Source organism: Bacillus rossius, chromosome 2, assembly GCF_032445375.1.
Source record: "Bacillus rossius redtenbacheri isolate Brsri chromosome 2, Brsri_v3, whole genome shotgun sequence".
Lineage (NCBI taxonomy): Eukaryota > Metazoa > Arthropoda > Insecta > Phasmatodea > Bacillidae > Bacillus > Bacillus rossius.
This window is the reverse complement of record NC_086331.1, coordinates 91,525,141-91,597,229: the sequence shown is the minus strand read 5'-3', so window position 1 is coordinate 91,597,229 and position 72,089 is coordinate 91,525,141. Positions and strand designations below refer to the sequence as shown.

Sequence of the window (72,089 nt, the reverse complement as noted above, 5' to 3'; positions counted from 1 at the left end):
TTCGTTCTCTGTACCAATATTTCAAGAACTTTCCATCAAGGCGGTCAGCATACACAAATGTCACTATTTCTGTACTGTTTCCCTTGAAGTTTTGTCAAATAAGATGGGTGGAAAATTCCATAGTTTTGAAGAGGGCCATCGAGATGTTGCAGTTCCTAAAGAAGTATGTTGCTGCTGTTGAAAAGCATCCACCTGACAGAACTTTTTGAAGATAAAATCATTTTTGGCTGATCCATTGCTTTTGCCATAACTAGAGTTCATGTTGTCAGTTTTCTTGCAGTTGGAACCTTTTTTTTGACTATATTTCAGTGAAATGACCCATTGCTACCTTTTCTGTATAAGGAACTACGCTCTTTGGTGTATAGCTTAGCTTGTAGGTTTTTCAAGAAGTCTGTTTTAGCTGATTGCAGCAGTGAAACCAAAATGATTGCTCTCGATCCAAAAGATCTTGAACTTCTGAAATCTGTACAAAATGTAGACATAGGATTTGGTGCAAAGTCTGCATTAAAGAATTGTAAAGATGTTGAAATCATGCTATTCAAAAATGAGTGCAAAACATTCCTCCAACATCTTTTTGGCAAACTCTGCCTGAAATGACCTTTGAAATTTTAAATTGTTAAGGGAGCATCCTGCCTGTCTCCTATTATTATTTCAAGTGAAACTTTGAGAACTTCTAGGATTAATATTGCACTTGAAGCTTTTGTAGAAAAGAATCAGATTGCAGCATCAGATGCAGACTAGCAAGAGAGAGTACCTGCGATTTTGTGAAAACCCAGAAGTCCAAAATGCTGCGAAAAAATTTGACAGGAAAACACAAAAAATAGATACATTCCTTGTCAATCTACAAACATATTCCAGAATGGACAGTAGTAGGTTGATTACATTTTTCCAGAAAATACTAGTCATGTATCATGGGAATGCTGCAGTAGAAAGAGGCTTCTCTGTCAACAAGGAGTGCCTTGTAGAGAATTTATAGGAAAACTCTCTAGTTGCTCTACGCAGTATTTATGATGCAATTTCTTTAGTTGGGAAATTATCTGACCTGGTTATTACAATATCTTTAATTTTGGCTGTTAGAAATGTATATGAGACGACAAGAGCTCTAAAATCCAAACAGGAGAAAAAGAGTGCAGAAGAACAAGTGAAGATAAGAAAAACCTCACAATTGAAGGAACTGGAAATGTGTAAAAAAAGAATTGTGGAGCAGAGTAAGGAAGAGATAAAGACACTGGAACTCAAGATAACAAATCTGAAAAAAACAGATAAAAAAGTTTAAAAAAGGTGTGTTTTTGTTTAGAAAACTGATATACATTGGTATAACTTTGTGTGCAATCATTTACAAAATTAAGTGTGTCTTTTTCCAAGGTTTTATTCATTCATATCAGTATTATAGGCCAGTTAGGACTTTATAGACACTATTTATTTGTGAGATGAACATTAAAAAAGAGACAATTCATTGCCAGAAGTTGACGAACTAGTATAACATCTACCTATCAATAATAATATATATCAGCCTACTGTTGAAGTGTTTTATCAGTGTAGGCAAATCATGTTGTAGAATTTTTTAATTTCAGAAAGTAATTATAGTAAATACACTATCTTCTCATTAGGATAACATGTCATTTTAAATTTTGGTGGTCATTGGTAGTTTTTAGGCATAATTGTTATGCCTAATGTGTAATTTTTTTGTAAAAATGTCAGTTAGTTTAGTCAAAAGTACAAAGTAAAAAAAATCTGAAAAAAAAAAAGTTGCCATTTAGGTCAGTTAAAGTCACTGAAAAGGTCACTAAAAAGTCATTAAAATTGATTTTGTCAGTTCTGTAGACACCCTGGATTGGAATGGTGAAGAAATAGAAGAGGAGTAAGTTTTGTGAATTTTTTTTATAAATATTTTTGTATATATTTGGGGTTAAATTAGGTTACGGGTTAACCAACCAGAATGGTATGCTTTTAGCAGTAAGATATTAGAATGATAAATATTTGTCATCTTAAAAATGTCATTCTGCTCCATCTACTGTGTAAGTAAAAAACTTGCACAGATGATTGTTTCTACATGTAGCAATGTACTATTTGTACTACCAATAATATGTGCAGGTGGGAGAGGCCCATATGTATGTTCCTTTTACCTGGTTCGTGAAAACTTGTCAGCTGTGACTTTACACTAGCTTGAGCGTGAAACATGCAATAATTAGTTGCAACAGTATTAACAATACTTTACAAAGAAAAATATTTTTATTTCAAAACTGTGTGTGTTTCTCTCTAGTATGAGAAGGCATGAGTGGCATGCCACGAGAAGTCCCGCGGGAAAGTTAAAAAATACTCTCACCCCACTGGGTCCAGATGGCGTGCCTGCATCTCTGAGCAAGTAAGCTCGCTTGCCTTTGGGGAAAGATTCAATTTTTACTACAATACTATCGTGTCTCACCACACTATGAGTATGTCACTGTATTTTAACATTACATAAATAAAACTAAAAGTTATAATTAATGTAAAAATAATTATGTGTGAAGGGAGCATAGTGTATGCTTGTTGAGATGAGGGAAATACATAAATTATATTTTACGAGCATAAAGTTGTAGTTTTTTTTAAACATTTACCACGTTGTAGTGATTATTATTATCTAGTTAAAACGTATAACAAAAGAACTAGCACTATAGAGAAGCATTTTTTAAATAAATATCACGACACATTATAAATACTAAACATTTTAATTATGTAATAAGCAAAGTACAGAAGAGAGCTATCCTTATAGAGATATCCTTATAACCATATGTATATAAAGATTTCTTTACCACTATGTCTACACTTACTATTGGTTTAACAATCTGGGAAAATTCTTGTGCATGCATCCAATGCTTACACCTCTCCAACCAAGATGGCACCTTTTTCAATCCAAGATGGTACTCTTTGCCAACTATTTTTTTGAAATTTAAATGACGCACTCTTCTATATTTTAATTTTAACTTGGCATTCTTTAGCAGTTATGATTTTTTAAATTTAAATTTTGATGCCCTTCAGCATTTGTATATAACGGTTCATTATATACAAAAAATAAAAAGATATTAATCGCCAATTGTAGTTTTTCTTTTATTTTTCAAAGTAGAATGTTGCACAGACGAATCCAATCACTTTCCAAGTCTTTTTCACTCATTCAACACGTCTATCCGCCTGTCGAGAAATGCTCGCAGCTCGGGCGATGAAAATTAACGAAAACAAACGTAGCTTTAAGTCCTTCAGTAACATTTTACTGTAAGTAAATGAAAATCAGTGCAGCCTCAAACAGGGTCGCACCCAGCGAAAATGAATGTCGCCACGAGCCAAATGCGGACGTCGGTAGCCGCGATTTCTAATTAAGAAAAAATGTCCGAAAAGTTTCAAAACAATAAATGATTTAATTGGCATGGCTCGAGCTACCGACGTTAAATTTTCTCTTCCACAATTAATACATAATTTGCGAGAACCCACTGAACGCGCCCTCCTGGTGCAGCGATCGACAGATGACTGGTGAATTCATGCCACTGGTTCCTCCATGCAGGGAGGAGAAGTCACATGACCTCACCGACCAATCACACACCCGCTTCATTCACACTACACATTACAAGCCAATAGGAGTACACGACATACATTGAAAACAGTTTTCTATCCATACAGCCAGGGACTTTACATTTTCCTTCTCTCTCCCACACCGTGAGACAGCAGTTATCACACAGTTCCCACGACCAGTGGTAAATCCCAGCTTTTATCTCTGTTGGCGGGGAATCACTGTTTCGTTCTCACTTGCCTCTTATGCCTCTCTCTTTCTACACATCACCCCAGACACTGTCCCTTGTCCTATAACTATTATTCAACACGTTAATGAAAATTAAAAACATCAATCATAATACAAATTACTTGACAAAATTCAACTTATTTAGAAAAAACCTGAAAAAGTAGGCCAAAACAGGCAAAAATCTAGTACAGCGACTTATTTGTGAACAATTACATAAAAAATAGTAATGAATTAAAATGTTTGTTAAAATACATTGTACGTACATTCTTAAAGCATACAGCAAGTGAAATATCACCCCTAAAATACATAAAAACGGTAAAATATCATTAGAAAAGCTTTTCAAGAACTATTTACATGCATAAAAATAGTTTAAAAGAAAAAAATTTAGCTAGGAGGGCAGGGGTTTTGCAACATTACAACCCTCTCAGACAATATAGTTATCATCCAACTCTGGCACCCTCTGTAAGACTGAGCTGAAATTAAATATGGCGGCCTTCTGGAAACTATTTTTGCAATTTAAATGTGATTCTACCTACTATACATTACTATAGACATACAATGAAAGCTTTTATTACTTATTTATTTCCCTATATCCCCACTGGGGCTCTATTCTCGACACAGTCGGAATAATTCCGACAGAGATTTGCTAAATCCTATTCTTGGACAATTCGATTTCACACTAAATACTGCAAAAATGTGTCATGTTTGGATTGGATCTGAATTAGAGTGATAGCTTTATATAGGCTATGCTAATTTTATTTGTAAAAAACATCTATTCCGGAATTGAAATGCACTCGCAAGGAGTCCATTTGTACATGAATTACGCTCAGTTACAATTGATTGTGAAAATAAAGGTTATCCTTTTACCCCTCCCTATCTTGCAAACGTAGCCAACATTCCTACATGCTGGTACACATGTAGAAATTATCATTGAAAACATATACCAATAATAACCCACGCAAGTATTATAAAATAAATTATGACAGAAAATATATTTGCTGAAAGATTTTCTGATAACTACATACATTGTTTCCAAGAAACTCCTACTCAAAACAATTACAAAAATTCTCTTCAAAATATTGCCAACGAATTGCCCATAAAAGTTAAAATTTTGTAATGACTTGCAGTGATTATAAAAATCTTAATGTAGACATTCATAAATGACTTGCTGAACTAAGAAACACTGCATAAAATTTATTTTCACCCCAAATTATACACAAAAATATGTTAAGAGTTCGAGTCAATTTAGCAGAAACTATAAACTAAAAAAAGGTGTCTCTTAAAGTGATAAGAATTTTTTAACTACTAACAAAACACATGAATCTGTAAACATTTTCGTAAATATTTGTGTTGTAGCACTTTTGCCCACTAGAAATAAAGTTGATATTTGCATTACACAACATTTATTCCTGCTTAAAAATTTTTTTATACAAGTCATAAAATTTAACGTTTCTCAGGCGTATCTTTACAACTAATTTTTAATTATTACTTATATATTCATACAGATTACTTCCACATCCTTCAAAAAGGACAGAAATGTTAACTGAGAAAACTGTGTTGTAAACAATAAAAGAAATTAACTTTTTTTTAAGTGGCCTACAGCTGGTCGCCAACAGCCAAAGGGTCAACTTTTCCTAGTTCAAACTTCTTTATCAAATTGTAATCAAATATCAGTATGTACCTATATGTTACACCCATGCCTTACCTGGGACTAGAACCCAGAACCTATCCAAGGTCATTATAAAAGAAATTACAGTGATGAATAGAATGGAAAAATATCACACTCATGAGACACGCTGCTTTTCTCATTGTGATTGGCCTTCTTCCAATGATGTCAACTCTAAAAGCAACATTGCCACACTTCCACAGAGACTTATCGTCAACCTGACAATGTTGATTCCGATAGCCCCTATAGCATTTTCGAGAATAGAATTTTAGCTGTCTGTCGGAATGAAACTTGCGGATCATTCCGCTAGTGGAATTATTCTGACAGCGTCAAAAATAGGACCCCTGATCTGGTAACCCAATAGCTAAAGTGTCTGCCTACCAACTCAAAGATGCTTGCGTCCCTCATTTCGGGCACGAGCGAATTTAATTTAATTTTTATTAAAAATAATACCATTGCTCCTCACATCAGCAACACCTATCTTCAACCTTATGAGCTAACTGTGACATCAACAGCAGATGAGAATAACACCGCCACATGACAACTTGTTGTGGCTCCTCACCCCATGGTCCAACATTCTGCAGCACTACAAATGATGCTATTTTTAGCAACACTGATGATAACCCTGTTCTCCCCACACAACAGGTAGACCCTAGAACATCTATGTGTCGTTCATCCGGAAAATAAATCCTGTAGCCCTTTGTATCTTCATAATAACCAACAAAAATGCCTTTTGTAGATTTTGCATCCCACTTTTGCCTTTTTTCTTTGGGTACATGCACATACATCTCAGTGCCAAAATCTTGCAATGCTTTGACACTGAATGGTTCTTTTTAAGTCAAATGCTGCAGTATCAACATCCTCTAGCCACAAGTCTTTGTTTACCTTCTTTGCATACATCATGGTTCTTGCCGCTTCAACAACTGTTCTCATCTTCCCTTTCTGCCCTACCATTTTGTTCAGGTGAATAAGTCACTATTCTCTGGCGTTGTATTACACCATTTTCCAAAATTTGCTGAAGCACTTGGTTAGTAAATTCCAATCCATTATCTGTATATAAGATCTTTATCATACTTCCTAAAAATTGCACAAAATCAGGTTGGAACTTTTGTACATGCAATTTTATTTCACTCTTGTGTTTAAAAAAATAAACAAACCTGTAGTTTGCGTAATTATCCTTTAATAGCGAGAAATACTTGTGCCCCACTAGATTTCACTTCCCAAAGACCATATATATCAGCATGTATTAGCTCACATGGATAAGTAGATACTGTACAGTATGTCCATAAAAAAAAAAGCCCCAGTTATAAATTTTAATAGGATCAACTGTAAGCATTGAAGAGTTCAAGGTCACAATTAAAGAGTAACTCAAAGCATTTTAGATATGTGCATGCACGAGTACTGCTTTGTTGTTTTCTCACTTGCAGTACCGCCTACGTAAAATGACGATTCCTGAGCGTAAAGCGTTTTGTGCTCTGTAATTTGCTTAGAGTGAATTCATTAAAATTTTTAATTACCCAAGCTTGAGATGTTTTGTTTGTTTGCTATTTATCAACTCTGCTTTTATTATAACTTTGGTTTTTAGCAGATTAATCATTTATTTAGTTTAAAGTTTAATAGTAATCCCCCATGTGTCAAAAACATCTGCTGATGGTATAGGCATTTCAAAATGACAGGATGTGTTTGTAAAATGAAAAGCACGGGAGGACGGGAGGACCTAAAGTGCCGTATTTACTCGCATATATGTCGCCATCGCATGTAGGTCGCACCCATAATTTGAGGTCTTGAATTTGGTAATTAAGATTCCCCCCATATAGGTTGCACCGGTAATTTAATGACGCGAACGGCCGGTGCGCCGTGCACGAAAGAGTTAACGGGTACTGTAAAACTCCGCTACTACGAGAGCTGATAATGGCGTGATAAATTGTTGTAACAACAAGTACTCGTAATAACCGAATATAGAAAATTGAAGTCAAGTTAGATTCCTGACTTCTTAAAATGTCTTAATTGTAGACTATAACTCGAAAACAGTGCTTTGTATTGAAAAAAATGCACAGAATAAAAGTTGTAGTAAATTTAATTACGAATAAAAAAGGCCTCTTATGATTTTTTATATTTACAGCGGTTTTCGTTTTAAACGTGCGATTGGTCTGACGCGTGAGGAAGTTCCCGACACAGGTGTAGCCTCTCGTGTTAAACACTCAAGGGGAACAAGGAGTAGGAATGGAACAGAGTGTGGCGAAATGTCATCTAAAGGTATTACAACTCCATGGTAACAACACATTTATTATCGCTTATACATGAAATTATTCATTACAATTTCATTAATGACAAAAAAGTAAACAGTTGATATTTGCAGCGTGGCTCTGATCCAAAAGTCTGCGAACAGAAACGTTTAAGAATTATTGCAACGTGAAACACGTGAATGCAGCTTAACAAATTCACTTCACAATTGCCCGTGCTCTCATACTTGGCACCACGCTTGGCGCTGGGTACACCGTCAAAACAAAAGCTAAGTTACAAGCAATTAACGTAGGCTCATGTAGTGAATGTCAAAAACTTGATACAAATACACAAAACATATTCAGGTCATTGCTTTCGTCGTCCCGGACAGTCATACCTCAAATGACCTTCCTTCCCACAGGAAAAACACACTCGGGGCTTTCTATTCCTATCCCCTGGTCGACCATCCCCTGACTCGTTGGTAACTTTAGTTTACTCTCTGTAAATATAATCGCCTGATGCATGATTATTCTTCTTACAGAACGACCAATTCCTCCCCCTATACCACTGCTCACTAGCTCGTGTGTTAGGGGTACTAGGCCTACTTTCTATACCGCGAGTCCGTACTCGTTTATCGACCTTTACAATCTCCTTTTTTTAAATTCTCCATACTATCGGGTTGATTCACCAAACAATACGTTTTTAATTCATCACGCAAGTTATCTATTATAAGATCAACTAGTTCGCGTTCTGAAAAGGGATTCCCTAAGACGCGTTCATACCTTTCCACAGCAGCGACAAAACTAAGACCCGTTTCGCCCTCTGCCTGAGCTCTACATAAGAACAAGTTACTTAACTCCTCACGTATTTTTACGTTCGTGTTCATGGTAATAATTTCCTTTTTAATATCTGTCCACTGTAACCCATTCCGTTGCCCACTTAAAATAACGTGCCGTAATTCAGAAGGCACCCTGCAAACCAACAACCCGAACAAGGCATTAAGTGTCAAAATATTTAATTCCGCAATTTCTTCAATCGCGTACAAAATTTTAACTATATTCACTGGCTCACAGTCAATTAGGGTCGGTATTTTATCTAACAACGGCTGAACTGCTAATTCCAAAAATTTACTCTCATTTAATTTGCCATCTACCGGACTACTAACGTCGGTAACTGACACTCCTTTTTACAAAGTGCTGTCAAGCTCGTTGACGTAACTCCTCCAGCGTCATCGTCTCTGGGTCAACGTCTGCCACCTTCAGCTCTACGAGAAGTCGTCCCAACGTCTCCTTCCGTATGGCTTGTAACCAAGCAGTCCCTGTAAAAGGCATATTACACGAGTAATTTGTTCGCACACAGAATACAACACACAGTATTAACAGTACACTATAACCGCTGAACATCCTACACTCGACACCCTATGTTTGATTTTAAGTGTGTGTGTGATGAAATGAGTGGAGAATGGATCATGTGATGACTCGCGCCAGCACTCTGCTTAGCAGAGTGGCGCAGTTTCTCTTGTAGCCTCTCGTGTTAAACACTCGAGGGGAACAAGGAGTAGGAATGGAACAGAGTGTGGCGAAATGTCATCTAAAGGTATTACAACTCCATGGTAACAACACATTTATTATCGCTTATACATGAAATTATTCATTACAACTTCATTAATGACAAAAAAGTAAACAGTTGATATTTGCAGCGTGGCTCTGATCCAAAAGTATGCGAACAGAAACGTTTAAGAATTATTGCAACGTGAAACACGTGAATGCAGCTTAACAAATTCGCTTCACAATTGCCTGTGCTCTCATACTTGGCACCGCGCTTGGTGCTGGGTACACCGTCAAAACAAAAGCTAAGTTACAAGCAATTAACGTACATAAATTTCCAGAGTGCAAATGAAAATATATAACAAGACCCCTCGACTTATGGAATATTATGTGACACACCTCTGTCAATGCGCCAGTTAGCAAACATCAGCATAATCATTAATATCATTTAACTAAAATGCTATTTATACACAACATGACTAATACATAAAGGACCACTATACATGTTTTCAGGAGGGTACGCAGACCTCTAATTATTAATATAACAGGTCGTCGACTTCGATTACTCTTGTCGACACGTATTTCTGCGGGCAAGTTCTTATTCGTCGATGCAGGGGTTACCATTGACTATCTCCCCAAACTATCGTAGCGGGAGAAATGCTCGTCGGTGTGGGGACTAGCATTATTCAGCATTATTCTTCACGTGTCGCTGCCGGGATTCGCACCTAAGTGTTGTGTGTCCAGTCAGATGTAAAGTCTTTCATCGGGACTCACAAGCTCACACCGCCGTCTCCAAGCCTTGCCTCCGTCACCACTGCCCCTCTTCTCACTCTAAGTTTTTTACCCACTCGGTCTATAAGTGTCTACGACGAAACAGTACTTTACCAAGTGGTAGCTTCTTCTAACGGGCAGCGTGACGGCAGACCGGCGAGACGTGTTGACAGTGTAGCTTCCTTCGGCAGGGAAGGCCAGCAGGGCCTCCGGCTGGTGTCGCTGGTGGTCGCGACGAGTCTCCTCTCTCAGCGGAAAATGGGACCCCCTTTATACTCTGTGAACTGCTAGTATCGAACATGGCAGATTGTTCTCGGTCGGGGTAACCGGAACAGGCGCCTTCGGCGATGTCCGGTTGGCAGCCCGCCAAAACGAGCCTCCCCGAGGGCTCCCGAGCGGCTCCGAACGTCATGCGCGCAGCGCGCGAATACTTGGCTTATGCTGGTTGCATCGGCGCGCAGTTAGGCGCCGCGCGACACATCTTAATGTGCGTATGCGGGGCACACGCAACACAGGTAAGATAGTGGCTGGGGAAACCATTGCTTATCCCCTTCCCTTTTTCTACTTGTTTGCCATCCAGGTGCAACATCGCCCTTCGTTTACCATTTTTTGTTGTTTGATTTCTTGTTATGAAAATTTGCTTGGTTAATTAACTACAGCAAAACCCCTTATTTGCACTTTTCATGGGGACAAAGTAAAAAAGTGTAAAAAGCGGGAAAGTGTAAATAAAGGGAAAAGTAAGAAATACGTTAAAGTTAATTAAAATACAGTCGCATTCCGCAGCGTTCAGAACAAATACCGGCTACATTACACATACGCATTGCACCACAGTAAAAAAAATTAAAAAAAAAAAGGGCCGCAAATTGATGGAAATTTACCATCAATAGTGCGCCGTGCGCGGAGAAAGGTCATTGTACTCGATCGGCTGTTGTTACGGCGCGGCGTAGCCGCCGGCTGGCTCTCTCTGTTCTCTGAGCTGCGCATGCGCAGTATAACTCACTCAACGCTCCGCCCAGACTCGTGACCTTCCATCAGCAGCCAGACAATAGATGCGAGCTTAGCGGAAATAAAATAAGCTCCACCTCCCGTTTACCAGTTTTGTCCAGTTCTGATACCAGTTTATTGATATACGCACCAGTTTTCTCGCTGCCATGACATGTTCAAGTTTACGTTCATCTTGATGTCTTGATATTAATAATTAATTATTATGATCCCCAGAAATAAATTGTTAGTTTAAAAAATATGCGTCAACTGTACAATACTAACGAAATTATAAAATACGTATAAAACAGTTACCACGACTCCGCTCATTTTATCTTGTGAAGTTTGTGTCGTACCAGTATTTCGGCTAAGTTGTGACATAAATACAGTATCAGAACTTAACAATCAGCCACATTTATACATTCATGAGTTTACGTTTTTCCCTCGTGCATTTTAGATTGTCTCCTGCTATAATTACTGGGACTTTTACACGCCTAGGCTTAAATTATTACATGTTTAGAAATAAAAGCAACTTTTCATGTTATAAAATATGTATATTTTGCGATTTAAAATGTTCATTGCCGACTATAAACGTTACGTTTATCACGATGTTTTTAGGCCTACTAGCTAATCTTATCTACTCTTAAAGTACCCACGGTATTTTCTGGTTGTTTATGGTTGTTACGTGACGTAAATAGCGGGATGGATTCGATTTTTGAGACGTTATTCGCGTTGTTACACTTCAAAGACCGCCGGACTAGCTCAGATATTTTACGTTTTGGTCTTCGAAGGGTAACTCACAAGGTACACTTGCATATTCGGATGCTGAAAGTGAGAGGTTATGTTTCCCTCAGAATATTAGTTATGGGCGATGTTGAATTTCAATGATGTCTCTCGTACACAAAATGGTTTTTCACTGATTGTTTATTTATACCTTACGAATCAACGAGACATTTGCCGCCATCTTGCGACCACACCATTTACAAGTTGAAAACAGTATTTTCCTTTTTCACAACAAACAAGCTTCATTAATTTGGCTCACACGCTGACTGGCCGAAAATTGAATATTAAATCAGTTCGAAGTTAAATCCCGCAGTTGCACTCAACTTTCGGTACAATGCCGAAGGACAATGTCCTCGGAAACAGTGACGAACTTTGGTAAGTCCTGTTTTGGGCGATTACCGACGACGGTAGTCAATAAATTCTAATTGTGTCCAAAAAAACGAAAGTAAGGTTGATTATAAATCGGTGACGCCCGGACCACAGCCGCCAAATTTACTCGTTACATCTTCATAATTAAGTTGTGAGCCACCTACTCAACTAACCACCTCCTCAGTCACTGTTCAGTAGATGGCTAAAGAACCAAAACTAAGCACTGGTCTCAGGAGAGACCAAGGATTGCACCATGACGTAACTTTCGGCCAATCACAGCACAGTATCAAACACTCCCTCCAACACCAGCCAATCACAGAACAAATTACAATACATGAAAAAACCCTGTACACACATAACTCGGGGCTTCCCTTGATCTCTTTTCAATTTCACATCAAAATCGGGGACTCCCATTCTCGTTCTCTCTCCCACACCGTGAGACAGCAGTTATCACTCAGTTCCCACGCAGTGGGGGAATTCCCGTCTTTATCTATCTCTGATGGGAATTACTGTTTCTTTCTCACTCACACTTACAGGCCTCTCATGCCTCTCTTTCTAACCATCACACCAGACACAGTCCCGTGTTCTAGAATCATTCAACACATTAATGAATATTACAAACAGCAATTATAATACAAATTACTTTACAAAATTAAACGCATTTAGAAAAACTTGAAAAAGTAGGCCAAACCAAGCAAAAATCTAGTACAGCGACTTATTATTGAATAGTTACATAAAAAATACTGATGATTTAAAATGTCTGTTAAAATACCAGGTACATTCTTAAAACACTCAGCAAGTGAAATAAAAACCCTTAAACACATAAAAACGGTAAAATATCATTAGAAAGACTTTTTAAGAAATATTTACATGCACAAAAAATAGTTTAAAAGAAAAATATTGAGCTAGGAGGGCAGGGATCTTGCAACGTTACAGCATGAAAATATTGTATTGGACTAAATGGGAACTAAACGGGACCTGAAGAATATAGTGCAAATAGCGGGAAAACGTAAATAACGGTAACGTAAATAAGGGGTTTCGTGTATGTGTACAATGTAAATAAATTTGCATATACCTATATAAACTTCTTTTTCACATTATAAAGCAAAATATTGCAAAAAAAATTCCTCAAAAATTTAATTTTTTTTATTCACATATTGGTCGCACTTCATTTTTTCCCCATCAAATCTGGTAAAATTGCCGCGACCTATATGCGAGTAAATACGGTATGTACAGGATACTGACAGTGTCAGAGCATCTTACCTGTGTAGTCCTAAGAAATCTGTTTGGAAAGCAAGTCTTGAACTTCAGTTGCCAAAGACGACCGTGTGGAAGGTTTTAAGAACGTGTTTACAGATGTGTCCATACTGGTTACAGTTGATACATGATTTAAAGCCAGATGACTATGATGTATATTGTAACTGTGCACTTCAAGTGTTGAGTGGGAAGATGACTTACTTGATCATGTGGTGTTCAATGATGAGTCAACTTTTCATCTAAGTGAGAAGGTAAATACCTATAATGTTTGTATCTGAGAATGTGTGCCATATAACTAAAGGTGTACATATTGAAAATTTGTAAGAAAAACTAGATTAGTTTACCTTCAATTTGATGTATGATTTGTTGAAAATTGTCTAAATTAAAATGTTATAATATACCATTGTTGAAACTGGGACATTCTTTTATGGAAATCCTGTACTATTATCACCAAAAGTATGTCTCTGTTGTTTATCTTCAAGGTAAGCAACTCATTGAGGCTGAACTGTTTTTTGATCCAAAGATCAAAATGATTTTTAACACTTGTGTGACATGTTGAATATTCTGGTGACCTAGCATATCATGCCACTGTAACAGCTGGTCACTTGCAATGGCTTTAACCAGATAGGTCACAGCTGTGAGGGGGAGGGAGGTGGTCACTTTATATACACACACACAAACATGCACACAAACACACACAAATTAAAAAAAAAAACATACAATTTTTCTTAGCATTAACAACCACAGCTACTTTACAATTTTTTTTAAAACTTACAAACTTTGCTCTCTGTTGACATATCATTTCTTTGTTGCACTAACAGAAAATAAGTTGATTTTTTAAATGTGGTACATACAACATATTGTTCAGGCTAAACACCAATATCTACGAGCCACCTATTGTTTAATGTGATATTACTGATATTGAAGCAAGAAAGATATTACTATTTTCTTCTCTCCTTAGTTTGAATCTAAAATTTATTATGAAATGTCCAAGGCTTTTACAGTAGAAACAAAGTTCTTCTCCCTTGCCTTCAATCCATATTCTTTTCTCGAGTTCCCTGCTTTGTTACATGTAGATCACCCATTCCCTCTTAATCACTAGAGTTTTATGCTCAGCCCCTTCCCTTTCAATTATTCGTTATTCTTCCACCAGAAGTACTATTTGCTTTTAGATTGTCTAGAGTTTGTTTATCGTCCAAGCGAGACTCCCAAGCTGACATAAATGTTTGTATTTTTCAGGTAATTCCACTGTCTTTGACAAAAAAAGTGGACATATCAATATTTTCGTCACATTTACATGCAAAGAAACTTTGTTTTACCATGTGGAGACTTGTGTCACTTTTCTGCTCATTGACACTTTGTAGCTTTCTCCACATTTCACAAGCTGTTTTACATGCCACACTTTGTGCTAGCAACACTTTAATAATGTTAAAACGTGCCATTCTCATCACAATGTTTAACAGCACATTACATGCAAATCGACTCCCAAGTGAAAAATGTGACATTCTGTTTGTGTCACCCTGCACAATACATGCCCATTGGTGTATCATTACAAGTGCTAGGTAGCTAAGAGTGTCTTACACCACAATACATGCATGTTGCCTCAAAGTTATAAATATGTCTTTCAGCACAATACATGCCTGTTGGCTCAAAGTTATTAATGTGACATTCCGTTTGTGTCACTTGATGCATTACATGTGACGTCACCTCATGGTGCCCTGACAGTCGCACAGGCCATTATGGCACAGACCTCTGTGCGACGAACACGATGTGGTGCAGTGCGGTGCAATGGTGCAAACGGCCCCGAGGCAGTGCTGTGATATCCCTTCATGGTGATGTGCAGGTGTGTTCTTTCGCTGGCGCTAATTTTGACATTAAGAGACATATTTTACATTGCGTAAATTATTTGGTTGGTAATCATAATGTACCTAATATTGTACTGTGTAACTTCCCTTTCTTTGAAAAAAGAACCATCATTGTTCACAGTGCGCTGATGTCGCCAATCCCAAACCAAGTTTTTCACGAGGGAGGACACGGCCTCTGCCGCCAGGAGCTGCTGAGACGTGCATCAGTTGTCGCCTACGCATACCCCGGGGTTCTTATCCTTTACACCACTTACAGTAGTTCTTCAGAAGCAAAAGAATCTTAAAATTTTCTTTCTCATTTCATCCCCGTGGCTAGTCCCCACCCAGCGTGGTCCACGAAACCCTCTGCGTAATGTAGTTTTGATCCACGTTCGCAAGACATTTGCTGTTTTAGTAGTTGAGGGGCCACGCAGCGTGAACAACTTCTCGGGATGTAAAGGACGTGTCATGGATGCTTATTTTCAACTTCGCCCGCACTGGAGAGTTCACGGACTAAATGTGCAACCATCAATAAACCTCTTCAACAGCGGTTCATCTTCTATGGAACGTTGCAGAGGGCCACATAGTTGTTGCTTGTTACACGCGCGGGACCCGCTGCCCATGTGTAACTTTCAAGGGAGGCTCTCTCCCCTGGCAGTATAACGTCCGCGTTTTGTCCTGAATGTCAGTGTGTCATCCATGTTTGTTTCGAACTATAGCATAACTAGTATAGTGTACATCGTGTCGTCCTGTTGGACACTAATCACGTCTTGCCTGGCCTGGGTAGCCTTCTGCGTACCAGTCAACTGTGCTTTGTGTTTTGCATTCTTGTGTGACGACGATCCCGTCTAAACTCTCGTCCATGTAACGCCGAGGTAGTCGGACTGGCCCCTATGTACCTAAGTTCTAGTAAGCACATCGGTACGCACCCAAGCAATGAAGTGACGCGGGTTGGGTGCGATGACAGCACACTGTAAAGTGACCTTGTCCACATAATTAAACAACTTTCAAAACACCCAACTCTCATTAGAGTTGTCGTCACTACCCCTCTAGCCACGCGGCCGGGACCAACCCTGAGAGCTAGCTAGTGATCAACGGGCACCATCAGCAACCAAAGGGTAGCCAGACCGACGACAAGATGGTGCCCAACTATGTGATGACTAAAGTACAAACATTCAAAATTTTTCTAAGTTCAAACTGCGCAGTCGAGAGCAGGTGGAAGCGCGGCAGCTACCACGAGCACAGCCGAGCAGAGTCGTACCGGACAGATCCGGGCTTTGCCGAACAGACTGTTACCAACACCGCACAGCCATGCGAACTAGGCGACTTCCGCGAGGCAAGAAGCGGGCGGACACGGGATCTTCAGCAAGGAAGAAGGAGAGGTGGTCGTCCCTAGTTGTTCGCACCCAGCCAGCGATGCCACAGCCCGCCACTCGGGCTTGACAGCCGTGCCGGCAGGAACGATAGAGATGGGCATTTTGCGCGAGGTGTCGCTTGCCATGCGGCATGAGTGGCTCGTTAGGTAGAGGTGTGTGCGGGGGAGCACGAGACCATGATACACGTGCGGGTATAGTGACAGGCGCGGGCCCGGGATGGACAGATTGGCACAGGAACGAGTGGTGGTATGTGAAGCAGTGAACTGTCACCGGCAGGGAGGAGAGGTAGGCGTGTGTTATAGTTGCGGCATAATCAAGTATCGATGTTGTACCAAGGCCCGGGAGTTTCTGAACTTCTTCAAGGGATTATTCATGTGCCAGATCTCTGAGGAGCACGTGGCGCGTGCATTAAGCAGCAGGTGGACCGATCACGTTACCGGAATTTGCTGGGCAGTACCACGAATGCCCGGTGCTGGGATCGCTTGGTGGAGGGCGGCTTCCCGTTTGGACAGTTCACAGAGCGGGTCGGCGGACAATTGCGAGGCATGGCGCAGACATGGTGGCGGGAGACGGGAGACTATGTGACTGAGTGGGATGATTTCGCGATGCGCCTCGAGACGCGTTTTGACAGGCCGCGCGTGCATGCCAGTGGACAGCGGAAGTTATTTTGTCGCACGCAAGAGGAGGGAGAGAGCGGGTAAGCTTTTATTTACAAGATACAACTGCCTGGGGGAGTGCAGGGTGTCCAGGGAGCTCTTATCAATCATAGTCATGCTACTGCGACCAGAGATAGCTTGTTTCTCCGACAAGCCATAATGAATGGCTGGATAGCCATTTGTGAGGATGGTGACATCATGGGCGCCGTTGACCAACGAGAATACACTTGCTGTGGTCCCGTACGTGGGTCCGCCGGCACGCCAAGGGGCACCCACTTCAACTAATCCCCAGACACCACGAGAAGCAGGTCAGCAGGGGCCACTTGACCATCAGGCACGACGCGAAGAGCTCAACGACTGTAGGTGTAATGCCGGAGGGGAGCGGCCCAACATTACAGTATCATTGTCATACCGTATGCCCGTCTGTGGGGGCGAAGTCAGGAAACCTGCAGTAGGGGGCAGTGAAACAGCTAGTCACCCTTCCCCAGCAGTGGTGTAGCCAGGATTTGTTGTGTTTGGGGGGGGGGGGGGGGGAAGGAAGCATGGTCTCCCCTCTATTAAAGCGGGGCGTCCGGGGGTCCTCCCTGAGAAAAATTTGGATTTTAAGGTGTAAAATAGTGCTATTTTAGCAGTTTTCGGTACTTAAAATATTGTAATGGTAAAAATATTATTCATTTTTTAATAAAAAAAATTGTTTGAGTGATGAAGTAAGAAATTAATTAAAGATATTTTAATCAATCCAAGTGCCTTGTCCACGTCCACTCAAAATCATAAATCATGCTGGAAGCTCGAGAATACAAAAAAAAAAGGAATAAAAATTATCTCGCAATATAAGCCCAGGCAACACAGGTTTTACAAAACAGTCCAAAAGTCTAAAAGGTGACGAAGGAGAAGAAATGCAGGTAATAGTTACAGAAAGTTTTGTCTTCTGTTAAACACAAAAATATGCAGATTTAAATCAATACAGACTATATAAGTTGGTTGTACATGGAAGTTGGAAATAATAAAACTAGTAACCTTAACATTTTCTGTACTTCGTGTACTGTGTACTGTGTTACACATTTTTTTATCCTACTATAGTAATAGTATGTATTGTTTTTCAGTTCAGTTTGAATTTCATACGCCTGTTAGACTGTGCCAAAATGTCTAATATTTTGTCTGGCGACACTTGGATTTCCCTGTGAACATTTAAAAGTGCCAAGCCGTTTAGTCTTTCTTCCCCTGTTGTGTTCCGAAGATAGCTTTTTATGCGTTGTTGTGTAGAGAATGACTGCTCACTGGTGCTTGTTGAAATAGGCAATGTAGCTAGTATCTTCAAGAGACGGTTAGTTATCGGGAAAACGTCTTTATTACATTCGAAATAGTAAATGGCAGTTTTAGGAATTTCTGAAAGCTGTGCAATGTGACGGTACCAAAGCTTCAATTCACCAGTGGCTATTGTGGACTAACTACTCTGCATGTCCTCTTCATAAAATATGGTCAGCTTTTTCAAGCTGCTCAGCTGTTGTTCTATTGGAGAAGTTGATTTTCCATCTGGTAATAAACATACAAAGCTGCTCAGTATTTCTTTATGTGTTTAGAACCATTGGTTCAATTCATTACAAAATAAGTCTAAAAAGGTGATAAATACATTAATTCTAAATTATTCTTCCACAGATTTCACTTAGACATTGCATCTGTGTATCTGGCGACCAGTTATGCGAGGCATGTACTTTTCTACCCCAAATTTCTCTGCCATTCTGGATGCTGAATTGTATCTATTTTTGAATTCAGTTTTAGCCTTTCCTCGTAAAAACTGTAATTCTTCATCCACAAGAGATACCAAGTTGACTGCAGCAGCCAGGTCTGTGTCCTTTGTTTGAAGAAAACGGTGCTACGTAAGACTGATGGAAAAAACTATTGCAAGAATTTGCAAACAAATCAAAAATGTTGGTTGCTCGATAGCACAGCGAAGATGTAATTCCATTGAAGATGTGTCCGCATCAGTCCAGATTGTGATTTCTCCAAGAGCATCATGAATAGCAGTCAGCATTTCTGCTAGTGAAATTATAGCATCATGCCTCTCAACCCATCGGGTTAGACACATCTGCTTTAGTCTTGTAGCTTTGGACTGGGGGCAGAGTTTGTATATAGACTGTTGTAGCACACAACTATGCTTGGCAGTGTTAAAGTACATATGTTGGTAGCTGTACCAAGGAAATTCCTTATAGGAGTAACTGTACATGATGCACTTACAGCCAAATTTAGACTGTGAGCAGCACACGGGTGCTTCTCAAGTACACATGCCTGTACTCTATTAAATTTTCCACTCATTACAGAAGCCCCATCATTTCCTTGGCCTCTCAGATGCTGTACTTTCACTCCAATTTTTTCCAGAGAAATAAGTAAAACATTAGCCAGGTTTTTTCGAGTAAAATCACTTACTTCCACAAACTGAAGAAAATCTTCCCTTATTTTGTTTTGAAAATCATAAATATACCTTACTCCTATGCTAAACTGTTCAGTCGTGGATATATCTGTAGTTTCATTAGCTAAAACTGTAAAGCACTCAGCTGAATTAACCATGCTTACTAATTTCTCCAAAACAAAATCATTACAAGCACTTACAATTTTGTTTTGAAATGCTGGGGACAAGTACAAGGCATTTTTTGGCCCTTTCTCAAGGTGAGTTTTGAGATATGTGTCCCCGCTTTCTATTCAGAAATGCAGGCAATTTCCATCATTGTCCACATTCTCCTCTGATAGTGTCAGTGGACCACAATCCCTATGCCCCCGTAATGCTATTCCCTGCCGTCCACAAAATAGTACAGTACGTATGATAGGCAACACAGCTTTTATGTTTTCTGTGATTTGGTTTTCCAAAACAGAATTTTGCAACAAATCAACCCGTTTTTGCTTTCCTTTAGCAACTGAAAGCAAATTTTCTGGTTTCAAGACACACTGTTTGTGGTATTCTGTTTCCATGCAAACAGAACTGTTCTACAGCATCTTTCCAACGTCTAAATGGCTTTTCGACTAGTACGCCTAAAGCTTGGTATCCCCTACCTGCTCCACACCCACAGCAAAACAAAGGACAGTACTTACAGTATGCACCATCTGTAAATTTAGAATACAGCAACCATTTGGGGCTTGGAGGAGGGGCGGGGGTAGAACCCCAAACCCCCCCCCCCTGGCTACGCCCCTGTTCCCCACCCGTTCAACCAGCCCGCACCCACATGCTCGCGTCACCTGTCATGGCTGACAGGAGCGATGCACACCACTCAGCAAGACCCCGCACCAGATCGTCTGTGAGCGATGCCGATTACCTAGCACCCCCAGCAACCTTGGCAACACTTGCGGGATCTGCAGATGTACCTTCACCGGCCCTCAAGACGAACACGACGCGTCAAGCCATGAGTCCTCGGCGAGCGCCACCAGCAGTGCTATGATAGCAGCGAGACAGTAACGAAATAACTTTATATTACTCATTTATAGAACTTCTTGTCAACAGTACCATAATTAGAGGCAAACTACTTAACATCATACCTGTACTTAATTCTGGATGTCAACTTCTATTGGTCCTAAGAATTTCCATTCAAGGATTTTGAGCAATTATCATGACAACTTACAGAAAAAAAGATACTAATGGAAACAATGTCTCAGAAAATAAAGATTTCACAAAAATTTTCAAGGTGTTGTTTAAGATGCACTTTTCAGGTACATTCTGGCTCTCATCCACACACAAGTTACAAGGTAACGAGAAAAAATATTACATTGCACATGTAAAATTTAAAATATTTTACAACATTAACATAAATAAGGGTATAGGAACAATCAAATGTAAAAAGTTCATTCTACACATATTTCCCTTCACTAATAAATAATGCAAATATAAAATAATAAATGATTAAAATGCATATATTAACTCTATTTATTTTATCCTTCACAATGCTAATCTCTCAACCCTTAGTCATGAGAAAGTTTTATCACATTCAACAATATTCTTGTGATTACAATATAGAGTTTATTTGAAACTTTTCATTTTATCTTTCACAATTATGATTTATTAACCCTTAGTCATGAGAAAGTTCTCACATTCGATAACATACTTGGAAGTACAGTGTTTACAATGTAAGATTTATTTAACGCTTTTCATTGTATTCTTCACAATCCTGATCTCTTAACCCTTAGTAATGAGAAAGTTCTATGATATTCAATAATATACTTGGAAGTACAATGATTACCAAGTTTACTAAATATTTTTCATTGTATCTTTCAAAATGCTAATCTCTTAGCCATTAGCCATTAGAAAGTTCTATCACTTCGATAATATACTTGGAAGTACAAAGATTACAAATTTACTAAACAGTTTTCATTGTATCCTTCACAATGCTGATCTCTTAATCCTTAGTCATGAGAAAGTTCTATCAAATTCAATAATATACTTGTAAGTACCAGGCTTCAATTTCTCTGCCACAGCCAGAATAATGAAGAAGTCTGCACCACAGACTCCCATTCTTTCACACAAATCTCCATGGAACATAACTTTTCTTCTATGGTCAGATTCTCTGTTGTAATGGACAAAATAGAAAATGTTGCATGTTAGTTTGTAACATAATAAAGAAATGCTACAAAATTACTTACTAAACACAATGAAACATACAGAATAGTTTTTTTTATTTCCATTCCGTACATTTGTTAATTATTTTATAACGGGAACCTACTAAACCAAAACTTGTTTAAAAGGTTAGTTCAGTGAGTAGAAGTAAATAACCATAAATAAATGAAAATATACAACTGAACAGGCTCCATCTTTTTGTTAATGCCAACAACCCTAGCAACCTTTGTAGGAAGCACTGGTTAATAATTTACTAGTTCTCCAAGGGAAGTGCTGAAATTGACAGAGGATGTGCAATCTCTATACCCTCTTCTACCACTCACTGACATACTTGTCATCTAAACCTGAACAAACAGGGAAAAGAGGGTCATTTCTCCTTTCCGCCACTGACATGCCGAATAACCAACCTAGCTAATGCACTGCGATGTTGTCACGTGTACCGGGACAAAACCTAGAGCACAGAGTAGGTATATTTATTGAATGCCAAATTGGTGTAAGAGTGGTATAAAGTGAACCAACAAACCATTCTACAATTTACAGTGCATACTTTACAAAGAGTTAGAAAGAGGAACAGTGGAAAATAAATTAGTATTATAAATACTAAAAATCTTAATCTTACCAACATATTAAATTTTGAAGAAGAGAGATGCTAGTGAAAACAACAAGCCAAACAAATGTCATTTGACCCTAATTTTTTTAAAACGTGTTAACTACTGCTAGGTGGCCACATAAAAATAAATGGGTATGTTTTTCTTCTCATGCACGCCTTCCACTTTAACTATTCATCTGAGAGCTGGACACATATCCAAACCTCTAGGGAAGCAGCATGATACACTGTAATAGTAAATGTGGGCAGCAGGCAAGAGGAATTGTATGCCAGTCAGCGTTTCGGCCATGAGCGAGCAAGAGAGAGAGAAAGTAAGTGTTATGCTGAACCGCAGGACAGCATGACAGACAGAAGGCCAAGGCATTGAAATTGCAGAGTTTGGACGATTCTGTTGGTTCGGCTGCAGCTCCACTTAGACAATGAACTGCAAGAGGGTGGGGGACCCTGGGTGAGAAGTCAACAACATGGGATAGCTTCAAGAGATAATTCATTATCTTTTATTTTTTACATAGGCTAAGTTTTTTAATTTTACAATGTGCCATAGGATACATTTTACAAGTACCATAAATTTTAACAAGTAAATGAAAGGCATTTGATAAGCTTAAAAATGTTTACTATTTATTTTAAAAAAATAAGTTGAGAGATAATTTAAAGTAAGTTAATTGGATTATTTTAAAACTTGGCAGGGATGGCACCATTTCCATTTTTATTGTAAGGATTATGTTTTGTCATAGTTTTGGATAATGCAACCAAACGAAAGAGAAATAACCAATAATGTAATGAAGTCAGAGTAACAAATACTTGCGCTGAAAAATTAAATTCATTATGTTGAAGTAGTTCTAGGTACATGTCAAAGGACTGGCATTAGTTCTCGCAGTAGTAATTTAGAAATTTAATTTGAAAGGTGGAGTTACAAGAATTAGATGTAAGAAGTTAGAAGGCGAAACTATAAAAGTCAAAAGTGATTTTCATTTCTAAAGACAAAGATAAGTCAGGGTAATAATGTAAGCAGAGTTACGATGACTATGTTCACAGTAAAAAGAGACTTTGAAATAGGTTTAGAAGATGTAAGAGAAAAAATTGTATGGATTTTTATGCCGGAATAATTAAATAGTATAATTAAATTATAGGATTTAAGAAGCTGAGTTAGTTGAAAGCTTTAAAGGTTTTGTTGGTTTGGTTTATTCTGAAGTTTAATTTTACTTGTTATAACATATGTAAGTTAGTTAATTTATTTAATAGATGTAGGACTCGTAATTAAATTAGAAATTTTGTGATTAAAGTAAACCATTAGTGCTTAGTGGCAACTGAGATAGCTGAGATCAATTTTAGTTGCTAAGCTTACCACAAGATTGCAGTAATTTTACATTGGTGACACTGCATCACATTTGCAAAATGTTTTGGTTAAGATAAACAAAGCTTTAATATTTTTGAAAGGAAAAAAATAGGAAAATTAAAGAACATATATTTACAGGAATCACATTTAAGTTCTTAATTGGGATAGTCACAAGAGAAGTGTTGGAGTTACGTACGCTTCACAACTCCACACAACATGTGGGCAACCAGTGATGTGAATCATTGCAGTAATCGGATGGGATGCACAATAATAACAGTGAAAGAATTTTAATTGTTTTAAAGAAAAAGTGAGGCTGTTTAAGGTAAATTTTAAGAATTTGCACACAAATAAAGTTGCATCTAATAGTTTTGTCCGTCTGTGTTTGAGCCATTTTAAGGCTAGGGGTAGACCGACTTGAGAAGAGCTGGTCACAAAGAAAAAAGGACAGTTATTTCTGGCCAAAGGAGTAGGTCAGTTACTAATTAAGTATGTAGTGTTTTAGTATTTTGATGGGCACAAGAGAAGTTTAACCTGACAGAATGAGGCATTTGTTAAGTAAGACCCCATCCATAAGTTAGATAAGTGAACAAGTAAATTGCATAAATGGGCATGAGAATGAATGGCAGAGGTGTCCAGTAAGCATTTAGGCATGCCATGCAGAGAAAATTGCATGAAGAACATTGGACCAAGGGGTGGTGAAGAAGTTGAAAGGTAAAGTAGTAAGTTAAAATTTTATTGAGGAAAAGTTAATGTTTACAGAACTTGCAGTTAATTAATGAATCTGATTAGAAAACCAGATCCTTCAATGGGCTTCCCAGGTGACAAGAGTTAATCCTGATTGTGATTTTAAATTTCAGAAGGGGGAAAAAAAAATGGGTTTCAATATGTTAAGTTCTACCTCATTAAAACAATGGCTGTTTATTGAGGTTATAATAAGTTAAATGTTTGAAGGAATTTGCCAATAGAAAGTTAATTTATTTAATTACAGTTTGTGAATATTAATTAACAATGTTGGGTAAAATTTAATTTTTCTGAACAATTGTAAGTACACTTTGAGGGTTAAGTTTGGCAACAATAAAGGAATTCAATTAAAAAGGAGGACAGAGCAGTTGCATCACAATTGTTTAAGTATTGTGCTTGTATTTTCCTTGTTTTGACAGTTCATGTGAAAAGTTATTCTGATGAAATTAAAATGTGTTAAGCTGGGTTATTAGTACCAAGATAGTATGGTCTTAATGTTGTTATTGATGTTGCTGCTGCGAGAGACAGCCAATATCCAAGAAGTCCCCGATGAAGTGGACTTAGAGGCCTAAGTGAACCCAGCTTCATTGTAATAATGTTTGTAATTGTTGTTTTCAAGTAAATTAAACATTTTTAAGGGAAATAGGAAAAAGATTTGTGGCCCTATTATAAGTAAGGTTAGGTTAATTTCAACTTGAGGATAGGTATAAGAAGGTAAATAATATGCTTATAGTAAAATTTTGAAGTTGAATTGAGAGTTAAATTTACAGTTTAAGTAGTTAAAGGGTGTGGGTGGAGATTACAAGTAGACTAAATCTCCTTCCTACCCTCCTGTAGACTTCAGGTGGAAAAGGTAGAGAAGAAGCAACCGTCAAAAGATCTGATTTGTAAATATTTAATGTCGCACAGCTATACAAAGAGGCTAAAGACAACGGGACCTCAAAATGACAGTGGACTTCAAACCACTAAGGTACTGACTCAGTGCTCATACATTTAAGTCATGCCGGAATGTTGGAATCAAACATGACACTTGCATGACACTTGCATGACACATTAGCAAATAGTCACCAAGACCTTAAGAAGTAAAAGACATCAACAAAAAATTCCAGCCAACCAATGAGAACAGATAGAAACCTCTAGGTATTTATGTAAGCCATTCAGATTCACTACAAAACAGTTGAAAGAGAGAATGAAAATAGTATTCACTTCAATTTATTCTGCCAACACAATAAAAATGAAATAAAAAAATTTTAAACTGGCAAAACAAAAGTTATGCTACCAAAATCTTTAAAAAACATGGTATTGAAACATATGAAATTAAATTACAGGAAAAGAAAATATAAAACCAAAAAATTTAAAACAGCTTGTTCGATATGATTCACAATGATGCCAGGATGTTGGGTTTATACCCGCACCCCTCACCACTTGAGCATGACACGTTAATGATCAATGCCACTGATGACTCATGTTAAATAGAGCTGTACCGATACGAATCGGCAGAAGCCGATTTTGCCGATATTTAGTTAAATCAGCGTTTCAGCCGATTCATGATACGCTTGTTAATTTTTGGCCGATATTACTGAAAAATGAAATGTCTGCCATAACCTAAAACACACTAGTACCCTTTTCACTTTTTGTAGTACTGCATACATTCAACTCACATAATTTCTTAACTACATCTGCCAGCCGTACATATAAACTTAAACATCCTTTTTTTTTTAATTTTAATATATCATAAATACATTACCATCACTGTGAAGGTAGATAGGAAAAAATATTATTTATTCAGAGCACAGCTGCTACTACAAACAACGGAAAATACCAAATACTTGAACTACAACAGGGTTTCCCAATCTTTTTCAGTCCGCGGCGCACATACATGTTTACTATTTTGTCTCGGGGCCCTAACCTATTTGGCTCGTCGAAATAGATAGGTACAATGATACTAGTTAGGTAGATAAGCGCAAAAATTAAAATATCCACGATATGAATCTGAACTGTATATTTATATTTATAAGAATATAATATTAACACAAAAACATTCAAGAGAGACTTAAAGAACAACAGAAATAAATTACAATAGCTACCTAGCTAGTCAATGTAATGGGCTAGCTTGGTGATCTTCACACATTTTTTCAAAACATGGAATAAGGTTTCACACTGCTACTCGCATTTCTTGCCCACATTGATCTTTGAGCGATATTTGCTTTTGAGTACAGCTACAGCTGAAAATCCACCTTCGCACAAATAAGATGTTGCAAAAGGAATGACAATTCTTATAGCTTTTGAAGCTAAAGTGGGATATTCATTTTGAACCGATATCCAAAACTCCACCAAATCGGAACATGTGAGAATCTAGTTCTAAGGCTGCTGTCTCAAGAGAGTTCAATGAGACTTTCTTCTTCTTCCGATGTATATTCTGGCGGAGCTTGTGCATGTTATGGGTCTTGGATCCACGCATATTTATCGACATCGTCTTCGGCAAAGTATTTTGAAAACCATTCAATGAGCTTCGAAAGGTGTTTTGTGAAAAGGGTCAACAGGTCTTGTGAGACAACAAGCTCATCTTAAGGTGAGGTTTCGGAGAATGGTAAAGAGAATCGCTTCACGGCGCCCTTCTTAACTTTCTACGGCGCACCAGGGCGCCGCGGCGCACACTTTGGGAACCCCTGAACTACAAAGAAATGTTCGTAGTATGGTAATGGGAACATTTTTTTAATAACTCATACCAAGTTTTTAAAATTGAATTAAAAAAATAATGGAAAAATATAAAGCTTCAAAAAATGAAAATTACTTTTACTGTTTCTCGTGCAAAGCAACCACCTGAAATGCTTTTCCGTATACATGTTTTGTACCGTGAATTTTTGCCGCGACTTGCGTTTATTTGGCATTAGAATTTACATTCTTAAATTTTAAACATGTACAAAGTCTTGCCATTTTGGACATTTTAAATTATCTTTTAAACTTTATATTATGTGAAGCAATGTATTTTATAGTTACCCATTAATTAATTTTTGCAACCTCAATTTGTACTTTCAAGTTTCATTAAACAACTAACAGGTTGGCAAGAAACAAATGAAAATGAGTTAAAACTACGAGTAAATAAATGTGAGGTTATTTTCAGTTTACAAACAGAATGATTAACATAATTATGCTGTTGCAGAAATCAGTTTAGAGAAGTAATTCCAAATAATTTAGTGATTTCTTTACAACAGAAACTATTTTTTTCATGTGATGATGATGAAAGTAAAGCATGTTGTGTAATTTGTGGTGCTGTACGATCACGTGGCGGAAAAATATCCATCAGTTCACAACTTCAAACTTAATGAGACACCTGGAAAGGGAACACAAATCAAAATTAATTCTGGTAAAGTATTTTTTTAATAATGAAATTTATTTTTGCGATGATTACATTGCTGAAGTGTTTGTTTAGCTACGCATTGCTGTTTCTAGGCTTGCCCAAATGAAATGCCAGTGACACAAGTAGACTGCACAAAAGGGACTGCATCATTTTTTCCCACCGAAGATAACAGCACTTTGGGTGAAAACCCAGCTCTAGCTCCAGCTTCAACATCAACTGCAAGTGAACCTGGAAGTTCATGTTCTCAAGAAACTTTCAACTTTAGTGCAACATTTCCCACATCTTCTTGCAAACCAACTCGCAAACTGAGTTAAGCAGCCACATGGGATAAAAATAAAAGATACCTACTCAAAAAATCATCCTGGAGCACAGGAACTAACTGATGGTATCTGCAAAATGTTAGTTTTAGACTGTCAGCTTTTCTATTTTGTTGAAAATAAGTGTTTTAAAAGTTTGTTGTCAAAGTCTGAGCCAAAATTTGTTTTACCTACTAGAAGAGAACTTTCACAAAAACTAATACCAGAAATGTATGATAAAACTGTTGCAAAAGTGAAAGAACAATTGGCAAATATTGTGCACATGTGATTTCTGGTCTTCACAATCAAATGAGCATTTCTTCGTCCTGACTTGTCGCTTTTTACAAGGTGACAGATTCCAGAGTCTCTGCTTGGAAGCCATTGCGTTTCACACAAGACCACCTCACTGCTGGAAACATTAAAGTGTTTTTGGAAGAAGTGAAGAACACTTAGAACATTCTTGACAAAGTGGATGTTGTGATTCGAGATAATGCTGCAAATATAACCAGTGGTGTAGAAAAGTTAGGGTTAAGTGCAATTCCATGCACAGCACATACTGAACAGCTGGTTGTCAAACATGGGTGTTTTAACCTGCCTAGTGTTACAACTCTAGTGGCAAAGTGCAGGCGCTTAGTTGGTAGTTTTAAACATTCTTTGAATGCTACAAAGGCTCTTGGCAGGGCACAAGATTTGCTAGGGATGAAAAAGAAATGTTTACTCCAAGACTAGCCTACGAGACAGGACTCTATGTACATTATGCTTGAGGACTTTTAGAGCCAAAGTGTGGTTTCACTTTGCTGGTCTGAATGGAGATTAATTGAAAGTGTACTTAAAATTCTGAAGTTCTTCATTGAAACAACTAAAACTGTTAGTAGGGACAATTGCACAGTAAGTGAAGTAATCCCTGTAATGAATAGTTTAAGAAAAGCTATAGAAAATGATACTACCACAGGGTTGCAGAACATGAATAACAAAATAATACACAATATTGAAGTGTATGTTCCCACTGAGAAGACTGAAAGTAATAAGTGTTATGCTCTAGCAACAATCCTTGAGCAAAGTTAAGTTTTATAGTAATTTTTTTATAATTTTATCTTGATGTCTTATTAGACACTTATTTCAGTGGTACCTTACTTGCTTAAATTTTTTTGCCAAGTTGATAAAGTTTCAAATTTCCATTTGGCAGTGGATGAAAGTTTTAAATTTCCATTTGGCAGTGGGGGAAAGTTTCCCATTGTAAGCATCCTTTGTAGCCATCATTTAATTTTATTTAGTTGTTTACACTTTGCACTGTTAAGTATTTCTAACTGTTTAAATTATGAAACAATTTAATTATAAAATAAAACATAGGTCTGTATCTGAGCATTGAGACAGAATATTTCATCATTTACACATTTTGTCAGTGCAACAACAAATAATATTTGAAATTTGTGGTTTTAAAGGTGTCAAAACCCAAACATTCATTTGTAAGCAATTTTTTATTTCATGTAATTTAAATTTAATTTAATTTAAATATAAAAACATTTTAATTTTTTTCCCCAGGTTCAAGAACAAAATATTTTCTGAACCAAGGTTTGCAGACTTGGCAGTTAGCATGTTGCTAGAAGAAGCAAAGGCTTTTTCAGAAACAATCACACAGTGCTCTGAAAAATCCACCTCTCACTCCCCTCCAAAGAAACTGAAGCCAACTTCTATGATGGCATTCAGGGAAATGCTACTGGAAAATAGCTATACAAAAAGTAGCAGTGTTCACCCAAATCCTGCGGAACTGAGAGTTGAGAAATATTTAGCTGAACTTTTTATGTCGGATAAGGGAAATATTTTCCAATATTGGGAGACGACTTCTCATGATGTTTTGAAGAAACTGGCTGCAAAGTACCTGTGTGAACCTTCTAATAGTGTTCCATCCACGAGACTTTTCAGCATATGTGGCACTAAAAGGCATTCATTGAAGCCAGAAAAATTATGAATGTTAGTTTTTCTTAATAAAAATCAAGTAATTCTGTACTCAGTGCTAGTTGAGTTAAATGATTTTTATAGTGAGCCAATGTATGGCTACATAAAGTATGTTGAAATGTTTATTGTAAAATGTTTAATGAGAAAAAACTTTAGGCAAGCACTCTCTTGTTTTTGTATTTATGTTACTGCTAGTTTAAGAAAAGAAATCCCGTTTAGTTCATCTAAGGTTACCTTTTGTGTTTTTAAATTAAATTTTATACTCTCAAACTAAAATACATGTGCATTTGCAGTGCATGCCTTCTACATTGTGAGTAATTTAGTAAATTTATACAATTTTTTAAACCAAAATGTGTTTTCCCACGTATTGGTTTGGAATCGGTGAATCATTAACAGATGAATCGGCATATCTGCGTGTTGGCAAAAATTTGTGAATCAGTACAGTTCTAATGTTAACATTGAGGTCAGTAGAGATGGATGAGGGTGAAACAGTGACATGGAGCAGGCATGTATTGTATTTTTGGGAGAAACAAGAGTATCCTCAGAAAACCCACTGGCCCATGGCAACGTACACCATGTTCCTTACTTGCAAGTGATCCACTGTTGACAGCATTAGAAATTGAACCCAGATCACATTGGTGGGAGGCTGATATGACAACTCTACTCCCTCCCCCCTTTTTAATTTTTTATAAGTAGTATTATTTCTCCTTATTTTACATAAAGCACGTTTGTTTACCTGAGCGTTGAGATCAATGAAAGCAACATATGTCCAAAAAGATCTAATTTTTTCTTGAATTTGTAAATGATGGACTTCCAATGGGTGGAAGGTAGTTTGCTAATGTCACTTAGGAAGGAATTGACTAAACTGGCACTTTTTTTCACAGGCTCAAAACTATCCCTGGAATAAACACAAATAATCTTTGATACAATGTCAATAAATTAATTAATCCTGAAAGACAAAACAAAACAAATAAATATGTTTGCTGCAATAAAATAATATCAATTTACCTGTAAAATTTAACATGTGGTGGATAAAGGTTTCAGAGCAATACCTACACTTCATTTATTTATCATTTAGTTGAGCAATTGTATTTTATGTAACTTGTAAGATAAAATGAGATTTTACACAACCACAAAGTTTATAGTAATAAAAATTAATAAAATACAAAATTTTATACTGCATAATGTCGTACTGTCATAAAAATTACTTAATATAAAAATTGCATTACATAAAATATCCAATAATAATAAAATATTACTACATATTACATGTACACTATTACTGTTAATACTATAATACATAACTACAAAGACTTTAAAATGACAGTTATAGCATACCTAGTCATTAATATAAAAAAATTCTAAAATGAAAATACAGTACATAAACATACAATATAAAGGTTTATTAATGAGCATGCAAAGATGAATCAAAAAAGTGTAACACACTAAGGTTAGCAGTTTCCATGAAAACTCTACATTTAATTTCAGATGTGTGTAGTAATTAATGCCTGCTGGGTATGCATCCAGAATTGCTGTATTAAAAGACCATGTAGCTCAATTCTAAGGGATGTAGCATTAAGGAGCAAAAAAAAAAAAAAAAAAGATTGAACCTCAGGGTTGTTAACTGTATTCAGTAACAATCTAACCACCTATATTTTCACACCAAAGGGAGATGATATTACCAACTAATATTCTGATGTTTACCATCTTCCTTAAACAAATGATAAATTAGGAATTTTTTTATTTCACACAGTTTCTGAAGAATTTACAAAAAAATTGTTTTTAAATTTGATTTTTTAAGGCTGTAAAAATAATTTTCGGCCATACAATTTATACATATAGTCTCTGTTTATTTTATTGAGAGGAATCTATGGTTACACTACATACCACAAATTCAAAGACATTCTGTATTCATAAATATATATATATAGGCAGTTCGAAAACTCTCCATAAATATTCCAGGATGTGATTCTTCATGGAAATTGAGATAGGGTTTATACAAGCCACTTACAGCCTAGCTCAACTCCTATGGGTAATATTAACCTTTGAAAATCAGTTTCAGTTATTGATATTAGTGCACAATATTGAAAACTATTATATTAAACTCCTATTCTGGGAATGATGTTTCAGCGGCAATGATACGACCAAGGAGTTTGTATGCAGTAATAAATCAGGAGAGGCCATGCTGCCGGGCTAGCGCAGGACTAGTTTGAAGCCAGAGGGCAGGACTTACTCCAGTCTACTAGACTGGAACAAAGGCCTGGAAGACAGAAAATGTGCCTCGCAACAGCAAAATATTTTAAAACATAACTGGCTGTTCCTTGGACAGTACTAGTTCAAACAGATTGATTGTTTGAGAGCTGAAGTATTGTTATTCCTTTTCATCACTTAATAGTTACTTTCAAGAAAACTATAAAACAGTTAAAAAATAATTTTATTATAGTCTGCACAAAAGTCTTTTGAAGTTTAGTTACAGTACAAAATAAAAATATGCAATATTTTTTTTGTTTGAAGAGATACATAGGGGACAAAAGCATGTGAAATGTGGCAAAAGAGCTAAGTTTTACTGGAAAGTTATCTTGTGGATGGCATGGTTTTCATGCAGTGGCCTCACAAATGCAAGGGAGTATGCAGTTGGCACAAAGTAGCGAGTATCCACTTTACAAAGTAAAACCAAAATATACTTTTATTTTTAACTTTATTTATATGTTTCATATGAGGCTGTTAGAAGCAAAGGGGAGTAAGAGACAATATAGATATAATGTTTAGTTGAATGATAATATAAAACTATTTGTAACGAGAGAGAAACTGTTTGACAATAAATAATGAACATGAGCGGAACCATAGTTTTATTTTATCTATTCCATAATTTTGTGCCATGTCCTTAGGGTGTATGGGTGTTGAAGGGAAGGGATGGCGGTACACAGTACTCAATGAAAAGAAAGTTTTCTGAGTGTACTGTTCGGTGGCTAAACCTTATTTTCACTGCAGTGATGACCATGTCATGTGGTAATTTATATTTTTAGGACACTGTTACTTAATTGAATAAATTAAATTGCTCCTTGAACATAGTGCATGACTTTAACTTATATCTTCACAGAATAAATACAGTATTTACGGTGCAGAAACATACAGAAAATTAATTTGGCCAGGAACAAACAGATAGCACAGTAAATAAGTTATTCTTGTAGGTCCTTTATTTCATGTACATGAAGAGTCACATGGTTTTGGTACCTTGATTGGTACACTTGCCGAACTCTCAAGACAAAACCTGCTTGCTGCATGTTGGCGAATCCCTCTATGTTATGTTTTAGCTGTAGCTGTAGGGAGTAGTCAGTCGTCAGTCGAGTATTTGTGTTTTACCTTGTGCATACCTCTGCATTGTCAAAATATGGCTTATTTTCAAGGGTTATATTCATGCTACTGAAACTTTTGCATGCACTGAATGCAGAAATAGTGCATTATAGGCAATTGCACAAGAGCAGTGTTTTGTTCATTAGGTCATAATTACAATAAAATGACATCAAACATCCATAGCATCGAGAGGCAAAAATGTTGTACGCATTAAAGAGTGTGTCAACCCCTTTCATTTTTATGAAAGGGGAGGGCATTACTACAAAAAGTTTAATAGAGTGTAGAACTTCATCACATGTACTCTATCTCTAGATGATTGTTTAAGTTTACATATATATTATTTTGCTTAGATACATTTTTTTAATTGATAGGCTTTAAATGGCTTGTATACATAGTACCTCATTTCAATGAGAATCACCTCCTGAAATCTTCCAGGTTGGTTTCAAGTCAATTCCAATCTGGAACCGGCCTATTCCATGCTTTTTAATGGAATAAAAGATTTAGACTGAAGTGATTTTTTAATCAAAGCTGGCCAATTATTTCATAATAGTAAAACCTCCAAATAGAAGTATGTTACTTTAAAAAGAGTATCAAAGTCAATACTTTCTACTAGAATTTTCATCTAATTAATTAGGGTTTTAGATTAACTGTATTGAGGCTATTTAATTGGAGTTTTGTTCAACTATGGGTTTTGGTTAGTTAATGAGGTATGTATTTGTTTATTTAACAAGTTTTTAATCAATTAATGAGGGTTTTTTTTCACTTATTTAGTTAAGTATGTATCTTTTGAGTTAAAGTAAATTTTTTCAAGTGTCCTTTATTAGATAAAAACAGTTCAATTGCAGCACTTCATTTAAATAATTTTGGATGAAAGATCTCTAGCTCCCAAATAAATTAACACTACTTTTCCATTTTTAACACAAATGTTTTGTAAGTTTAAATAACATAGTGAAAACCTTTTTAATATATAGTAAATTCAATCAAATATGTCATAACACTGATGTTATATACATATTATATATATATATATACTAAATGACAATAAAATAATATTCACAGTGATGGGAAGAATCAATTAAAAAAACAGATCAATTATTGAATCGAACAAATATGTTCACTTTCCTCCCTTTCACAAAAAAAAACTGCTTTTCAAAGCAATTTTTTAACTGTTGGCTGGGTCCTGAATTTTAGACTTACAAAACCTTTCTTCCTGAAAATATATTAAAAAAAAAAAAAAAAAAAACTTACAAACAAAATAGTTGGGTATATATTTAGCACTCTCTGATGCCTAGCTGAAATCATAAAATATATATTATTATTTGTGATTGTAAATAAATAAACATAATTTTGGATTAACTTTGTAACGTAACAAACAAGTTTTAGCATCCAGATTAATAAATCAAAGGGAATGATAAGCACTATCATAAAGAGGACGGAATCTGATGGAATTGGGATTTTATACAGAAATAAATATGAATAGATGAGAATGTGCGACGATTGGTAAAAACCAAATCCAAAGCTATAATATACTCAACTGCAATGAAAATAACAAAACCAGATGTTTTGATTCTGATACAACATATTTTTACATCCTTATAACAAATTATATTGGTGTAACGTTGCAAGAACCCTGCCCTCCTAGCTGAATATTATTCTTTTTTAACTATTTTTTTGCATGTCACTATTTCTTAAAAAATCTTTCTAATTATATTTTACCGTTTTCATGTATTTTAGGTTGATGTTTGCACTTGCTTTGTGTTTTGAGAGTGTACCTTGTATTTTAAGAGACGTTTTGAATCATTACTATTTTTTATGTAATTATTCACAAAGAAGTCGCTGTACTAGATTTTTGCCTGTTTAGGCCTACTTTTTCAGGTTTTTCTCAATGAGTTTAATTTTGTCAAGTAATTTGTATTAAAATTGCTGTTTGTAATGTTCATTAACGTGTGGAATGATTCTAGAACAAGGGACTGTGTCTGGTGTGATGGTTAGAAAGAGAGGCATAAGAGGCCTGTAAGTGTGAGTGAGAAAGAAACAGTGCTTCCCGCCAACCGAGATAAAGACGGTAATCCCCCCCACTGCGAGGGAACTGAGTGATAACTGCTGTCTCACGGTGTGGGAGAGAGAACGAGAATGGGAGTCCCCGATTTTGATGTAAAATTGATAAGAGACAGATCAAGGGAAGCCCCGAGTTCTGTGTGTACAGGGTTTTTTCATGTATTGTAATTTGTTCTGTGATTGGCTTGTATCTGTAAGTGTGAATGAAGCGTGTGTGTGATTGGTCGGTGAGGTCATGTGACATTTCCTCCCTGCGTGGAGGAGAGTGTGGCAAGACTTCAGCCAGTCGTCTGCCGATTGCTGCACCAGTAGGTCGCATTCGGTGGCTTCTCGCCAAATTATAAAGTAATTTGCTGAATAGATAATTTAACGTTGGTGGTCAGAGCCATGCCGAGTATTAAATTAACCTAATTTTCTTTTTATTTAGTTCGGACAGTATTTAGAAATTGTGATCACCTTCGTCGGCATTTTGGCTCAAGGCGAAATTCGTTTTCGTTGGGTGCGGTCATGTTTAAGGCCGCACTAATTTAGTGCATTTGCAGTAAAAGATTACTGAAGGACGCTATTTTTTTCGTTAATTCTCATCACGCGAACTGCGGGCATTTTTCGACGGGCAGATGTATGTGGAATGAGTGAGTAACCTCTTTTGGAAGTGTTTGGATTCGTCTCTGCAATATTCTATTTGAAAAATAAAACAACAAAAATTACAATCGGCATTGAACATCTGTTTATTTTGTATGTAACGAACCGTTATATTTGGCGCCCGGCCGCGCAGCTTCAATTTTTACACGACCCTGAGATTAAGACGGACATTTCGACAGCGAAGAAGAAAATATAAACATTCTTAAAACAGTTCTTGACTACGATAACCTCAAAGGACAAAAACATTTACGACCAACATTAAACAGTATAAAAGAAAACGGCGAAGTGTATCCAGAACTGTCTGCGTAGCTGAGCGGCGAATGCGGCAAGAGACCACGGGCTGTTTCAGCGAGTGAAGTGTTCCAGAGATACGGCGGAAAGCGGTACATCGCGGGACAGAGCGACCCAAGGCACCATGGGACTTCAGGCCTGTCACAACGCGGGACTTCAGGACCTCATTGCCAGACATCGAGATCGTCACTTCGCGGGACATCGCGGGATGAATCGCCGAAAATAGCAAGTCGAAAAATGGAACTAAATTAATTGTTTGCATTATTTTTCTTTTGTGTTGAGCATTCAACTAAGATTTCTGTTAAAATTTTTGTAATTTGTATATTTCATTATGAGGATTAATAGCCCAGTTGAGGTTATGGGGGGGGTCAAACCAAATTATGCAAATGCTATTGTCAATGAGACAGGAAATGAGACAGGTACAACAGGAATTTAAACAGGAAATTGAACAGGGATATCGGAAACTTGTTCAGGGACAAAATGAAACCAACAACAAAATAGATCAGGCAATTCACAAAATTGAGGTAAATTCACAAGAGATTGCGAAGTTAAGGAGCGAAATAGGCACACAGTTGCGACAGGAACTTGGCAGGGTGGAGAACAAACTTGATGACTTTAAAATTAAATTTATGAACAGGTAGCCACGTGTACAAACAAAGTAGATGAGTGTGCAAATAAAGCAAATGTAGAAACATGTGAAAGGGAAATAATAGTGTCAAAAGAAAATGTTGAATTTATTGTGCCTGATGTACATGAGCATGTAAACATTGAGAATAAATGTGAAAAATTCCTAGATGAGGTAAACAGGGAATGTTTGGACAATGTGGTTGAAAAAATTAGTAAACTCAGAGGTAATGCATATAGGATCAGGAGTGTGTGTAAACAAATGAAAAAAGTAGAAATTGAAATGAAAATGTTTTCAGATACACTTAAAGATGAGTTTGCTGAGGAATTGATCAGTGAATTGAGTTTTGCAGGTTGCGGAGAAATTATAAAAGGGAGATTTTGCCAAAATGTAAGCAGTAATGTACGAAGATGTGGGTTGTGTGTACTGAATAGGGTACAAACTGAAATTTTCGCACCGATCCATGTGAGAAAAACTGTGCAGCATGTTCTGAGGTTTTTTGTATGGAAGCATGTGTACAGAACTATGGCCGAAATTGTAAAAAATTTGTTAAGGGCACAGACAGTGAAAGGTATGATAAATGTACAGGGGTGATACAACCTCTGGAAACAGTGTTTGTCGACGTGTTTGGCCCACTGCCTAGATGGAGGGGTGGAGTCAAAACTAGTTGTGTCGTGTTTGATGTTTTTTAAATTTTTTGCAAGTTTTGCCAATTTTTTTTATGTTTTTCAGAAAAAAATTTTATTTATCCTTTGAATTATGTACTTTTTGATGTTTTGTATTGTGTAGAGTTTTTGTATTTTTTGAAGAATAGTTATAGTATAATATAGGAATGCACAAGTAATTTTATAACAGCAATTTTTTACAAGATTCTTAAAGAGAAGGAAGATAAATACATCAAAGTGAATGTGAATATTTTCTGTTTTGAAATAATAATAATAATAATAATAATAATAATGGTATAAATTCTTTTTGAGTAGACAGTTACTAAATATTATGTGAAGAAATGCTTTACATTGTGAGAATTTCATTGCGCTTGGGTAATGATTTGTTTGTTTAATGTTGTGTCATGGGAGGTGTTAACTGAAATTTATTGAGTTATGTTTTTGGGAAAACGATACAAATTTTAAATGGTTAAATATTTTAAATTCAAGTTCTACACACATTGGTAATGGTAAATATTTGTTTTGGATTAAATAACAGGGTGTCAATATCCTATATTAAAGGTATGAAATGTAATGCTAAACATTAATGAATAACAGTCGTCAAGTTTTGAAGATGCAGAAGCAGTTGTGTGTTCATGATGGCCAGAGTTTAGGTGAATTTTGGTATTGTCCTAAATAAGCAGCAGATGTTTTTGTGTAATGTGGTTTGTGAGGCAGCTGGGGGGCCAGGAAGTTCATTTTAAATATGTTTCCGGCATGGAGTCCGATGTTTTTTTTTTGCAATGGTGCATCCCTTCTCCTTGGTCGCTCCCACCCCTCATCTATGTTAATTTTATGCTGCTGTTGCTGAAAGGGAAGATATGGTTTGAAACCTAAGGAAGGGCATTAGTTCATGTAATTTGTTTTTGAAGAATAGAAGCATACGACTATATCTTAATGAAGTATTTGTCATGCCATGACTGTAGAATTGTCAACTTGTTTTGTGGAAATTTAAGTAAGTTATGTAAAGCTTAAAATTTGATGTGTAATGACAAGTGCAGTGTATATTTGTGTATAGCTTTGTATCATTTTTTGTTTTAAATTTCGTTAATAGGTTAGCCGAGCTGACTAGCAGCTAAAAGGGTTGTAATTAAGCGCCCCTTACCTTTCGGCTAGCTCAGGAGTTAGGAAGGAATGATAGAGGAAGTTGGTATAACTTTGTGTATTTTTTTTTGGTGTAATTTGGTAATAGGTTAGCCGAGCTGACTAGCAGCTAAAAGGGTTGTAGTTGGGCGCCCCTTACCTTTCGGCTAGCTCGGGAGCTAGGAATGATGAAAGAGGAGGTTGGAAGAACTTTGTGTATTTTTATTTTAAATTTTGTAAATAGGTTAGTCGAGCTGATTAGCAGCTAAAAGGGTTGTAGTTGGGCGTCCCTTACCTTTCGGCTAGCTCAGGAGTTAGGATAGATAGAGAAGAGGAAGTTGGTATATCTTGGTATATTTTTTGTGTAATTTAGTAAAAGGTTAGCCGAGCTGACTAGCAGCTAAAAGGGTTGTAATTGAGCGCCCCTTACCTTTCGGCTAGCTCAGGAGTTAGGAAGGAATGAGAAGAGGAAGTTGGTAAAACTTTGGGTATTTTTTGTGTAATTTGGTAATAGGTTAGCCGAGCTGACTAGCAGCTAAAAGGGTTGTAATTGGGCGCCCCTTACCTTTCGGCTAGCTCAGGAGTTAGGAAGAAGGAAGTTGGTAGAACTTTGTGTATTTTTTTTTGTGTATTTTAATAAATGATGAGGTCGTGTAACATTTTAATAAGAAAGTTTGAATATGATAAGTGATATTGTAGTGGGTTATAAAAAAGTTTTTAAAGTTTTACATACTTAATTTAATGTTTTTTAGAGTTGTCTTTGTTGTGGAAAGTTTACTAGGAGTCTGTGTGTTAGGAAGTTGAGGCATTTAGTAGAAGTTGTAGTCCATGGGTTATCAATATTGAGCAGACTAGTTCTAATTTTGAAATAAGTGTTATCCAGAGGCTGAAGTTATTATAGAGATATTGTGGAAATACTTAGAATGTTAGAAGTTGTTTTTTGGATGGAATTTAGGAAAATTTTGTGTCAACAGTTTTGAAGTGATAGTGTTATCAAGTTTTTGTTAGTGCAGATATGAAAAGTGGAGATGTTGGTTGGTTTGTGGGTTAAAGTGGTTGTTCCAGGGGATTTGAGGAGTTTGTCATATGCAGCAGAGAATTATAGTAACAGCGGTTAAGTTGAAGTTTTTGTTTTTATCGTCGTCGTCAAGGTGGTCGTGGAGACGTAATTACTGGAGTTGAAGATTTTTCGTTGTCGTTGAGGTAGTCATGGAGACGTAATTCCTGGATTTTATTGCAGCTGGTGTTGAGGGTTCCACGGCTGTGAAAGTAAGTTGTTCAGAGTATTTTGTTGTTATTGAAGATTCTTCGTTGACCAGGGGGTGTCTGCTTGAAGTTTGTAGAGAAACCAGTTTCAAAATTATTTATATTTTGCACGAATGAGAGGGAGATAACCATTTGTGGAGAGTTGTTGACACTTTGTAGTAAGAGATATGTTTTCGAATTTTTGCTTTTTAACAAAGAATTGATGTTATTGCAGTTTTTAAGTAACAGTTTTTTGAATTTCTATATAAACAAGTATAGTAACGACTGGATGCATTTATTTCTCAGAATGTTTTTGTATTTATTTTGTACAGATTTGTTTTTCACTTTTGTAACTTTTCAATCAAATGTAGTGTTAATTTAATTGAAAAGTTGGGGGGGTTATGTAACGTTGCAAGAACCCTGCCCTCCTAGCTGAATATTATTCTTTTTTAACTATTTTTTTGCATGTCACTATTTCTTAAAAAATCTTTCTAATTATATTTTACCGTTTTCATGTATTTTAGGTTGATGTTTGCACTTGCTTTGTGTTTTGAGAGTGTACCTTATATTTTAAGAGATGTTTTCAATCATTACTATTTTTTATGTAATTATTCACAAAGAAGTCGCTGTACTAGATTTTTGCCTGTTTAGGCCTACTTTTTCAGGTTTTTCTCAATGAGTTTAATTTTGTAAAGTAATTTGTATTATAATTGCTGTTTGTAATGTTCATTAACGTGTGGAATGATTCTAGAACAAGGGACTGTGTCTGGTGTGATGGTTAGAAAGAGAGGCATAAGAGGCCTGTAAGTGTGAGTGAGAAAGAAACAGTGCTTCCCGCCAACCGAGATAAAGACGGTAATTCCCCCCACTGCGTGGGAACTGAGTGATAACTGCTGTCTCATGGTGTGGGAGAGAGAACAAGAATGGGAGTCCCCGATTTTGATGTAAAATTGATAAGAGACAGATCAAGGGAAGCCCCGAGTTCTGTGTGTACAGGGTTTTTTCATGTATTGTAATTTGTTCTGTGATTGGCTTGTATCTGTAAGTGTGAATGAAGCGTGTGTGTGATTGGTCGGTGAGGTCATGTGACTTATCCTCCCTGCGTGGAGGAGAAGGTGGCAAGACTTCACCAGTCGTCCGTCGAACGCTGCACAAGTAGGTCGCGTTCGGTGGCTTCTCGCAAATTATGTAAAAGTATTTGAAGAGATAATTTAACGTTGGTATTCAGAGCCATGCCGAGTATTAAATTAACCTAATTTTCTTTTTATTTCGTTCGGACTTAAATTAGAAATTGCGACCACCTTCGTCGGCGTTCGGCTCGTGGCAAAATTCGTTTTCGCTGGGTGCGGTCATGTTTAAGGCCGCACTAATTTTGTGTACTCGCAGTAAAATATTACTGAAGGACGTTATTTTTCGTTAATTCACATCGCGCAAACTGTGGGCATTTTTCAACGGGCAGATGTACGTGTTGAACGAGTGAGTAAAACTGTGAAAATGATTGGATTCGTCTATGCATTCTAGTTTGAAAAATAAAACAACTAAAATTGACGCAACATCTGTTTATTTTGTATGTAACGAACCGTTATATTGGAAAGCAAATGACTTTTATTTTTTAAGTTATTTTTATAAAATTGTTAATTTTTATTAATAAGAGAAGCTTATTTTAACAAATAATTATATATTAAGTGCACACATAAAAAAGTAGTAATATATGAAAAACACTAGCATTTAAAAGGTGAAGTGTTACATTGTTGGAAAGATATTGCCTTGGGCGCCAACTGCGGTAGTGCAGAGTGAGAAACCTCAGAGAACAGATCATTTGGCTTGGACATTTGAAGCAAAGAAGAGGAAACAAAACTAATGTTCATAAGACAAGCTTGTTTATACCAACTCTGCAAAACTGTGAGTTTTTTATGACAGTAAAAACAACTCTCAACTGCACACGTTTTGGTGACATAATTAGCAGAAATCGGAAGATAAAACTAGAGATCCTACATGCCTCCAATTTACAGGCATTGTTGGTTTAGCAACAGAACTGAAACTACCTAGATAAAAATTCTAGTTAGCTATAATATTTGGAAATAATAAATAAAATAATAATTGAAAATGTTGTTGACTATATAGTGGAAGAAACAGATATGATTCAAGCAGTAATACTTTTGCAAGAATGTCATCTGATGAAGAATTCACAGCTATTGAGCCCAGATTTTAATGCTGAAACCCAGTATTTTAGTGATCATGGATAGAAACATATATGTATAGATAAGGATGTATAAATATATAGATATAGATAAATAAATATATATGGAGAGTATAAAAGAGTAGAGTATAATAGAAAGTAGTGTATATATATTGTTGCAGTTCAGAATTTTACAGTACCATCTTATTTAAATTTCAGTGTGCCTTGGTTCTGACTGAGTGGGTGTTGCAGTCATGGTGATGCAACTCGGTAGTGGTGGCGTGGCTGCGCATACTGGCGTTTGTTGTGCTACTGCACCATATTCCTATGTGTTGTTTTACCAAAACTGTAAGCCCAACTGGCGTAGTCGTACTGACATTTTGGGGTCGTGTCGTGGCATAAGTAGCGCAGGTTACGAATGCTTGCTTACGATAGGAGCACCAACTCAGATTGTCTGAGTCCAGGTTACGAAATTTGGGTAGGGCAGGGCTAAAAAATTCTGGAATGAGGCACAGAAGGTTTTTAAGCGGCCATGAGTGGTCAGGCTGTGCTCACTCTAGGGGGAAGCTATGCCTCTTTCTTGATGGAACTAACTCTTGATTAAAGATATAACATTTTAGGCTCACTCTGGGAAGAGGTTATGTCTCCCCCCACTACCCTAGGAAGCGAGTCGGTTAAAGGAAAATTCAGTTGCTCTCGCTACTTGGGTTAGCGATGGAAAGTTTGTGACAGTACTGAGGGCAGGAGATGGCCCGAGTTTAAGTGTCCATGTCTTGGTAAAGGAACTACTCTTCATCATGGAAATTGAGAGTAGGGAATCATTGTATCCAATACAAATAATAAATAAAATTTAAGTTGTAGGTTTAAGGAATGCTTAGGATAAAGTTTGGTGAAGCTCTCTCTTATTTTTCTTAAGTCATTGCTTGTGATTAATGTTAAATTTTTCTGCCGTTAACTGTAATCTGTGAAGACATTTTATTTATAGTGAAAATATTGACTATAAGGTATGGAATTCTTAAAAATAAATGTAAGTTGGTTTTAAATTATTGTTAAAGTTTTTTTAATTAATTTCAGTGATTAGTTTTCAATGGTTTGACATGTAAAATAAAAGAAAACTTATGATCCCTTAGGTACTCATTTTATCTTTCACATCTGAGTGAGTAGTAATTTTGAAATATGTTTCCCCCAATGTTTAGAGAAAGTGATGATAACTGTGTAGAGTTACTTTTGACAGGAACCAGAATTAATTTTAATGGTAAGGCCCTCTCATCCTTGATTATTTTTATTGAATAACCATCCCATCCTAGATATTTATTTAATTTTTACTTTATTTATTTTTAAACCATGGACATATATAGGCAGCTAGATTCTGCATGAAGTGGTATAACCAGGATGCCATTGTCCTCAGAGCTTCGGGTGTTGATTCAACCCTGATGACGCGACACTTCCAAGGGGCTACGAGACCTTTCCATAACGGTATCTGAGGGATACAAACATGGCGAAGTTGACCTGCAAGGACAGTAAAATGAAGAGGGTGAGTGACGATGAGCAATGGGCTTCGTGTGTGAAGATCGGTGAATCAGGGAGCGAAGTATCCAGGATGATGTTATGTGTGCGGTGGCTGAGTGAGTAGTGCAAGGCAGTATGTAGGAACATAGGTGCGCAGTAAGAGACGAGCAGTAGAGAAAGCCACTGTCAAGCCCAGCTCCAGTGGGAAGAGTAAAAAGTGGACTTATAGAGGTATGATCAATTTGTGTACCAACATTAAATTGCTACAATTTAACGAATAGTGTAAATATTAGACAATAATAATTAAACTGGAATTAATTAATTGGCCTATACTTTTTGAACCTGCTTTCCTACATGCAAAATTGGTGTCAGAAGTAGGGATAGTCCTAATCAATATATTTAGGGTACTGTTTTAATAAAATAAAATGAATAAACAAAAAACACAAACATCGCAGGCTTTCACAGCCATTGTCTGAAGTAGCTTGGCTTCTGGGTTGTAGCTGCCTCCAAGGCAAATATAACAGTAACGTTTCGGTCGAGCTTGAAGTCGCCATCATCAGAGTACAGTTAACTACTGAGGTTATTTTAAGTTCTCCTGTCTTTTTAATACTGCTCCGATTGGCCAAACCAATAGGCCAAACAGATGAAAGGAAGGCTGTGATTGGCCCACAGCTGCAGCCAATTGAGAAATACTCCCCTCTCAGGCGAGAGTATTAAATAGGCAGGAGAACTCAGTAGGTAGCTCTACCCTGATGATGGCGACTGCAAAGTCGACATAAACGTTGGTTATATATTCGCTTTGGACGCAGCTACAACCCAGAAGCAAAGCAACTTAAAAAAAAAAAAAAAAAAAATTTAGAGTTCAGTTAGTGTTAGAAACTATAGTTTGTTTCGAGAATAATATCATTAGTGTTAGCTTTTAGTGTAATAAAATATGTGTAAGTGTTGAGTAAAAGTTAAGGCTAGGTCAAAGGTACAATTTGAGAGTAGTTAATAAGACATAAGTGACAGTTACATTGTTAGTGCATGTTGACAAGGAAAATGGTGGCCAACGAACTTAGGACCACAATGTTTTTCTTGTCAGAAATAAATAGTAACCAGGAGAAAATGGAGAATAAATTGGAGAGTAACTAGGAGAAAATGGAGAGTAGCCTGGAGGGGATAAAGAGTGGCCAGGAGGAGATGAAGAATGAAATGAGTGAAATAAGGAACAGTCAAGAAGAGGTGAAGAATGCCATGAAGAGCAAAACTGACGAAATTAAAGAGGCACAAGAAGATATGTGAAACGAGCTGGTGAAAGCAGCAAGAAGACATCCGGAGTGACCTAGTAGCTGCTCAAGAAGAAATAAAGATGATTGACGAAACCAGCATTCAGTTCGAAAGAGAGGTGCAATGTTTGGAAAGACCACCAAAAACAGAATGTAGCAGTCTGAAGAAAGCAGACGAATGACTTAGGAAGCTACAGCAGCAATGAACAGAATAAGTGTCTCGGGGTAGGTCAAGGTGAAAAGCCAAAATTCAAGCCACCCACTTTCGATGGCCAATCCTCGTGGAGTGTATACAGGTGACAGCTGTGGAAGTAAATATTAGTGTGAGGAATAGAAATCTACAGCACTCGTCTTAGCCTTGCGAGGACCTCCCCTCGAACTGCTGTAGACCATACCAGTTCAGGACCAGAAAGACTATGCTGTTTAGTAAAAGTTCTTGAACTGAGGTATGGTGACTGACACATGGGCAAGGTGTACAGGACTGCTTTGAATATATGCCAACAGCAATCCTCAGAGATACTTCAAGAGTTCAAGCCTGACATGAAGATGTTTGTGCATCTTGCCTACCCAGAGGCTTTTGCAGCTAGCTACTAGTGGATTTATAGATGGACTCAGGGATGAAGAGGTCCATCAAACCCTTTGTTTGGCCCACCACAAGAAGATATGCAATGCCCTGGTTCATGCCCTAGAGACAAAAAGCATTCAGGAACACAAACCTCAAAACAAGAAAAAAGAAAAAATAAGAAAAATACCATGAGGGAAACACTAATACCACCACCAACAAAAGAGATATCATCAGGGCTCTGAAGACGCTGCTGAATAGTACTCAAGGCTCCCAGTTCTGGAGGATAGGAGGTAGCCCACAGCGCTTTGCCTGCCAAGAACTAGGGCATATTCAGTGGGACTGCACAGCAAGAAGAGCAACAGGGAAATGAACAATAGCTTGTGTGAAGGGTGCATGTTAGATTTTCGAAAAACAATAGCCTCTAGAGTGTTCCCTGTATCCTTACTCCCTAGAGGAAAAAACAGTCTATTAATTAAAGTATGGGTCGACAGCAGGTAGTGCTCACTTACCATCAACACTGGAGCATAAACATCTATATTTCGTACAGATATTGTTAGTAAGGAACAGCTGAGAAGGACACCATTCCTCTACAAATTGAAAAACAGCAACGGGAGACACATCACCTGTGCATGGACAGCTGGACTGAAAGGTATATATAGGGACTTGGAAATTTTTGTGGACATTTCTTATTGCTGATATTACTGATGAGGTAATCTTGGGAATGGACATCATGAATTGATATGGATTAGTTCTCGACATGAAAGGTAAAGATTGCGAATCAGAGGGGAAGAGACAGCATTGTTTACTCCTAAACAATTAGAAGTGCCCATAATGCAGGTAAGTTGATGAAACAGTTTAAATTTCAGCCAACCATGATCACATAATAGCAGCATGAATACAGGGAGACCCTAGAAGTAACATGACCTATATCATCAAGCCAGATATGACAATAGGCCTGGAGAGACTCCTGATCGCCCACAGCGTTACCAAAGTTGGGGAGATTGTGGCAGTAAAAGTGGCCAACATTGATTCAAAAATAAAGGTTTTGAAGCAGGGTGAACTAATAGCTTACTGTGAACCAGTCCTTTGGGTAATCAGTGTGAAGCTACTTCAACTCATGATGGCACTCTACCACTACTGAGCCTTTAACTAGAGAAATTATTAAAGCAATCTCAGGAGAATCTTATCCCTGAGAAGTAAAAGAAGTTTCTGCTTTTCTATGAAAAAATCAGGATATGTTCTCCCCGGGGCATACTGACCTTGGAAGAACAAACCTAGTCTACCATCCCATTAAAACAGACAATGAAGAACCAATACAGCAGGCCCTACGGCGATTGCCTTAAGCAAAGCCAGAGGAGGCCAAGAAGATGATTACAGATATGATGAAGGATGGGGTAATAGAGCCATCAGCAAGTCCCTGGGCATCCCCAGTCATTCTGGTAGCAAAGAAGGATAGCAAACTCAGGTTCTGTGTGAACTACTGGAAGCTGAATAATATCACCAAAAATGAGTTACCCCTTCCACATATTGATGACACTCTGGATACACTTTCTGGCACTATGTGGGTTTCTCACTTGACTTGAAGAGCGGGTACTGGCAAGAGAAGCTCCAACCAGACAATAAAGAGAAGACTGCTCTCTCAACAGGAAATGGTTTGTTCCAATTTACTATGCTACAAGTTTTGAAAGACTGATTGAACTTCTCTCACATGGTTTCACTGACTTGGAAAATATGCCTGGTGTACCTGAATGACGTTATCATTGTTGGAAATACCATAAAGGAGCATCTACAAAATCTCCAACATGTTTTAAACAGGCTTCGCCATGCACAACTCAAGTCAAGTTCTAAGACGTGCTTAACACGAGGTGACATTTCTAGGTCATGTGGTTATCATAGGATGAAGTACAAACACACCCTGAGGAGATCTATTCTATTAGAGTGGCCTCAGCCTACAAATAAACATGAGGTAAGGAGTTTCTTACGATTTTGTACCTACTATAGGCACTTTGTGTGTGGGTTTGCAAATATTGCCAGACCAATGCGTCAGATGACTGAGTAAAGAAACCGCTTTTGTGGACTTCTCGGTGGGAGGCTGGCTTTCAGAACCTTAAGGAGGTATTATGTTCTAGCCCCATACTTGCCTACACCCATCAGCATAGAGAGTAAATTCTTGACACAGATGTAATTAGTACTATATTTTCCCAGGTTCAGGATGGAAGCGAAAGAGTCATCTGGTACTACAGCAAAGCTTTATCTAAGTCCAAATGCAACTATTGTCTCACAAGAAAAGAACTTCCAGCTGTAATTAAGTCCTTGCAGCATTTTTAAAAGTACTTATATGGGAGAAAATTTCTAGTATTCACTGACCATGCTGCACTCAAGTGGCTGTTGCAGTTCAAAATCCCAGAGGGACAACTCTTTAGGTGGATTGAGCAGATAAAGCAGTATGATTACCAAATTGAATACAGGAAGGGCCGATTTCACAGCAATGCTGACACCCTCTCTTGCCGACCATTCAATGTAGACGGCAACCATTACAATATGGCAGAGAAGAACGAAGGAATTGAAGACATCTGACATACCACTATCAACAGCAAGGATAAATGGGACCATGCTAACTGAAAGTGGCAGTGACAAGACCCTGACCTAGGACCCATTATAGGCTAATTAAAGAGGGTTATACGATGTTCATCATGGCATTAGATATCCAGTGACTGAAGGGCTGTGACAGCTTACTGGGCTTGGAGCTGCACTCAGGCCACAATTTTTATTCAGATATATTCCAGAAGGTGTGTCAGTTACTGGGGATAACAAAAACCAGGACTACAGCCTTACATCTTCAGTCTGATGGCATGGTGGAAAGGTTCAACAGGACCCTAGAAGAGCACCTTGCCAAGGTTGTGCCTGACTACTATCAAGATTTTGATCAAAACATCCTATTATTTCTTATGGCAAATAGGGCTGCCATTATGACTCAAATGGACAGACTTCTAAGAATATTGTGTTTGGACAGGAGTTGAGGCTACGCTATGACATCAAGTTTAACCATCCTAACCAAGAGCCAACCAGCACCACCAAATTTGCCAATCATCTCGAGGAGAGTATTGCACTCATACATGATGCGGCCTGTAAAAACCTTTCATTAGCAATGAACCAGATGAGGTCAAGGCTAACACAGCTGGATTCCAGAAAGGCTATTTGGTGTGGCTATACAACCCACAATGAAAGAAAAGAAGGTGCTCTAAGCTTCAAGTGGCATGGGAAGGCCCATATGAAGTGTTGAAACAACTAAATGATGTGTGATGACGAAAGACGGAAAGATTGAAGGAGTACATTTGGACCGATTGAGGAAATATGCCGGAAGAGATCTGTTACCTGTTCAGGACAAATAGGTTTAAGGAGAGAAAAGTGTTACAAGGATACTAGAGGCAAGACAACACGGCAGGCCGGTTGACCCGGCCCATCGGCCAGCAGGGGGTCCTGCAGGCTGATTACGAGCACACACTTTGCGTTATAAGTTGCGATAAATAACGAAGGTTTTGCGAAGAATATCGCAGGAACCAGCAGCGTGATTACGAACACATCCTGTTTCGTTAAACTTCGAATATTGATGACGTTGTGGCGGTATATATCGCAAACTTTGATTACGAGCACACTTTTCAAGTGATATTTATCGCACCGGAGCTACGTTATATATCACGAGCATTTCAAGTGGTGATACGAAGCGAATGTGAGGTAAGTGATACAATTACTCTTAAAAATAATGTCCTCCTGTCCTAAAAACGTCACTATAATCGCACATTATTGTTTTAAATATAGTCGAGTACGATGTAAAGCGATGAAGTTAAATGTAAACAATTGTTTTAGGTTAGCGTGTGTATATTTAACACGCGAACATTATTCTTAACATGCTATTTCTGTTTATTAATTGTACCATGAAATCATTGTTTTCAATGCATAGTTTGTGTGGAATAATTATGAAGTGGTTTAAATACGATCAAAGTAGGTAAGAAGAATATTAATAAATGCTGTGTCATAGCTTATCAAATTAATCCTAACCTAAAGAGCGATATTATTTACACGCACATTATGAACTCAACATAGCTATAAATAGTTCAAATAGGCTGCTTATGTATATTTTGTGTTTGGGTATTTGCTCAACATGCATTTTTGTTTAATCTGTGCGCTTGTAGACTTCAGACAGTAAATTGTATATTTCTCTATTTAGTTTCAGAAAGCTATTTCCGGCCTCCTCGTGTGTTCAATTGTGTAAGACATTTTTAATTTGTGCTCATTCATTTACATATTGGCTCTATTACCTAAGTGTGTTAACATTGGTAATTGTTAACAAGTGATCATAAAACAAATAACTTGATGAATAATTTATTTATGAATTCCCCTCCTTAAACAGGATGATTCTATTAAATAACATTTCGAGCTTTTATGTAGGGGAGGCGAGGCTTTATTATAAAAATAAGTTTATGAAAACGGTAATTTTGAGTTCCTATTATTAACCTTGATACTTATTTCTGTTGAGATATTTCAAGTTGTTTACTGTTTAGATTGTTGGTTATGTGTGGTTAGCTACACTTCAAATACTGCAAACCTATTCATGTCTACAGTTGGTTAGGTTAGCTACATTTTAAATATTGTATAATGAGGTAAATCTGGTGAAAATCTACTTGTCCATATGTTTTTTTTAAATTATTTATTAGTTTTCAGACATTAATTCCAATAATTAACATAGGCTATCAATACTGTAACATTGTTTTACTAATAGAAAATTAAGCTTACCTCACCTAACCAACCATCCACACATATTTTGTAGTACAATTAATGTAACTAACCTAACTTAACTAACCATTCACACAGATCCACACTATTTTTTTGTTATTTTTAATTCATCTAACAAACTTAATGGTGGGAATGGCTGGTTTGATTAGGTTAACTACAAATACTTGAAAGTAGTGTAAACAGTTTATTAGGTTATGGTAGTTATATTAAATATACTGTGAACTCATTTTAACAGTTTTTAAGAATTATATATTGTAACACAGCTAACTCTAACCTAACCAACCACACTACAGTTTATACCTATTATTTTTGTTGGTAACATAACTTAAGAAACAGTTCACAAAATCACACAGTATTTTTAATGTAGCTTACTTAAGCCAACCAATCATTCTCATGTCTAAATTTTTTGATTTACCTTACCCAACAAGTTATTAAAATGGCATATTTCTAGTTTAACTGCTTGAAGAATTACAACACACTCATGGAGAATTGTTGAAAAAGAAGTCGAAAAGTTAAAATTGTTTTTAGAAATTAAAGAAAAATGAATGCAGTTATGCGTTACATCGAGGAATATTAGCTCAATAATACCATATTAAAAATAATTTTTATTAATCAGGCCCTCTTGTTAACAATTAGTAGCCTACCAAACTATATTACACTAATTTAGTTAATGTTTGAAAATATTTCAGGTTCTACACAATGGCCTTTGCTGCCTTTCTGCTAGCCATTGAACTGGAGGAGAAGGCAGAGAAGATTGTTAAGAAACCATCAAAATCCCTTCGAATTGCCAGATTGCACCCTCATAGCAGTTGGAAAACCTTAGAAAATGAAGAAACATGAAGAAACGAGCTATGCAATTTAATAAATACTTTGTTATCAAGTTTGTTGCATTTATTAAAGAAATTGTGAAAATAAGTGTTCACTCATTTCCATGTTACTTTTGAGTATAACTAGGATATTATATTAAACACATGTTAACTTTTTGTTTTCTGGTTTCAGCAGATGATCTCATTGTCCTGAGAGAGTTGGCAGTGGCTTTTTTGAACCATTGTTTTTTTTTTGTGTGTAAAAAAATAGATACTATGAATAATTTAATGATAGGTTGTTATTTCAAGTAAATCTCATAAATGGGAAATTGCTTGTGTGCTGCTTCATGTTTACAAGTTTATTAATTTAAAATTTTGCAATTTCAGACTTTGTTTTGGTTTTAAACGAAAAATATTTACAAAGAGTGTATTATTTAATATCTCAATTTTTTTCCATGGATGGTTATAATTAAACAATTATTAATATTAACTATTAATAGCCTGTCCAATAAAAAAAAATCAATGCACATGTCTGTAAGGAATCTTGTATACAAAAAATGATTTCTTAACACAATATTTTCTCATAATTGGCAATTTTAGCACATGCCTCCAGCATGCCTTTTAACTTTTCTTTAAGTTCTTTGATGCATTTTTAATCAAATTGCTGGTTACCATTTCAGAAGCACATATTCCCAATGCTTCTCATCAGCTGCCAGCTTTCTTTCTTGAATGCTGCTCAACTGATCTTTTTTTTATTATTTTTAAATTGTACTATTGATCATTACCAGTATGAATTGTATAGGTTACACTAGGTATCATAGAGGCAGAGTTATAATAAAGGAGGTGCTAATAACAAAGTAAACATTCTATAAAGTATGCTGACTAAAAGTATTATCAAGGTTTTTCCAGTCAAATATTTCACAATGCTTGTATATAACCATTCTTTACTTTTTTTTTTTTGTGTAAACAAGATATAACATGGAAGAATTTCATTAGACTAGCTGACTATCAATGCAAGTTCCAGCAGGTACAACTGCTTGTTGTTGCCAGTGAGCCCATTTGTATACAGTATAGACTTTGTTTCATGTGGACGAATATAAAAAAAATATTTTGAACTAATTTTTATTATTGTAAGTTTAGAATCAATGTAGGTATGTTTATTGAGACTGGAACAAGTAGAAACAAATTAAATGACACACATTGCATTTAGCTAGATAATTCAGGAACAAATATTGACTTAGTATGATTCATCTTGCGATAAAGTTTGGTACAGCTCCATTCCTTGCACCTCCCCAGTCAACACTCTGCATCTTATGAATTGTTATCATCACTCACTGTTCTTATATTTCTATTTATCATCAGAATAACCAATAACCCTAAAATCTGTGCTTAGATGTGTGTGAATATTAAAATAAGCAATTTTTATAAAAGTTTAACCAGAAGCCATTTTTGAGCTAGTATTTAGAGATCAAATCAAATGTTTCTTAAAATATGTGATGAAGCCTTTGAACAGCTTATTTAACTATATTAAGTAAAATTTAACTTAAATAAAAGACTAATACAGTAAATTAATATGTAACTGATTGTGACTGATGGCCATTATAACAAATATATATGCATAAAAAAACTCTTAGGTTTCTTGGCTATCTTATGAAAACACAAGGATTGTAAGAGGTATTGTTTTAATAATGAACTTACCAGGGGTATATGCAGGGGCAAGAGGAATATATGCCTCCCCCAAAATCCTAAAAGAAAAATCTATATTACCCCCCCCCCCCCCCCCCCCCGGCCCACCCAAAATAAAATAAAGCCAACAGCAGGCTAAGTGCTTCTATACCACTTTCCTCCTCCCCATCCCCCTTCCTCCCTCATAACAAAATTCTGCATACACTTCTGAGAAGAACAACTTTAATTTTTATTTTTTTTAATATGAACTATTAACACTTTCATGTTCATGCAAGTCATTTTTTTGTGTTTCATTTTAAATGTAGCACACCTCCAATTTCTCTCTGTCAACTTTAAGGTATCTTAACTACTTAATTTTCACCACTCTTATTTTAAACCCACTACACCAATCTCAAACAACAAAATTGGAAGCAAACCAGTATTGAAAAAAAATATATATTTAATTTTCAAATAAATATTTGGAAAAGTATAGGATAAACAAAATGCATGACTACCACAATATAATGTCTACCAGAGGTTGAGGGACAAAACCACCTTCTAGAATCTACATCATTCCCAATGATGATGCTGTACCGAAGATTTGGATAATTCTCTGGTCAAGGCTGCTCAGAAATATAACTTGGATAATATTGCCAGCTGTTATCTTAGCAGCTATTGCTTAAGCTGCTCTTTTTATTGCAGCATATATCATGTTGATCCATTACTGAATTTAAAAAAAATGGATTAAATAATTGGTATGCATGTACATCAGAAATTGTTCAAACTGAATATTATTTTACATATTCAACCATCAATTTCTAAACTTGCTGAGAAAATGTAATCTATTAATTTATCTTAATGTAAAAAAGGGGAGGGGGGAGAATTAAAATTATTGAATATTTCAAGACGGTTTTTAAAATAATTGCAGCATATTAATAATTTACATACATGTTGGATCATTAACCAACTTGAATGCCATCTTGAAAACAAAGTTGTTTACTCAGTACTTACTCTAATTACTCAGTACTTAGTTTCACTTGTTTAAGTCATTGGTGAGATTAAATTAAACAGCAATTAAAAAAACATAGTAATGAACTTTCATATCCTCAGATTAAAAAAAAAAAACTGTTCTTACACTGAAAATTTTCAAGAACTGTTCCATAATAACTGTTTAAAATGTCAATCTTTTTAAATTGAAACATTATGGGCCTAATTTTATCCTTAGAATATGCAACCCAACACACTGAAGAGTTTAAAACAGACGTCAAAAGATGAAAATACAAAAAGTAGCCCATATCTTCTCCATTGTAATTGAAGGCTGCTGCTTACATAAAAATTGTAACGCTATATTCACTAAAGAAAAAAAAAAGAAAACTAATATTTTGCCAATGGTCAATGGTTTTTAATGTCCCTAAACGTTTGTTAAGCCTCTTTGCCAGTTAAATCCACAGATACATGCAAGCTTCACATTCATTATTTTAAGAAAAATTGGCTGCAAACTCTCTGTGGCTCTTAATAAACCACACCATGATTTCTGTTGGGCAGCAGTAACTTTACCAGTGCCACTCTAAGGCTTATTTTAACTGAGAACACAAATATTCAACACAGTGTCCTGTTTAATAGCGGCATGTGCACTCTAATCAAGAAAACCACAAATTTAAATAATTTACTGTAATGAAACTTTACCAAGTGTACGAAGGGAGTAAAAAATGTTTGAGTGACCTATGATATAAATATTAGCAAAATTATTTTTATTTACGAATGGTACTAATATCTTGGAAACATTGTTTCAAAACACTTGTATATAAAATCCACGAAAGCACATGAGTATTAAAATATATTTATAAAATTTTAACTGATTAGATTACATAAACTAGAAAGCTCACCGCTGGAAATATGTTAAAAAGTGTTGTTTTTATTAGGTATGCTAATAACCACTTAAATATATCATTAACCACATATATGTATAACTTTGAAGTATAAGGTTATGTTTTTACACAAGCACACCAAACTTGAATAAATATTTTTTAAATTCCATTCTTCGTATCATATCAATAATAGGTAAAATAAAAACAGACACGGGTTCGTGGTAATTAGTTGTTCCTTTAATTTTGTAACCTGTAGAGTGGCCTCATTTTCATTCTATTGAAGTTTAAACATGCTTCTCGTTTGATGTTTATGTTTACATGGCAGGACGCAGCTAGCCACAATGACGACGCGAAATCTTTAACTGCATTTTTAATTTAAACTTCTACGAAAAAGGCAGCAAAAAAGCTTTAAAGACTTTATTTAAGAAATTAGTACATTAAAAAAGATTATTTTGTTCCCAGTAACACTAAGTATTCATGATTCACTTACAAAATAGTCTGTTCGACGAACATATTAATTGTTCAATTGTTGCTTGTCCTCTGACGTCATGGATTTGTATCGCAGGTTAGTGTTACCGTGGAAAATAACGAAACGCATATCGCAGGATGGGTCGTAATCACCAAATGCGATACGTGTTTCGTTACCGCGTGAAGAATAACGCTAGTCGTCGATGGTGTTCGTAATCAGCCCGCTGGGGTACAGTGAAGCAAAGAGGGTGAGTGACCCATTGCTGAGCGAGAGCGGACGATACTTGGCTTTGTGTGCGAAGATTGGTGCATCGGGGAATAAAGCACCCAGGATGGTTTTGTGTGTGCTGCGGCCTGAGTAGTGCAAGGCAGTGTGTTGAGTCAGAGGTGCGTGGTAAATAAAACAAGCAGTAGAGAAAGCCACTGTTGAGCAGATCTTCATTAGGAAGAGTAAAAAGTGGACTTGCGACGGTGTGATGAATCTATGAACTGACATTTAGAGTGTTATAATTTAACCAGTAGTGTAAATATAAGGTAGTAAATAAAACTGCATTGAATAAATTAGGCTATCATTTACAAACCTGTTTCCCCACATTTAACAATATGTAAAAAGTTGTTTAGTATGTTTACTGAAGGAACTAAGAAGGAAAATTACTGGTAAGTGCAACAGTTCTGATGTATCACTGTGTATAAAGCATTTACCTATGCTACACACTCATGAATTAGACATTTCAAGCCAAAGATACAGTTGACAAACATTATAAACACAATTAAGTAGAGTATAGCTTTGAAAAAAATGATCAAATTTTATGTGGTACTTTTCAATGTTGAAAATCATATTACATATTATTAGTTGCAGATATGGAAGTGAGATGATTCCAACATTGTTTTAGCATGGTTCTTAAAAGTTTTGTAAATGCAATGAACTTACTTTAAGTTAAATATTTTGCAACTTGCATAAATAATGAAAAGTAATTTTATAAATACACAGAAAACGTGGACATTTTTAGCAGTAAAATCTGTCTAAATGTTACGCAAGCCTAGGAAAAGTAAAAAAAAAAAAAATGTTATAGTATGATTTTTTGTATGATTTAAAATAATATGACAGTGAAATTTGAATGTATCACACTTTTTCTTGTTTCACTGTGGTTAAAAATATTACTTAACTAATATGATTGCATTTACACATTGTAATTAAAAGAAGCGGAATTATTTTTTAATGGTTTATTTTTTAAGTTGAAATTATTACTGTACAAAATGCTTTGAACTATGTGAAAATAAATACTAAAACATAAAAATGTTACAGGATTTAAAATCATATAAGCATATTAGCCAATTAACTGCAAAAATTAGCATTATTTAGGGTCAGGAAAGGCAGTGTTGAATGGAGGGTGAAAATGAGTTAAGAAATTATATTTTATAATAAAATACATTTTTAGTTATTTCAATATCTAATATTATCATCAGCTAAAATGCAATTTGATATTACTGTATCAGTAAGCTCATCAAGTTTCACAAGAGAATCATAAAGAGCTGTTTAAAGTGTTTGCTAACTTTAGTATTAAAAATTATCAAGTTTAGAAGAAAAAAAATTACTAATTGTACGTACTCACCTGACAATTGCTACCTCATGAAGATTATTTTGAAGATGTGCTAAGTAAAGCCAATGATTCTGAGATTGCCTTATTGGATCCAATGCTACATCACTGGCAATATTTATACTTGTAATGGGATCAAGATGTTTCCCATACATTAACAAATTACACTCTTGGAGTAAAGATTTATTTGTAAGTATTCCCTAAAAACAAAATGGAACATTGAAATAAACTGAGATTTTAAACAGGACACATTTCACTGCAGTGTTCATCATGCAAACTGGTAGGCTAATGTAAGTGAATGGAAATATCAGAACAAGAACTACTTACTTGAAGATAAAGTCCAAACTGGAATGAATGTTCAAAAGTAGGTTGTGCAAAACTTGAACATGCTCTTTCATTATTATCCAAGAAAAGAGCTAAAAAGGCAATCAGCTGAAACCAAATTTAAGGAATTATAAAAACTGAAACACAATGTAAATCATAAAATTCTGATAGAGAACTGAAATTGTTAATTACACCATTCATTCTTCTCTTTAAACCTTTCTCTAAGCACACAGCTGAACATATAAACAGAGAAACTAAGGGAATATCACAATTATAATTGTTTACTTGTGTCACAACTTTTTTATTTTAATTTATACTATAAACTAATTTACCAGAATTCAGACTTGTTTACATTTCCTTTCTTCATAGTTTCATTTAAGCAACTACAAAGTAAGTTTTTAATTTATGTGACATCACACCAAACTAAAAAAGGCCTATCGTAGGCTTATAATGAAAACCTCGTGTCTCAAAAAAATATATATATATATTGGTGTTGAAGCGTCGTCCTCCAAGCCACTTTTTCAACGTGGGGAAAAGGTGATAGTCACTCGGTACCAAATCCGGACTGTAAGGAGGGTGATCAAACACAACTGAGGTGTGAGTTGGCCGCTCCACATGGTTGGTGGAAGGGGGTAAACACTACGAGACGGGTCGATTCGTGTACGAGCGATTAGGGTATCGATTAATGGGCATGCCATGGAGAAATGAAACTGTAATCACACTGCAGGGCACTGTTAAAACGTGGATGAATAGGCAGGAGGCATCATTTTATGCAGAGGGTATTGGAAAGCTGGTGCATCGGTACGACAAATGCCTCAATCTGCACGGTGATTATGTGGAAAAATAGAGTAAAGATGTACGTTTCTTTTGACATTAAAATAATTTCCCAATTCATTCCCGTTTTTTTATTACAGCCGATCGGAGGTTGAAAAAAAAAATAACCCTCGTATGTTTCGTGCTCTGGAGAGGAATAAAAAACACATATGTTGCTAGGCACGCATGTTAAGTGAGAAAACTACACATAATTTGTGGAGTTTGTTATTTCTGAGATGTGAAAAAAGTCATAATCTTAAGCGCGTTGTGAAAAAAGGTCATACTTCATCAGCTGCTGTTGACTTGCAAGATGGCATAATATACGAGGGACGTTCCAAAATTAAGTTTTGTAATTTTATTTCACATGGAAACTTTATTGCCAAAATAAAATACACCATGGTACCATGAACTATACACCTTGTACTATTTTTCAACATAGTCCCCCACCGACATTGAGACATTTGTCATAGCGTGCAATTAGTTTGATGAAACCACTCTGGTAAAACTTGGTCCCCTGCGATGCAAGGAATTGTCACACAGCCTGCTCCACCTCAGCATTGTTTTGTAAGTGACGTCCTGAGAGTGCGGCTTTCAATGCAGGGATAACAGCACGCACTTCCATTGGAAACCATGTTGTCAGTACATGTCTGTCTGCCATCGTAATTTATACTCTAATAACCTCGGGCATGCCAGTCTGCTGCTACTCTCTCTTCTTTGGCGCACTGCGCATGCGTCACTACTCCTCTGCTGACGCTACTTCCATCGTTGAGCCAGCAATGGGTGTGGATTGTTATGGTTATTTTTTGTTTCACCTGGTGTACAATCTGCTCTTTCAAAAAAATGAAGAAACTTATTTTCGGAATGTCCCTCAGAGACATGGGCATCTGAAATATTCCCGTAAAATATAAATCACTGTTACATTTATTTTAGGCACAACTAAAGAGGCAGTTAAGGAAGCATAAAACTATTAAGAAAATAGTATGCTGCCTTTTTTGATTTTCATTATTATTAATTGGTTGTATTGTATTTGATGTTACACAAGTGTCGCTGCCATTGTTCATGTGCAAATTTTAAAAATTTATGTACATAAAAAGAACGATACTCCAAATTCATGACAGCTGTTTTTCAATTCATTCTCTACGTCACTGGCATCGTTACTTAAAAATCGCGCAAATTAAAGAGCGTCACTTTGAGGGGCACATGTGCATGTGTGAACGTTGCATGTGTATGTATATGTGTGATATATTATGCTACCATTGATATCATTAATCATTTTAGGTGAACAACAAAATTTCGGTATGCAACATTGTGTACCTCCACAATCATACGCATGTTTCAAATTATTTATCAATCAAAATTCATTTATAAACAACTTCTGTTGGTTTCTAAAATCATCAATGCTATCTGCTATCAACTGAAAACCCTATAAATGAGCTAGCCAAGTGTTAAAATGTTATTATAATGATTTGTGATAGTTACAAATGACAGATAAAGTAGACATAAACTACAAACTTGCTAGTACATAAATATAAAAAAAAAAATTTTTTTGCTGACTATTATTGCCTATATATTACATTCACTGACAAATAAAATACTGGTTTTGATGCTTCATAAATTCAAATTTCCAAATAAGTGCACATCACATACAAACAAGAAATCTCAATCATTTTTTGAACACCTATTTACATGTCATATATTCTCATGCTAACGTTTAGACATTTAGCAACGTTCTACACTTGCCTAGAACAATAAGAGAAAACAGTTTTTGACTTAATAAATGAATCAATAATATTGCAAAGTAGGAAATAATATAAAGGAAAGTAGCAAGACTCAAAACTTTCATAGACTCTCAATCATCTATAAATCAATTACCTGGGGAAAACAAAGTAATTCAAAAATCTCAACACATCTGAAGCAATAGAGCATTCATGCCACAGGTAAACACTTATTCAAAAACAATAAAAATTATAACTACGAAACTGGTTAAGTTTCCACCCTTTTGGATTAATTAAAACTAAATAAAATATAGGAATGTAAATATTAGCTTCCGACCTCCACATGGAGGAAACACTCCCGCGAGGGAGAAATGACTTACGGTTAAATAATGACAGCCCCCAACTGCCAAAATTCATTCCCCCTAGCTACCTACATACTGATCACACTGAGATTCGACCTAGCCGTACATCTAGACTGCCACAGAATGAGCATTGACCTCCGACTGAGCCAAAGAAACAGCCCTACCTAATGGCTTGTACCCCCTTAAATATCTAAGGTGCCTCCTTCTTGAACCATCCAATACCGCCTAACCTAAATTCCCCTTTCACTGTCCAGCCCATAGAGTAAATAAAGTACTAGTACAGAGTGGACACTCAATGCTATTGCAGTTCTACGTTTTTTTTATTCAGAAATGCTCTAGTTGCTATACAAAAACGCAAACTTGACAAACATTAAAACGAAGTTGCAATGGCTTAAAACCGAGATAAAGTACCTTCTGGAGTAAGACTTACGTATCAAATTATAAGTAAATTTTAATTTAAATACAACATTGATCGTAGAAAGTACAATTTGCAGTTAATATGCTTAAAACACTAATTTGAATAGTAGGGAAATTTGCAGCTTCAACTGAATGTTGGCGAGCTTGTGACTTTTTTCGTGCATGCATTAATATTTATAAAAATATTGATTTTATTTTTTTCCCCCTTATAAGCAAATCAATTAACTAAATATCGGTAAACGTAACATAAAATGATTTAGGAGAGCAATATTTTTAAAACAATAAGTAAATTTCTTACCTTCGGGACAGTGTTTGCCTTAACCTCATTTCGGTTAAAAATGTTTTGTTTACGTATCATAACATTTGTTAAAATGCATAACATGTTACATATTTTTGGATTATATTAAATTGCTGCATTTTTTTATGTCCAAGAAACAATTTTTGTTCTAGTAGAATCACGCTGATTGAAGTTAAGGTTAGGATTTTCGTAGGTACCTAACGAATTGCCAAATCGCAAACAAAACTAATGCATAAAAAAACGTGCAGAAGTATTTAATCATTAACACAGGCAATGTGTATTTCTGGCAAATTTAACTGCATAAGTTGTACAATTTTCCCACAAAAACTGAAATGAAGCTGTTACCAATGGCATCAATTATTTATGGATTAGGTGAAAGTACAAATCATTACCGTATCTTCACTTCTTGAAGACAGGTGTATAGCAATTGTTAAGGAGAAAAAACCTTAATTTCAACATAAAAATTTAAAAGACTACATTTTATCGCAACCCTCACCTCGGTAATTGTTCCGTATCACGTATCCAAGTTTATTCCTTGATCCTGTTGGCATGATCATGTATGATTTATCCGGTGGCACATGATGCTTGCTGTTTTAATTAATATGAAAACAACAAGAATCATTACCACAGGATAATGCCATTAGTATCAAGGGATAGACTTGGATACGCAATACAAAATTTTTACCCACACCTTCCTCTCGACCTAAAAATAAAATTCATACAAAACATTTAGACTAATTAAAGTACATAAGTAGCAAGTTTGAGCAGAATTTGAGACTCATTGACGTTTAGAACAGTACCTAGGTATTAATGTATTGTGTGCTTGTCCTCAACGTGCGACTACACACAGCCTAAAAAGAGGAAATTCTGTAGGGCATGAAAACAAAATGCTCATCACTATTTTAATTACACAAAACTTTTATTTTGTTTCGTTTTAATAATTTACACATACCTAGTTTCGTCAAGCGGAAACTTAAAGTAAAGTTAATTATTATTATCTCTTCTCTTGTTGTACCAGTAGTTAACACAACACGTAGCCGAATCAGGCATGTTTCATAACAGTCAACAGTGATTTATAAAGTAGTTCATGAAATCATTGATATTATTTAACCAGATTACTATTTAACATGATTGAAACAAAATTTCCTTAGAAAGTTTTTTATTAAACCTAATATTGCTTAATTCAACGCCGATGCCATTAATTATGGTGTTGTTGGATAAACAAGTGGTTCAACATGCCAACGAAAATTTGTTTATTTTCTTTTAAGTAAATATATTATTTTCATTTCAACAATACCAATTTATGCCATAAATTTGATAAAATGTTAAAACAAATGTAATATTTATTTAATAAACGTGGTATTTTGATTATAATTTTCGTGCTCAGATGTTGGATAAAACTGTATAGCAACTAGAAAAATGTGATTGCCTTGCCCTATGAAGTGTCCCCCCCCCCCCTGGTCCAGCCCAGCTGAACTGACCACTTTTTGCTCCCACACCAACCCTGGCATACAATTGTATAACCCCCCCCCCCCCCCCCAATTACAATAAACAGAATGTCAAGAATTAGTACAAACCCCACCAGTGCGAGCCACCATGCCTTCATTCCTAGTACAGCAACCAGCCCAGCGAACTGAAAACCTCACCCAGTGTCTGAAAAGTGGATAACCTAAAAAATTTAAATTGGCAGCAGTGAAAAATTTACAACTGTGACAATAACTTGGAAATTTTAAGTTGTTTTTTTTATTCAGGGCAAAATATAGGTATTGGATAAGACCTACATATGTTACATCTATCACTATAATTTTCACTACAAAATGCAACAATAATATGTTATTAAATTAGTGGTTTGATCAACATAAGTCTGTTTATTTATAATCAGTCACACCCCAATATGAAAATTCCCTCTGTACAAATCTCACTGAAAGACAAAATGCTCTCAACAGAAAAGGCCTGCATCAATACTGTAAGTGTGCTTGTATGTTTTTATATATTTATGTTATGTGTGTATGTGTATGACTGTGTGCTGTGTTTTGTATGTGTGTGTCTGTAACCACCGCCATCAAACTTTGAAGATAAATTTTATTTTATTATTCAAACATTTCTCACAAAACAAAATTACATACTTCTCAAAAAAGTGTTAAATCCAAGGCAACAAATATATCTGGCAGCAATCCACATATATTAAAAACTGTTGAAGAGATGTTAGGTATTATACTTAATTTATCTTGCAATTGTTATTTAAAAAAAAAACTGACTCACCATATTCATGAAATGCACTGAAGAACCTGATACTACACTACAGCAAAAAGTCTGCAGATGTGATGTCAATGCATAAGGCAAGAAGTGATAGTCTAGCACTCCTGAATAAAAACTTGGGTTTAATGCCGACATTTTCAAATTTCCCAAAGATGCCATTCTTGAGCCAAACTCCAGCATCCAGTCGTTCACTTCTTTAGTTACTTGGAAGTTCTTATTAGACTCTGCACACTAAAATAAATAAAGGAACACACAAAAAAAAATATAAACAATTTGGCAGTTCCATTATTTAAAAAACTGCATTCACAAAATATGCTTTAATTTATGTTTTCTTAAAATAGCAGTTTACTAAAAATACAAATCTGCAGTTGGTTCTTGCTTAGTTAAATTCCAAATGTACTGTAGCAAATATATTCAAAAATATTACTATTCTGTAAACCTACAAGATGATGTTTTAATAAAGCATTACAACTATGCTGTCCACATACAATAACTAAGGCTTACACAATAAAACATATGACATAAAATATAAAATAGTTTCAAAGTTACCTGCAGGAACAGTTCTTGAATACGAAATGAGCTTTCTTGCAACCAGTGTCCACAATAGTGACTTAGTTGAAGACAAGTGTCATAGTGGCGGCAGCTGGCCACAAAAGCAACAGAATATGGTATCCTTCGCTCTTTGTCTCTCAAATGAAACACTACACACAGAGCTACAAGATCAAGTTCAGGCACAATGAAGACACTTATGTTCCTATCCGTTGTTTTGTCACTGATAAATATACTTCCACTAGAATAGTTTACAGTATGACTTGTGATGTACTTTATTGCTTTCAAAACTCTAAGTCTTTTCTTACAAAAGTACAAATCATGCAAAGGCTCAATTCTTTTTTGATCACTGCCAGCAGGCACACCCGAAAATCCACAACTACAAACACATGAGTAAGCACTGTCTGATGCTGACAATATTTTACTACTAAATGAATTTCTAAATGCTTGTTCACTTAGAATTATACCTTCATCATATATCAAATTAATTTTAAGCCATGCATGAACTGTCTGTGGTCCTATTACATCATCCCATTTTGAAATTACTACTGCTGAAACAATATCATCATCTTCTGAAGGTAAAACAAAAGAACATGATGACATCAAATTACAAAAGTAATCATGTTCATGTTCTTGCTTGCTAGTATTTTCATGTACAAATTCTTCTTCTATTTGTTCCACATCAATGTTTGAATTGTCTGCAGCAGTGGAAATACCACTTTCAAGTAAACTTTCAGTCTTAAAAGAACTGACACGAATAAAATGTTTCACCTCATCAACAACTGCAAGTGCAACATTTGCACTCATTGCAACTGAACGTATAATATTCAAACTGTCAGAACTGTCAAAATACAGTTTATTTTGCATATCATCACTTGGGCTATCAGCTAGAGAATAAAATTCACTTTTCTGTGTGTCATTACTATTATTAGGAGCTGAGGCTTTCAATGAAGCCATTGTCACAACCATAGCGATTTTATAACCCCAAACTGTAACAGTTTGATCACAATGATTTTTTCATGGCTATTTATAGATTGACAATAACCTACATGTAAAAAGTAGAAGCATAAAATAAGCTAACTCTATAATCTAAATGATTTAAAAATTGTTAAGTCTTCCCAGGATGTACTTTATATTTCTTCATGCAAATTTGATTATCTGGATGGGAGATTGCTTTTGAAGAATTTTTCAAGTGATTAAAGCTGTAACAAAGAAAAAAATATTTTTTTTCATTATTTAAATCATTTAAAAACAATAATTGTTTACAGTACAGAGATATTTTACTATTCGAAACATATAATGTAATGCAGATATTTGTGTGTGAACACCAGCTGTCTCATGAATATCATCAAATTCACATAGGCTACCATTTTTGGGACTGTCCAGAATTACAGGATGCCCTCAAGTATTTTGTATTTTGGCAGGGATCTTTCCCTGATTTATTACTAATCATGCCTGAACATTATAAGTTACATTTTTGCAGAAATTGGAGAAAAAACTCATGCAGCTTATAAAATGTTGTCAGGTTATTTAGAATAAAACAACCTATTATAAACACCCCCAAATTGGTTTTGCATATTCATAGTCAATAAATAAAGCTGCTTAGTACTTCCTTACATTTGGCATCCTGTGGGTAAAAATTAAAATGAAGCAAGGATGTAATTGATGTTTTACTAATTATTTTTAACAATATTAAAAACAAAACTTTTTGAAGAGATGGTAACTTTTACGAGGGTTGTCTGAAAAGTTTCCAACCTTAACATGGCAGCACTTGTCACAAAAATTGGGGAATGCGTTTGCTTGTGTTTTGGAATATACACTCTGAAATTTTAGCCATTTTGGATGCGGAATAGTTTATGAAGGTATGGCCTCCTCATTTGACAAAAAATCTCTGACCTCCAAGCACAACTTTTAGCATAGGAAGCAAAAAATGTCAATGTGATTCGGATCTGGTGAATAAGGAGGGTGGTCAAGCAGTTCAAATCGCGATTCATAGATTTTCGCAATGGCAATTTCTGAGGTGTGAGCTGGTGCACTGTCTTGGTGAAACCAAATTATATGTTTTTGCAAATGTTAACTTTTTCTGCAGTTTCTTACTTCAGCTTGTCAAGTAATGATGCGTAATATGCTCCCATCATGTTTTTTTCAAGAAAAGTCCATCATTTTTCCAGCCAAAGGAACAGTCTTCCTTTTTTGGAGCCAATTCCCCCTTTGCAGTTTATGGTGTCACAAACGTTCATCGTCACCCAAGCTGGTACGGTTTGAATTCAACTGCCCAAAATATCACTGACGTAAATGATGGTGCAGAGTCCCGTGCACAGTGTCCAACTCATCTTTAATTTGCATAGGTGTATTGCCTTTCAAAAACGAACATTCAATGTCAGCTGAATAAGTCCATTTTCCATTTTCACACAAAAATATGTATAGACTAATGCAAACAATTGTTAAAAAACAAATGCATGTCCAAAATGGCTGAAATTTCAGAGAGTACATTCTAAGCATGAGCAAACACATTCCCCAATTTTTGTTGTAGAGGGCTGCCCTCTTCATGTTGAGGTCAGAAACTTTTCTGACAACCCTCATATATACAAGTTCATAAGGTCTAAGGGTGATGCTTGGTTAATTACTTGAATTTTAAGATGAATACCCTCCTGCAGTCATGATTAGTTTTCTACAATTTTTTATTCTTGAAGAATTTAAGTTATTTAGACCCTTGTGTCCTCATGCATTAAATCTGTAAGTGGTACATCAACTGTTGATTTTGGAGTGAAATAAATGACAAAAAAGAAAAATCATTTCAAATTCATTACACATAACAAAAGTCGAAAAGAAATGTACAAGGAGAAAGAAATAGGGGTTTGCTCTAAGTTCAAACACGCCCGGCCTGGCCCGGACTGTAGCGCACACTGGGCCCGCCTGGCCTGAGCTGCGCAGCCTGCAAATGTAGAGGGTCAGTTCATGTCCAATCAAACACCTTCTCAGATTTTGATGAAACTTGGTACAATTTATTGTAATACTATCCTGATAACACCTGCAAAATTTTCATTCTATCATTGATAGTTTTTTAATTAATTTTTTTTTAAATTTGGTGCCATCCAAAGCTTCGGAAATTGGGCCTTTAACATACATACACTCACAACTTCAAAAATATTTTTCTTGAAAAGCGTTCACGATATCATTTAATTTTGCAGGTAGTTTGTGTGTTAAACCTAAGAGCAGTGAAAAATGCTCTTATTAACCTAGTGTTCTTACATTCACTCAGATACGATTTAATAACTAAATAAGCAAATGTGAGAAGAACTGTCACACGCAACCAATGACGGGTTAGCGTTACATAATTACTCATAAAAAAATATTACATGTCCAAAATTGATGTAAAACCCTATAAAATGTCTCTTTGAAAACTGAAAGTTCATGCAAGTTAATCTATATTACACATATATACCATTAATACAATAAATCTAAATAAACGCTACACACAAAACATTCTTCTAAATAAAGTTTCCGATGATAAAATTTTAAACTAAAAGTAAACAATAACATGTTTGTGAAATCCATAGATACTACCAAATATTGTAGAAGAACAAAATAGGAAAGTCATCAAAAAATTGGGTGACACGATATGCAGCGCATTAAGTCGCAGTGTCTGATCCTACGACGTTAGCGCATTTGGATTATAGGTATTTTGGCAATTTAGGGCGGTATTACAAGACATTCGGGTACAAAAATTAGAGAAAGTTACAGATGGAGCATAAGCTCTGAAAACTGAGGCCAGTTTGTTCACGTAAGAAGATGGCGGCCATTTTTTTACATTCGCGAACAGCTGGTATGTGCGTAAGATGTCATAATAACTCTCATCTGACGGAAAGCAAAATAAATACAACGTGAAGATATCGTATGTATGTCAGCGTATTTTCCATGAGAAAATTTTAAATTATTGTATCTGGTAACACCAAAATGTTATAATAAAGGAGAATGAACCCATATATTTATCAACCAGCTTAAAAGTTCATGTGACCTTGACTACATTATAGACTAATCCTGACCGCAGCTACGTTTGACAAACATATAGTCATATATAGATTCGAAATGTAATGACCATCCCCTTATTTGTTACATAATTGGTCTTTCCGACAGAAATTGCATTGAGGTTAACTGATTTACCGACTTGCCGAACATATCATTATGTGGATTTTCGCACTAAATTTGAATCGCAAACGATTGCCGTCCCCACGTGTAGAGTCTAAATTGTTTTTCTCAGCTTTTTACTTTATCAAAGTGACCCCCGGTTTTTTATTCCATTGCACATGAGTGGTGATCCTTTGTGAAGGGTGCAGAATTAGGCCTTGGCCTCACCTTCGCCCTTGAGTTTTGTTTACAATAATAATAACTATGGTTTGCAATTGGGCTTTCACCTGGTGGAAAGTTTTATACATCACTCCCTTTCCAGACCTAGGTGCCCTAAACAATCCAACACCCCCAACCTTCACCAGCTGCCCCCTCAGTACATTACACTCCCTCACCACCATCGACTGTCTACCCCTCTCTGTCCTCCACCAAACCCTTCGGATCTTCTCACTGTTGTTCCCTCACCCTCTGTAGTCACTTCTGATTAATTGGGAACCTAAACTTTTCCATCCTCCCTCCCCCTTCACCACCCTAAACAGCCTCTATACCCTTAGCCTGTCCTTAAATGTACTCCACCCCATTTCCTTCATCATCACTGATGGTCTGTAGTTAACTTCATTTCATCCTCTCGCCCTCGCCTTCTCCACCTACCTCTCACCCTCCTAGCCGCCCTCCTCTGAACCTTTTCTCCTTCATTGAAGGGATCCCATACTGCAGCTGCATACTCCAGCATTGGAAAAGTTTTCGGTTACCTACATTAAAACAAGAAATACAATGTAACGCAAATGTTACGTTAGATTCCCTATGACATTATTTTTTGGGAAGGGTAGGAAAGAGTGGAGAGTAGAATTTCACCATAATTGTATATTTGTGTAAGTTATTGTTTCTGCACTATTTCTGGGCAAAAATTGCCATAGATACCTTTTACTATACCCTGGTCTCGAGCTATAACATTTCATGGATTTACAATGTTGGTCCACAGAAAATTGGAGACTCGAGAAAAGGGTAGGAAAGAGTGGAGAGTAGACTTTCACCATAATTGTATATTTGTGTAAGTTATTGTTTCTACACTATTTCTGGGCAAAAATTGCCATAGATACCTTTTACTATACCCTGGTCTCAAGATATAACATTTCATGGATTTACAATGTTGGTCCTCAGAAAATTGGAGACTCGAGAATATAACTTAGATTCAAATTTTTCAAAATACAGTTTCTTCCTTTTCTGTCATTTATGAGAACCCTGCATATGCTCCTAAGGTTGTTTGTTGAGTTAGCTGAACCTGGTGCATAAACTATACTGTAGTGCGGTATGAGAAGTTTTTTCATGCCTAATTATTAAACATATTTACAATGGTTTTATCTGTGGAAAGAAGACACACACAAACTATGTTGCTATCAATTAAAAATGCTGTCCGCTTATTCAAAACATGATTACCAAGCTTCTCAGAAGTGGTGAAAATAGCTTTTTCACACTGCTGTAGCTGGGAAATTACCGGCAGTAATTGTAAAACAAAATAATAGAAACCTGTGTTGGAAGGTAATTTTCATTTTGTTTATTATGTTGGCACTGGTAGAGGCAATAAGAGTGTGTAATAATAAAAATATATTATGAAAAAAGAACAAGAAAATGTTATATAAAATGGCGTATGTATCTTGTGGTTGATTGTAATATTGGAACAAGATGTATTGTGATGTGATATAAAATAAAGTGATTAATAGTATAAAGAGCAGTGTAATGATTAATAGTTAAAAATCCACACTTCACTAATAAATAAGATGAAAGGTAAATCAACAGGTTATGGGCCCAGGAAGTGTAAGTGTGGGTAGGATTGCGATCGTAAAACTTAGTGTGGCATGTGTAATATGTACCTAACAAAAGAGTGAAAAAAAAAAAAAAAACATCAACGTAATTATGAAGGAGGAGGAAAGCGTTGAAAAACTTAAAAACATTGAGAACTTTAATGTGTGGAAGTTCCAGTTGAAAATAATACTAAAATCTCAGGAACTGTGGTCGATAGTAGATGGCAGTGAACCATATAATCCTGAATCGAAAGAAAAAACTTTGTGGATGAAACGTGATGCTGTAGCTCAGAAGCTAATAATTACCACCATCGAAAAAGGACCGCTTATACATATAATAAACTGTGAAGATTCGAAATCAATGTTTGACAAATTGTGTAAAATTTATGAACGGGACAGTGAACAACAAAAATATAACCTATTACAGGAGTTTTTCAATTTTTCGTATGAAAAGAACCTGGACATTGCCACCAACATCAGTAATCTTGAAAATCTTTCTCACAAACTGAAAATTCTGAAAAATGAAATCACGGAGGAGATGATCATTTCGAAGATTTTGTGTATAATACCTGAACAGTTCAAGTATTTTATAAGCGCCTGGGAGTCCATGCCAGATGACAAGAAGACTCTATCTACCCTAACCTCAAGACTTATAGCCGAGGAGATCAGAAATGAGACTATGAACAATACCGGTACCGACAATGTAGCGTTCAAAACTGAAATAAAATGCTTCAAATGTAAAATGACTGGTCACATAGCTCGAAAATGTACTAACAACAGTTTTCGACCAGGGGTAAGTAGGCCTAGTAATAGTAATAATGAAAGTGTAAAGAGATGTTTCAACTGTAATGACATTGGGCATTTTGCTTCACAATGCAGAAAGAAAAAATCGTGCTCAATCTGTAAGAAGAACAATCACTTGGAAAAAGACTGTTTTTTTAGAAAGAAAGATAAAAATACAAATCAGGTATCCTTCCTTACCTCAAACAAACTTTCTTCTAATATAAATGTAGATGCTAAGATTGAGTTTGTGATTGATTCTGGAGCAACCTCACATATGGTTAATAATAAAGAAATAATGAAAAATGTAGAAAAACAAAATGTTGAAATAGGTGTAGCAAAAGTAACTCAGACTATGAATTCAAATTTGAAAGGTAATGTTATTACTGAGGAGTGTAACTTGAGTGATGTATTATATGTTCCCGATCTAAGTAAAAACCTAATTTCTGTGAGTGCTATAACCTCAAAAGGTGGTTCAGTTAATTTTATTGATGACAAAGTTCAAATTAAGAAAGGTGATTGTATCATAGAAGGTCAGAAATTAGATAATAATTTATATTCAGTAAATTTAACTATGAACTATCAACAGGTTAGTCATGAAAGTAATGTAGCTGTAAAGGAAAGAGATGCTCTAACATGGCATAGAAAGTTAGGGCACATTGGTTTTAAAAATATGAGTAAGCTTTTGAGTATGAGTCATGGAATGGATGTTTGTAAGAAAAATATATTGGATACGTCCAAGAAACTGTGTGAAACCTGCGTGACGGCTCGCCAAACAAGGCAGCCGTTCAGTAGTATAAGAGAAAGGGCTACTAGACCTCTTCAGATCATTCATACCGATCTTTGTGGGCCGATAGACCCAGATACTTGGGACAAGAATAGGTACTTCCTTGTACTTCTTGATGACTTTACTCACTTTGTTATGGTATATCTGCTAGAAAAGAAAAGTGAAGTGTTTGATCTTATCAAACAATACTCAGCTGAAGTAGAAACAAAATGGAACTCAAAAATAGGTCGGTTTAGGTGTGATAATGGAGGTGAATACACATGTAACAATTTGAAAGAGTGGTGTAAGGGAAAAGGGATTGTCCTTGAGTATACTGTTCCATATTCACCTGAATTAAATGGGAAATCTGAAAGAATGAATAGGACTTTAGTTGAGAAAGTAAGGGCTCTTTTATTTGACTCAGGGTTAAACAAAGAAATGTGGGGAGAAGCTGTTAGGGTTGCTGCCTATCTGATGAATAGAAGTCCCACTGAAACTCTTGAATGTACTCCATTTGAAAAATGGAATTCAAGAAAACCAGATCTTTCCAGACTCCAGATTTTTGGGAGTAATGCTTACAGTCATGTACCAGGACATTTAAAAAAATTGGACAGTAGAACTAGAAAATATATATTCATTGGGTATACTGTGAATGGATATAGGCTGTGGGATTCTAAAGCTAGAAAAATTGTTATTTCTAGAAATGTAGTTTTCTCAGAACAAGTTCAATGTCAAATACAATCCGATGTTAGTAATAAGAGTAAAGTACAAGTAAAACTGATAGATGAAATTCCTGAGTGTGACAATGATGATTCTTTAGTTGAAATAGTTGGAGAGATAGGAGGAAATTGTGAAAATAGGAATCAAGATCAAGTAGTAAATGAATCTATACAAGGAAATGTGAATCAATACAATGAAGTAAGACCTCAAAGAAATAGGAGAATTCCTGTTAGACTTAATGACTATGTGTTGCTTACTTATGAGGAAGCTATAACAGGAAATGATAGGGACATTTGGA

The 72,089-nt window shown here is 36.0% G+C and overlaps 1 protein-coding gene across 5 annotated transcripts; it reads right to left on the bottom strand.

Moving 5' to 3' along the window:
- Window positions 1–21,134: 21,134 nt before the first annotated feature.
- On the bottom strand, window positions 21,135–67,143 carry LOC134529456 (guanine nucleotide exchange factor C9orf72-like). Of its 5 annotated transcripts, none has more exons than XM_063363575.1 (7): window positions 67,041–67,143; window positions 63,596–64,797; window positions 63,050–63,277; window positions 57,186–57,290; window positions 56,874–57,058; window positions 30,873–31,034; window positions 21,135–21,789 (listed from the first exon to the last, which is right to left on the bottom strand). In XM_063363575.1, exons 2-7 carry the CDS (start codon window positions 64,562–64,564, stop codon window positions 21,633–21,635), a joined length of 1,806 nt encoding a protein of 601 aa, XP_063219645.1. In that variant the 5' UTR covers window positions 64,565–64,797; window positions 67,041–67,143; the 3' UTR covers window positions 21,135–21,632. The 5 variants fall into 5 exon arrangements, with proteins under 5 accessions (XP_063219645.1, XP_063219643.1, XP_063219646.1 ...); XM_063363573.1 differs by having other exon boundaries at window positions 66,733–67,135; XM_063363576.1 differs by having other exon boundaries at window positions 66,848–67,135.
- Window positions 67,144–72,089: the final 4,946 nt, after the last annotated feature.

Coding starts and splice junctions, on each gene's coding strand:
- LOC134529456 (XM_063363575.1), bottom strand. CDS start 64,564: ATGGTTGTGACAATGGCTTCATTGAAAGCCTCAGCTCCTAATAATAGT. Junction 57,291..63,049: donor CAGTGCATTTCATGAATATG/GTGAGTCAGTTT, acceptor ATTTGGTTTCAG/CTGATTGCCTTTTTAGCTCT. Junction 31,035..56,873: donor CATGAGGTAGCAATTGTCAG/GTGAGTACGTAC, acceptor TGTTTATTCCAG/GGATAGTTTTGAGCCTGTGA.